This window comes from Eretmochelys imbricata, chromosome 9 (assembly GCF_965152235.1).
Source record: "Eretmochelys imbricata isolate rEreImb1 chromosome 9, rEreImb1.hap1, whole genome shotgun sequence".
In the NCBI taxonomy this organism is placed as follows: domain Eukaryota; kingdom Metazoa; phylum Chordata; order Testudines; family Cheloniidae; genus Eretmochelys; species Eretmochelys imbricata.
Window position 1 is genome coordinate 45,407,671 of NC_135580.1, and position 72,089 is coordinate 45,479,759.

The following is a 72,089-nucleotide window of genomic DNA, read 5'->3' on the forward strand; positions in this document are numbered from 1 at the left end:
TTGTACAGGAAATATTTGGATTTGTCATGTGTTATGGAACCCGTAGTTTCAACCGTGAATTTCATTTGCTCGCATGGACTTAACCATCATCAGTTCCAAGCATTTCTGGTGGAAATAGAATCAGAATATCACGATTTGCCCTACCACACTTCAGTTCAATGGCTTAGCTGTGGAAAGGTTTTGTTGCGATTTTTCGACCTTAGAACTGAAATTGAAATGTTCTTAAATAAAAAAACCCGACATCTACTTTTACTCACAAACAGTGAATGGCTTTGGAAATTCGTTTTTTTTTTTTTTGTAGATTTGACCAAGCACATGAATGACTTCAGTCTTAGACTACAAGGGGAAAACGGGCTTATCTGTGACATGTACACCCAGGTGAAAGCATTCAGGCAAAAACTAGTTCTTTTCAAGTCCCAACTGATGAAGGACTGCTTTGCTCATTTTATATGTTGTGAAAAGTTCAACCCAGACACTGAATCACGATTCCCAACTAGGTTTTCACAAGAAATCATTTCTGATCTGAAACTACAGTTCCAGAAGCATTTCTCTGACCTTGATGTGAATGCAGGAGAAATATGGATCTTCCAAAACCCACTTGATTGCGATCTTAAAAAACTGCCACCTGAACTTCAAATGGAAGTGATTGACCTGCAATCCAATGACTTGTTGAAGGACAAATATAAGAAAGGAAATCTGGTAGAGTTCTATAAATGCCTGCCAAATGATCAATATGCTTACGTAAAAAACTTTGTCCGTGGATTAATGTCAGTGTTTGGCACTACTTATGTGTGCGAAAAAACATTTTCGATGATGAAATATGTGAAATCCAACCACAGATCGACCTTGTCCGATGAACATGTAAAACAGAATATTTCTTTTTTTCTTTTTAAAATTTTTTTCTATTATTTCTTTTAAAAATGATTTTGCATATATTTTTTTTCACAGTTGCTTTGGCCCCCGGATCCCCTTCAAAAATCTAATATGGCCCTCGTCTCAAAGTTTGGAGACTCCGACCTAGACCTACAGTGTTGACTTTCTGAGTAATTTGGAGTGACACACAGGTAGAATTGCTCTCCTTTTTTTGGCATGTGTCAATGGAATGGTCAGCCAGAGTTTGATCAACATGTTTTAAAGATCTTACATTGTGAGAAGATGAAAAAAAACCCCAACCCTCAATATTTATTTTCTTTAGCTAAAAGTTGCTGGTTATTTTCAGTACTAATAAGGTAGGTTAAATGGGTATCATGTTAAAACACACCAATAACAACAAAGCCTTGCCATCTAAAAATAGCTATTAACAACTCTTTAATCTGAATTTTCCCCAAACACAAGTTATGGATCAATGAGTGAAAGCAACTGAATTCTAACATAACATTTAAGCAGCAGGATACGGACCCTGGACTTCAGGAAAGCAGACTTCGACTCCCTCAGGGAACAGATGGCCAGGATCCCCTGGGGGACTAACTTGAAGGGGAAAGGAGTCCAGGAGAGCTGGCTGTATTTCAAGGAATCCCTGTTGAGGTTACAGGGACAAACCATCCCAATGAGTCGAAAGAATAGTAAATATGGCAGGCGACCAGCTTGGCTTAACGGTGAAATCCTAGCGGATCTTAAACATAAAAAAGAAGCTTACAAGAAGTGGAAGGTTGGACATATGACCAGGGAAAAGTATAAAAATATTGCTCGGGCATGTAGGAATGAAATCAGGAGGGCCAAATCGCACCTGGAGCTGCAGCTAGCGAGAGATGTCAAGAGTAACAAGAAGGGTTTCTTCAGGTATGTTGGCAACAAGAAGAAAGCCAAGGAAAGTGTGGGCCCCTTACTGAATGAGGGAGGCAACCTAGTGACAGAGGATGTGGAAAAAGCTAATGTACTCAATGCTTTTTTTGCCTCTGTTTTCACTAACAAGGTCAGCTCCCAGACTGCTACGCTGGGCATCACAAAATGGGGAAGAGATGGCTAGCCCTCTGTGGAGATAGAGGTGGTTAGGGACTATTTAGAAAAGCTGGACGTGCACAAGTCCATGGGGCCGGACGAGTTGCATCCGAGAGTGCTGAAGGAATTGGCGGCTGTGATTGCAGAGCCATTGGCCATTATCTTTGAAAACTCGTGGCGAACCGGGGAAGTCCCGGATGACTGGAAAAAGGCTAATGTAGTGCCAATCTTTAAAAAAGGGAAGAAGGAGGATCCTGGGAACTACAGGCCAGTCAGCCTCACCTCAATCCCTGGAAAAATCATGGAGCAGGTCCTCAAAGAATCAATCTTGAAGTACTTGCATGAGAGGAAAGTGATCAGGAACAGCCAGCATGGATTCACCAAGGGAAGGTCATGCCTGACTAATCTAATCGCCTTTTATGATGAGATTACTGGTTCTGTGGATGAAGGGAAAGCAGTGGATGTATTGTTTCTTGACTTTAGCAAAGCTTTTGACACGCTCTCCCACAGTATTCTTGTCAGCAAGTTAAGGAAGTATGGGCTGGATGAATGCACTATAGGGTGGGTAGAAAGCTGGCTAGATTGTCGGGCTCAACGGGTAGTGATCAATGGTTCCATGTCTAGTTGGCAGCCGGTGTCAAGTGGAGTGCCCCAGGGGTCGGTCCTGGGGCCGGTTTTGTTCAATATCTTCATAAATGATCTGGAGGATGGTGTGGATTGCACTCTCAGCAAATTTGCGGACGATACTAAACTGGGAGTAGTGGTAGATACGCTGGAGGGGAGGGATAGGATACAGAAGGACCTAGACAAATTGGAGGATTGGGCCAAAAGAAATCTGATGAGGTTCAATAAGGATAAGTGCAGGGTCCTGCACTTAGGACGGAAGAATCCAATGCACCGCTACAGACTAGGGACCGAATGGCTAGGCAGCAGTTCTGCGGAAAAGGACCTAGGGGTGACAGTGGACGAGAAGCTGGATATGAGTCAGCAGTGTGCCCTTGTTGCCAAGAAGGCCAATGGCATTTTGGGATGTATAAGTAGGGGCATAGCGAGCAGATCGAGGGACGTGATCGTCCCCCTCTATTCGACATTGGTGAGGCCTCATCTGGAGTACTGTGTCCAGTTTTGGGCCCCACACTACAAGAAGGATGTGGATAAATTGGAGAGAGTCCAGCGAAGGGCAACAAAAATGATTAGGGGTCTAGAACACATGACTTATGAGGAGAGGCTGAGGGAGCTGGGATTGTTTAGCCTGCAGAAGAGAAGAATGAGGGGGGATTTGATAGCTGCTTTCAACTACCTGAAAGGGGGTTCCAAAGAGGATGGCTCTAGACTGTTCTCAATGGTAGCAGATGACAGAACGAGGAGTAATGGCCTCAAGTTGCAGTGGGGGAGGTTTAGATTGGATATTAGGAAAAACTTTTTCACTAAGAGGGTGGTGAAACACTGGAATGCGTTGCCTAGGGAGGTGGTGGAATCTCCTTCCTTGGAAGTTTTTAAGGTCAGGCTTGACAAAGCCCTGGCTGGGATGATTTAACTGGGAATTGGTCCTGCTTCGAGCAGGGGGTTGGACTAGATGACCTTCAGGGGTCCCTTCCAACCCTGATATTCTATGATTCTATGATTTCATAAATGGTACTGACTAGTTTTCAATAAACTTCTTTTTTCTGACCTTATGTATGTTATGAATGTAGTTTTCCACCCTTGGAAAAGACAGATTAAATGTTGTTTAAGAGACACTCAAGTAATTTAGGCCCAAGATTTAAGTTTTGTGGGATAGAATATGAATATAAATGTTTTTGTGATTGAATTTCAAAATCTATGGAAACATATTTTTTGGGTGGGAAAATGCCAAGTGAGCCAGAAAGTGAGAGGGAAGCTGACCAGAAACAGGAAGTAAAACTGAAAGAGGTGAGGGGTGGGGAAGGTGTATCATCCTGGGGACAGCCTATCCCCCTCTGATACTTCAGGCTTCCTTTTCCTCCTAGTGTCTGCTCAGCCACTTCTTTCTTTGCCCCATTTTCTCCTTGGGAATCTCCATTTCCCTCTTTTACCCCCGGCTTGTATCTTCTTGTCTAGGGCAGCAGTTCTCAAACTTTAGCAACCCAAAGACTCTCATTTTGATTTTAAAATTTTTGGGGTTTTCCATCTCTTCTACTTAAACCAGAGGTGGGCAAACTACGGCCCACGGGCCACATCCGGCCTGCGGAACCGTCCTGCCATGGGAAGGCTAGTCCCCGGCCCGCCCCCTGCTGTCCCCCCTCCCCCGCAGCCACGCCGCTGCACGGGCAGCACTCTGGGCGGCCAGGCTGCACGCTCCTGCAGGGCAGAACGGCAGTGTGTCTGGCTCTGGGCGGGCGGCGTGGTTGCCAGACATGCTGCTCTGAGTGGCATGGTAAGGGGGCCGGGGCTGGAGGGTTGGATAAGGGGCAGAGGGCCCCGGGGGGCAGTCAGGGGACAGGGAGCAGGGGGCGGTTGGATGAGGGGAAGGTACGGAGGGGCAGTCAGGGGATGGGGAACAGGGGCTGGCTGGATAGGGCAGAGGTTTGGGGGGTCAAGGGTTGGGGAACAGGGGGGTTAGATGGGGGTGGAGTCGTGGGGCGGGGGTCCTGGGAGGGGGCGGACAAGGGACATGGAGCAGGGGTGGTTGGATGGGTGGGGGATTCTGAGAAGGGTAGTCAGGGGGTGGGAAGTGGGAGGGGTCCAATAGGGGGTGGGGCCAGGCTGTTTGGGGACATGTGCACCGTCTTCCCTATCCTGCCCTTCATACAGTTTTGCAACCTGCTGTGGCCCTCGGCCCAAAAAGTTTGCCCACCCCTGGTATAGGGTAAAAAGTACACAAAAGATCAGATTTCACGGTCCGTGATGTGATTTTCATGGCTGAGAATTTGGTAGGGCCTTAAGTATGATATGCATTCGATACCTTTGTCATTGAAGAGGCCACCACAAGTGTAACCTAAACCAAATTACCTTGCTGAACCAGGGCATATGTATATGTCTAGCTAGCTTTAATTAGACAACTCACGTGTTTAAACATAGGCACCTACATGAATACCTTAGTGAATGGGGTCCAAATCCACACCCCTGAGATGCAGCTCGAAGTGCTCAGAGGAAGCCAGGAGGCTGAGATTGAGTTAACAACCTAGAACAGAGTTCACTGAAACGGGCAACTAAATAACTTTTTTTACTTAAAACGAACCGTATATGATAAAAGAAGCAACTCCCTCTCTCTCCCTGCTCACTAGTGCAAGGATGGAAAAAACTAAAGCCCTGCCCCACCATTCACACACTAGTTGGGAAAACTTGCAGCTGCGCAGCGTGTATCATGGTCTCACGATATTAAACAGAAATCCAGGAGAATGGCGTAGGGGCGTTTTGGGCTCCTAACACGCCCCTGCAGTATTTTTGGTGCCTGCTTCCTGGGAAAATGACCCCGCTCCCGGCAGTGCTTTCGTTTCAGTTGCGGGCAACAGGAACTCTACAGCGGCATCCACCAAGCGCTCGGACTCCCGCGATCCAGCCGGCTGCACGGCCCACGGGCACGGACTAGGTTCCCAACACGTGCACAGAACCCGGCAGCGCCCGCGGCCTCCGCATCCTGCCCCTGGAAACTACAACTCCCAGCCGCCCCGGAGCCTGCGCAGTAGGATCAGATGAGCTCACGGATCACAGGACGGGCTGACGTCAGAGAGGGGGTGATGAGCGCAGCCAGCGTCAGGCAGGAGCCTGGGGCGCGCTGCGCGGGGGTTGCGCGTCAGGTCTGAAGGAAGCGGCAGGTGCGTAGGAGCGGGCCCCGGGGCGGGTCAGGGCGGCAGGGGCTCTGCGCGTTATCCGGGGCTGGGAACCCCTGCGCGCCTGCGGTCCTGCCCGGAGCCGGTGCCATGGCAAGGCGGGCGCGAGCCTTGCTGGGCTCGGGGCGGCTGGGCTCGCCCGCCCGGGAGCGAGACGAACCGAGACGCTGCCGAGGGGCAGGAGGTGTTTTGGAGCCAGCCGGGGGTGACGGCGCGTCCTGCCCTGCGCCGCTCCGCCCCGCCCCGCGGCCCCCCGCTCGGGCGCCGGGAAAATTCCTGCTGACCCACCCCCGACCTCGCCCGCAGGGCGCCTGGCAGGCTTCATGCAGGTTTGCAGCTCCCGGGTGGCAGGTGCTCCGAGTGCCAGGGCCGGCCCTGGGCAGAGCGCAGGGAGAAGAAAGCAGCGGGCAAGAAGCCAGGGAGATGCTAAGTGTCTGCTTGAAATAAGAGAGACGCAGCGGGGGAGGGGAGGGGAGGGAAGGTCGTTTATTGGGCCAGCTTCTGTTGGGGAGGGAGAGAAGCTTTCTAGCCGCACAGAGCTCTTCTTCAGGTAGGGTACCTTTCCCACACCTGAAGAAGAGCTCTGTGTGGCTGGAAAGCTTGTCTCTCTCCCCAACAGGACAAGTTGGCCAAATCAAAGACACTACCCCCCCGCCTTGTCTCTGTAATATCTTGGGACCCACGCGGCTACAATAACACTGCGTACTTGCAATAAGTGCAGCCAACGCCTTCTTCCGCCAGAGGAGAGACTTTTCCTCTCTCCCTTTAAATCCGAAAGAAGCTCCCATTTCACTGAGTCTGGTAAGCAAACAGAACAAAAACTTAAGCCAAATAACTTCAGCTAAACTGAATAGAAGAGGCCTCTTGTCTCCAGCATGTTACCCATTAGGATAATATTCCTTGCCCATAATCTTAGTGTAGTGTTGTCACTGCCTTTTGGGGGAGAGAATCGTGTCCCTTCTGCTGAGGTCATCCAAATGAGGTCCTAGGGTCTGAGATGTCTGTAAAGAGTGGTATTGCCACCCATTCAAAAATCGTGAGTCTGAGTTAAAAACAAACAGCTTCAAGATTTTAAATGTGAGGATCTTTTTATTTGTCTTCTGGTTTCTGAGTCTTTAGGTTACACTTGCTTTATTTTTTTCAAGCTTGTCCTCAGCCATGAGGACTAGAAATTTCCCTTTTTAATGACAGGTTTCAGAGTAACAGCCTTGTTAGTCTGTATTCGCAAAAAGAAAAGGCGTACTTGTGGCACCTTAGTGACTAACCAATTTATTTGAGCATGAGCTTTCGTGCTCAAATAAATTGGTTAGTCTCTAAGGTGCCACAAGTACTCCTTTCCCTTTTTAATGAAACCTGAGATTCTCATGCACTTTCTTGATTCCAGCACTGGGGCTTTAAGAAAAACACCAAATATTGTGACACTTGTGATTTAAACTGAGGGCATCGGGTAGAGCTGATTGAATATATGATTTTTCAGTTTCGTGGCCCAACCAAAAATTTTTTTCTTTAGTTTCAAACTGAAACTGAATTATTTGTTTTGTTTTTGCTTTTTTTCCCTCCCTCACTGAAATAAAAAAAGTAAACAATTTCATTCCGGTTTAGGTGTTTATAGCGCTGTATATAATTGGTTCAGGTTAGAGAGTCTAGACAGACATGTTTTTGGACAAATACAAAAGTGGTGCAGACTTTGAATGCTTTTATATTATGAATAGACTTGGAAAAGCGGTGCAAGGCATAGTCCTAGTGTAGCCAGGATGGCAGAGGTATAAGTTGTTCAATAGTGGAAAGTTATAAGCCATTTCTGATAACAATAGAGAAACACAGCCGCGTAATACAAGCAAGAAAGCATAAGGGAGGGGGCGGATTGGACAGGGAAGTAACTGGGATATTCTTTCTCTGAGTCATTTGTATCTGAGCTCTGACTTGTGAGTCTCCAGTGGTTTTGAATTGGATGACTTTGGCCCTTTCCAATCTTAGCCTAGATCCTGAAAGTGGCTCTGTATGGCGCATGTGTACTTCAGCAGGCTCGAGTCTGCCAACATGTAGCCATTTGCAGGATTTGGAAGTTTAAAAGGCAAAGTGTTCCCACTTGTTTCAGTGGACATAGCTGATGTTTGAATTTGTCCACTATAACTTTTATTTGGGGAGGTGGGATAGAAAAGGGAAGGCATGGTGGGAAAAGAACAAGTTTAGGGAGGAGAACACTGCTGTTAAGCCTGAAACAACGCCCCCCCCCCCCCCCCCCCCCCCCCCGTAAGATCTGGTAGGGACTACTAGCATAATTCCAAAACTGATCTTTTTGTAACCAGGTCTTTCTGGACCTGATTTTCAGACCAGCCTCACCCTGGCTGCCCTTAATTATATTTTAGTCTTAATTCTCCATCTTCAATCATTCACAGGAATACTTAACACTACTGAGATGTGTATGTATCTAATGGATGGGAACAATTGGGTATCTGGGCCCTAGGGCAGATTTGATTTAAAACACTAGTCAGGAAGACTTGATTTAATCATGGATTTCTACATAAAAGTGTATTCTTATTGGTTGTTATAACATTAATACATATTTTTCACAACTCAGAGATGTAGGTTTCATTTTTAGAAGGTACACATTTTTAAAGTGATTTATGGGGATTGGCTCTGCTTTGAACAGGGGTTTGGACTAGATGACCTTCTGAGGTCCCTTCCAACTCTGATATTCTATGATTTTGAAAACTTTTCAGATTAGTTTTACAGCTATATCAGAAAATGAATGATTGTTTGGTTATTTCATTTACCAAAGATAATTGAAGCAGTTCAGCTCCCAATGTCTTCATAAATATCTATCTCCAATTCAACAGATTAATCATTAATATTTGAAGGATTTTCTTACCATGATGTATTAGGAGGAGAACATCACCAGACAGACATTTGAATTGCTTTATTTAACTATTTCTCACCTCTATATATTTATTTAAAATAATTTTTGCTGTTAACAAGCATGTTATCTCTGGAGAGACAAATCCACCGTTTGAGAACTGCAAAACTAAGCATCTCTGATGGTATCTTCTAGACTGAGCACTGAGTCCCATTGGGTAGATAGATTAACCTAAAAAATCAATACAGAAGCCCCTGGAACCCCATAAGGTTGGGTCCCTAATCCATGAACTATTAGAACTCATTTACAAAACTTTTCTTAAACATTACATGAATATATTGTCTCACACTATAGAATTAGAATTTATAATCTCTATTCCATGATGACATATCTTTGAGCTATAACGTATCTTAATTAAAATGATCTTTAGATAAAATGCTTTTGAGGAAAAAATCTATCAAAAAAATCTGGTTTAGATAAAAAAAATCATTTTTTTTTTTTAAATCATGGATTTTTTTTATCCACCCTGCTGGGCCCCGATCCTGCAGTTAGGTCTGAATGGGCAGATTCCCACTGAGATCCAGTTGCAGAATTGGGACCGGTGCCATCTGAATTCTATTAATTGTCCCTCCAGTTTTCTTTGCCCTCCCAAAAGCAGATGTGAGTAGGGAAGGCAGGTTTTAAAAATCTGCCCCTGGGAATAGTACAGATCTTACAAAAAGAGACTATTGGATATTCTGGATTATATTTACAGTTTCTGGAAATGAAAGCTGTCGTGTGCAAACAGGAGGAGGAAGAATGCTGCTAATCTTCACAGTGGGGGACAGCCATAGCTCTTTTCAGTCCTGCTGCTGTTAATTCATGTCCAGTGTCTGCAGAGCACTGTTGTATTATTGCTTTTAGATTTCAGTGATTGATTCATTTATCACAGGTGTCAACAAAACTTCCCAATTTGTACTATTTTAAATCCTGTTTTCATATATTAGTTACACTTTAACTTAAGGCAAATACCTCTCCATTATAACTGATCCTATCAAGCTAGCTTTTATAATTTTGAAAATATTTTAAAATTTACTGTTGACTGAATGCATACATCATATTTCTTCTCAAAACTAAATATTTCCTTACCAGAGGTCTAGAATATCTGTTTGGTTTCAATGCTACTCCCATCTGTGTGCTGACAGTAATACATTCTACCTGCCTGTGTGATCCTTATCCTTATATACACTGGTAGTAAGTGTCATGCACTTAATTAAATTAATTTTCATTTATTTTAATTTACTGCAGCACGTAACTTGTCATGCATGAGATTACATGCAAACTATCGTATAAATACAAAATGTTATCGCCATCATCAATTGCTATCCAACCACTGTTTTTCTGTTTTGTTTGTTTTTCCCATGGTAATAATATATCAACAGTTTTTTGTATGATACGCTTTTAGACTTTCTACAGGGCTTATCTTTTTAAAAAAGCAGTCCTTCACTAAACTTTATATGTAGCTTTTAATTGTTCAGACAAAAGGTTTGTTGTCTCTCCTTAAATAAATAAAAATAAATATACAGTTGATGGAAGAAACATGTCTGCTCTGTACCACAAGGGTAACTCTATATTATTCTAACAGTGTGGGTATGTTTCTAAGGTATCAACAACTGTCTCATTGCCTGACACTACACTTACAACCACTGAAGTCAGTGGGATTTCATGAGAGTTTACTGTTGGGACTCCAGTTGACTTTAATAACAACTGAGGGTACTCAATACCACACAGGATTATCCCTTATGTACAGATTGGTATTTCAGTTGTAAACGTTTCACATGCGGGAGAAAATTGTGTGGGTTTTTTTCTTTTTTAAAGCTTAAATACAATTAGAACTTCGGAAGCTCTAGAAAGGAAGGGTTGCCCAGTTGGTAGGGTGCTAGCATGGAACTTTCTGTGTGACTTTGTGCAAGACATTTAGGTCCAAATCATTGGAGGTATTTAGGCTCCTATCTTCCATTGAAATCAATGGAAGTTAGACTAAATATTTTTGAGGATCTGTGCCTTAAGTCTCTCTGTGCCTCAGTTTCCCATCTGTAAAATGGGAATAATAGCACTGCTGTACCTTATGGGTGTCATTAGGGTGTACATTAAAGATCGTCAGGTGCTCAGATGCTACAGTAATTGGAGTATTTTATAGAACTGTTTTAGTTAGGAGGAAGGAAGTTGTTGGTTCTTCCTCTTTTTAGAAAATGAAGTGAGTAGCAAGACCAGATGATAAGCAATAAAGTGTAAATATGGAGAGCCTCTAGTAGCACTTGATCTTGTGTTTTCTGTGAACTACGGTTACCTCTAGATCAGAGGTTCTCAAACTGTGGTCTGAGAGCCACCAGTGGTCCACGAGCTCCATTCAGGTGGTCCGCGGATAGTTCCTTCTAAAGTGCGCACCTGGGCGGCCGCACATGAGAAAATGAAGAGCCACTCATCTAATTACTGGAGCTGTGCAGGCATGGGTCCACTAATTAGGTCCCTGGACCCTGGAGAAAATGCACATGAGGTGAGGTGGTGGCCTTGGGGGGAATAGGAGGTAGGTGGGAGGGGGCAATGGGGTGAGAAGAGGGGGGTGGGGGACATTTGGGATGTGCAGGGCTGTGGTGGCCAGAGAAAGAGGTGTCTTTCCCCAGCTCCAGGGCTGTGGCTGCCAGGGAGGGATGGCCCTCCTTCCCAGCATCAGCTCTGTGACAGGGGAGAGACCCAGCCCCAGTTTGGAAGCTGCTGCGGCAAGGGGGGGAGAGGGCACATCCATCGCATTAGAAAGGTAAGACTACTGATACTAAAATCTGAGTTGTGTGCTTTTATTTGTAGAACAAAAAAAGTTAATAAGGGTTTTTTTATATAGCGCTTTTATCCAAAGCACTTTACAGTAGTTAGCTAATGGTACAGACAACATTTGGAAAGATCACTAAGTGGTCCACTGAGACCCTCAGCAATTTTCAAATGGTCCATGGAAAAAAAGGTTTGAGAACCCCTGCTCTAGATTTCATGTTAACCTGATCAGTTACAATTTGTCACTTTATATTTTTCCCCTCCCCCATTTAAAGAGATCTACTAATACAAAACAAATCCAAAAGCTAATAAAATAGAAGGGATCTAACATGCGAACTGTTGATTTTCCAATATTAGGAATTAGTGGAGAAAGAGTTTCTGTGCCCAGTGGTAGCAGTTGATATCTTGCTGGAAAAGGGATGCATTTGTGATCCTGATGGCATAGCTAAGGAGCATTGGGACATATTGATACTGTTATCACAATTGTGAGAATTTAGGCTGTGATCCTGCAAAATCTTAAGCACATGATTGATTATCTTCACATACACTTAGTTCAATTGAAAGCAATGCATAAAAACAAGCCATTGTAAATGTGTATGAAGGTTTGGAGCCTTGGTGTGTAACGCAAGTATATTTTCTGGCTTTAAGCTCGCATTAAAGCAGGATATGAGCTGGTTTAAAGCAGGTTATGATCTTACAAAGGGTTCTAATCAAAATGGATGCTCTAGCAAGATGGCTTAAATGCCAGTTGTAATTAAAAGCTTTATTTTTAAATAGACATCATAGTTTAATGCCTGTCTAGAAGCTGATCTCATTATCCCAAATTTCCAGAATTTTGACTGTGTTCAGTGGAAGCAGTTTTCTTTATTAATAGTCCTGGGAATACAATAATTAGGCTGGGATATCATCTGCTAGCAGTTTGCCTTTCTCCATAGTCTTTGATCATGTTGTAATAACGTAATTAGCCACTTGATGTTAAAGAACACAGAACTGCAGTTAATAAGATACAGTTCAGTATACTCTATATACTCTGTAGCAGAGCTACTAAGAAATACAAGGGTATGTTCAAGCACCTCTTGTAATGTAATGTGTCGCAAGACAATGACAGTACTTTTTTCCCTCATTTTAAAAATTGAGTTCTCACCTAGGAGGAATTTCGCCAATTGTCTGGCATATATAGCACTGTTTCTCAAACTTTTTGATACCAGGGTACCACTTGCTGCCTTCCTAAACTGTGTCAGGGAGATCTCAGGGACTCGCGCCGGTCCACACACTGGTCCTTCAGAACACTGTATATAGTAAAATCTTAAATGACTCCTATTCATCTTATATTGTAACCCAGCCTGATTGTGTGATGTTTCTTTATGAATGTTTAATGTCTGAAACTGCTCTAGTATGTTCTGTTGTCTTTTCTGCCTGGATAACAAAATATCTGAAATCCTGCAGGTAAGATGTGCCACCTTCCTATAGACAGAATTGTGACAGGCATGGAGCTGCTCTATAATAATTTATGAATACTCTGTATTGATTTGGTTATTGGACATTTACTTTATGATTATATTGGTTTAGTAGTTTAAGGGGGCTGTATGGAAAAAAACAAGCAGGAAGGGAAAGAATGGCTCAAGTTAAGCTACTTCTCAGCAGACACTTGAGAGTTGTTAAGAGACTATGCCCAGAATGGAAAAGGCCGGCACACACTAGAGATCAAAAAAGTTCTGGACAGTTTAAAAGAGAACACTCTGTCAAGAGGGGCGGGAGTTGTTTGGGGGAACTAGAGATACAGATAGGGGTGTCTGAAGTGAGGCCTGCTTAGGTTACCAACTGGAGATGGTAAGCCTTTAGGTAAGAGATGCAGTGTTGTTGTAGCTGTGTCAGTCTGAGGATATTGGAGAGACAAGGTGGGTGAGGTGATATCTTTCTTTGGACCAGTATGTGTTAGTGAGAGAGACAGAGCTCTTCTTCAGGTAAGAAACATTCATATAGACTTGATTGGTTTAAAATTTTTTCTATAAATGCTTTTCTCCCCTACTGTTAGAATAAACAGTTTAAGAACACTGTGTGGTCACTGTATACGCTTCTGGGCGCAGACTGCTGAAGAGATCAAGGTGCGTGAAATAGCAGTTGCTCAAACTCAGTTGGACCTGCTATTAGGATCAGAACAGTCAATACACAGGATACTGGGGTCTGGTCTGAGAGTGGCAGAGTTATACCTGGGGCTAAGTAAAGGCATGAGGTCTGACACCTGAGGATGTACATTTAGAAATTAGAAAAGGGGCAGAGGAGCAGATGTCATGCTTACAGGGCTAAGAATATTTTAGATTCTTGTTGTAAGAACTGGGTAGTAAAGCATTACATGAGTTCTCATTAGGACTTCCATTTTAAACCTTTTTTTTTTGTGTGTGTGTGTGTGTGGAAAGGTTTATAATTTGATATTAAAGGACGAGCTAAAACTAAACAGATAGTTTCTGCGTAAGCGAACTTTTCCCTTCTAAATTCGGAGAGTTTAGGGGGCAGTTGATACTGGAGCTATTTTTGCACTTTTTTTATCTGTAAATACAAATTATAATGACAGGACTTTGGTAGCTGTTCTAATTTCTCTATCTCTGAAAGGGGATAGTTACCATAATTTGCGAGGGCGTCGAGTCTCCTTTGTAAAGTTCTTTGAGATCCTCAGCTGGAAAGGGGCAGAACAGCAAACTTGTTAAAGTATGTCAAATCAGTGAGACCTTTAATGGATATTCTTGTGTACTTTCATAACAACCAAATGTTGAATAGTAGGTTCAAAGGGGTCTGAATCTCCTTTTAACTCCTGCATCTTTCATAGTATTAATTTACAAGTTAAAAGTTGTGCCTGAAGATTGACCTTGTTGCAAGTTGAAAAACAACACTTTTTTGTTTTAGCTGCTCTGGCTGAATCACAGCTAGGTGAGTAAACCCCAACCCTTTAAAAATAAATAACAGTCAAAACAGCTGTGTTATAAAAACAAACCCCCTCCTCCCTACATTTCCTTTTGAGGTTTGTTCAATTTCCTTTATCATGCAACCAAATCCAGAATGTAGCAGCCCAGCAGTTGAGTATAATGTGCAATAGAACTTGGTTTAGTGTAGTGTCCTTTATATGCAGTTATCAAGCATTTTATAGTGTCACTTAAAAGCTAAAGAGAAATAAGAACTTTTCATTTTAAATAGGTGCAAGTTTAGGAACAAGAATACCTCTCAGAGGGATATGGAGACAGTTTTCATACGGGACAACAGAGGTCATAAAGGAGAACTCTTCCCTTCCCCATTAACATTATGTCCTCCTTTTTGTCCTGGTAAGCTTTGCTGTAGGCTGGATAGCTGCGGCAGGCGTTCAGCAAGGACTGAAAGAAGGGCACGACTGGAAGTTCTGAGTGGATGGGGAAGTTAGGGTGGTGATGTAGCTTATGAATTCTGAGAAGTAGAATAGAGGAAATCCATGGAATGTCATGAAAACTAGGGGAACAGTTATGAAATTGACGCGTGTTGGGGAATGAAGTCCTCATTTTTAGTCACCTGCTGACGCACACCCCTCCTAGTGGCAGTTTTAGTTGGGAATGTGTTGCTTTTGTCAGTTCAGGTGAAACTCAGAACTGGTCTTTAATATTGAGAACATAAGAATGGCCATACTGGGTCAGACCAGTAGTCCACTTAGCCACTTAGTATGCTGTCTCCCGACACTGGCTGGTGGTAGATGCTTCAGAGGGAATGAACAGAACAGGGCAACTGTTGAGTGGTCCTTCCCCCTTTCATCCACTCCCAGCTTCTGGCGGTCAGAGGCTTGACTAATAACCATTGGTGGACATATCCTCCACGAACGTATCTAATTCTTAATCAAAACCAATTATTCTTCTGGCCTTCACAATATCCCCTGGCAACAAGTTCTACAGGTTGACAGTCGATTATGTGAAGAAGTACTTCCTTTTGTTTGTTTTAAACCTGATGCCTCTTAATTTCATTGGGTGACCCTTGTGTTATGTGAAAGGATAAATAACACTTCTTTATTCACTTTCTCCACAAAATTCATGATTTTGTAGACCTCTAACAGATCCACTCTCAGTCATCTCTTTTCTAAGATGAACAGTCCCAGTCTTTTTAATCTCATATGGAAACTGTTCCAAAACCTTAATATCTTTTGTTGCCTTTCTCTATGCTTTTTCCAATTCAAATGTATTTCTTTTTTGAGATGGGGCAACCAGAACTTCTCACAATATTCAAGGTGTGGGTGTACCATGGCTTTATGGGTGTATAGTGGCAATATATTTTGTCTTTCTCTTTCCCTTTCCTAATAGTTCATTGTTTTAACTTTTTTGACTGCTGCTGCCATGTGTCCAAGATCTTTTCTTGAGTAGTAACAGCTAACTTAGACCCCATCATTTTGTATGTATAATTGGAATTATGTTTGTCAATGAGCATTATTTTGCATTTATAATTGAATTTCATCTGCCTTTCTCTTGCCCAGTCCCCTGGTTTTGTGAGATCCCTTTGTAACTCTTCACAGTCAGCTGTGGACTTAACTGTCTTGAGTAATTTCTTATCGTCTGCAAACTTTACCACCGTTTACCTCTTTTCCCAGATCATTTATGAATATATTGAAAAGCACTGGTCCCAGTACAGTAGATCTTTGCGGAATCCCACTGTTTACTTCTGTCCACTGTGAAAACTGACCATTTATTCCTACCCTTTGTGTCCTATTCTGTTAACCGGTTACTGGTCCATGCAAGGATCCTCCCTCCTATCCCATGACTGCTTACTTTGCTTTAGAGCTTTTGATGAGGGACCTTGTCAAAGGCTTTCTGGAAATCCACATACGCTATATCCACTTGATCACCCTTATCCACATACTTGTTGAGCCTCTCTGTGAAATCTAGTAGATTATGAGGCATGATTTCCCAGCCATGTTGACTCTTCTCCAACATATTGTGTTCATCTATATGTTTGATAACATGACTTAGTAAAGAACAGAAATAGGTTACTAGTAGTTAAAGTCTCTCCTAACATCATAGGATATTTTTTATTGCATTCACTAATAGTGTAAAAGTTTGTGGAATATTAACTGATCTTTATTGGGTATCTTTCCAGCTGCCAAAAGATGATCTGGATAGTCTTCATGTAACTCTTGCAGATCACTCTGAAATAGTTCAGACAGTATCCAAACCATGTAGTCTTTCAACGGGAATGCATTTCAGGAAGGAGACACTCGTGTGCACTCATCAGCTAGATACACCAAGGTGTTTCAACTAGGCAGGATGCCTTGAGATTCCTCTCCCTGATTATGGTTTTGGTTTTTTCCCCCCTTCTTTTCTCACCCTAGAGTAAACAGAGATGGCATTTGTGAAGAGTGGATGGCTGCTTCGGCAAAGTGAGTGCTTGGCTTTTTACCTACTTACACACAGCCAAACTGTTTGCTGGGGAATCGGTTTCTCTTATAGACCATCAGTAGGGAAAAATGTATTTCCCTATGTCTCATTTAAACAGTTCTATAAGGATAGCATCACCATCTGACCTTTTGGATTACAATAATGGGAAACATCGGCATTGCTATAGCTGAGTGTTCGTGATTTAGTAGTCGTCTTCTATAAGTAATGCTTTGTAGAAAAAAATAAAAATGTAACCCAATGGATTATTATAAGTGGAGCCTGGAAAATTTACCGGACAACTACCAGCCTTTGCTTATTCACTTGGTCCCATGTAGTACTTGGTCACTAGCATGCTGGAATCCTGAAGCATTGGGTTGTTTGCTTAAAAAAACACCCTAGCAATCATAACGCTAATCGTTAAATAAGAAATAGCACATGAGGCCTAAATATTGTGCATTATTTGTTGTATATTGTTTGTCCCTTTGTTTTGAAGATGAGATTTCCTGATGCAAAATGAATTAGCAGTTAGTTGTTGGACCCTTAGAATACCTTGTTCAAAGGGTCAAATTGAAAAGCTGTTTTGGCTGCATTAGACATGAGCATTTTCCAATCAGTGCTCCCAGAAGTGACTTTCTGCATTCTTTTAGGCACTATTTTACGTCGTTGGAAGAAGAATTGGTTTGACCTATGGTCTGATGGCCATTTACTATTCTATGATGATCAGCAGCGGCATGACATAGAGGATAAAGTCCACATGCGAGTGCACTGCATCAACATCAGAGTGGGAAATGAATGCCGAGGTAGAACGTACTTTTTGATTTTTAAAATTTCTTTCCTGATTCCCTATCTGTAAACGAATAAAGGGAGTGGCTTCTCACGGCATTGTATCATGTGGTAATCATCTTGGCATTTCCTGCAATTCACATAGAAAACGCTACTCGAGTGATGGTGAACCTGTGGTATATGACACTGATTTTGCTGGCGTAAACTCTGAGTAAAGGGCTGCACTGTGGCAGAAGTGTGAGTTGGGTGTACCGATAGCAGACTGCTGATGCACCTGATGTCGTGCGCTTCTGATGGACATTGTGGAGCTGGCTCTGTCCAGAGGCTTGGGAGGAGAAGAGAACTAGAAGGAAGGCCCCATCCAAGTACTAGCAAGCTCATTTCTAGCACGCCTTTTTTATTAGAGACACTTGTTCACTTGATACTTGATCGACCAGAAGGACACCAGCAGTAGAGAGTATTTTTATTTGGTGAGAAAACACCTATTCAGTGGGCACAACCCAACAAGAAATACACACAGCTGGTGATGTTCAGTCTAGTGATCTCCACAGTTTCATGGGGAGGCTGCATCGCATTCTGTCCTGCCATTGTATTCACGGTGCAGCCAGCACACGGAACAAGGCTGGCCCTTGCTTATGCAGGGCCCTGTGCATGAGGCCTTATTCAGCTGTCTCCTTGCCTATAAATGGGATTGTGTTCTGGCTAGTGACCTGGAATGTGGACTCCTGGCTGATTTAGGTCCTTTGTGGCTGTATTATGCAATATAGGGCTAAGGCCTCTAGTTGAGCAGAATCAGGTTGAGTAGCAATCCACTCCCATGAATATGTTTCCCCACATCTCAGCGTGAGCTTCCCTGGTAGGCAGCAAGGCTAGCAGGGTGGATTTGATTTAAATCGATTTAAATCAGTGGTCAGGAAGACTCAATTTAATCATGGATTTCTACATAAAAGTGCATTCTTGTTGGCTGTTATAAACTTAATACATATTCTCCACAACTCAGATGTAGGTTTCATTTTTAGAATGTACACACTATATACTTTTAAAGTGATCTAAAAATCACTGCTGCCATTATAGGTTTTCCCTTCTAGTGAGAGAATGATATGGTAGATTTCAAATCAATGAAGGCTACACTCAAAGACCTCAAGACTTCTGGAATATGCTGCGCAAACAGTTTCACTTTTGTTTCTACTGTCTGTCCCTCCCTTCTCACATTAATCTCCAGACTTCTTCTCCTTGTCCAGATCTATTCCGCTCCCAACAATCTTCTGTCTTTGCACTTTTAGAGAGAGGTAAGGGTTTGACTCCATGTACACAAATTTTCAGAGGGAGCATAGGGTTGAGGTTTGTTTAAATAATATATAGAGGTGAGAAATAAAACATTTTTGCTGTTAATAAGCATGTTATCTCTGGAGAGACAAATCCACAGTTTGAGAACTGCAAAACTAAGCATCTCTGATGGTATCTTCTAGACTGAGCACTGAGTCCCATTGGGTAGATAGACAGATTAACCTAAATAATCTATACAGAAGCCTGTGGAACCTTATAAAATTGGGTCCCTAATCCATGAACTATTGGAACTCATTTACAAAACTTTTCTTAAACATTACGTGAATCTATTGTCTCATACTATAGAATTAGAATTTATAATTCCTATTCCGTGATGAGATATCTTTGAGCTATAATGATCTTAGACTATCTTTAGCTAGGTTTTTTCCTCAAAACATTTTATCAAAAAAATCTGATTTTATATATTTATTTTATTTTAATTTTTTTTAAATTGATTTTTATCCACCCTGAAAGCTAGCATGTCTGTTTTGTTGAGGAGAGGATATACTCACTGAAATAGTGTGCTCTTAGCACATAATTACTCTCTAACACTGGTGTTCTGCTTGGTCTAGTAACAGGTAAGTGATTCTTTGTCACTGCAGCCTTTTAAATTCGAGATGTGTGTTTGTTTTAAAACTGGTTGAGGCTTCAAGTTGGAAGTGGCTTCATGGTCTGAAAAACTGTTGCATCTTTCCTAAAGCACAAAATTGCTGGGGTCTTCTGAGCTGATGCCATATATGTAGGCAGCTTCTGATTTCAGGTAGGGGAGAACTTGAAGTTTAATCTGTGTGTGTTTGACTGAATTTAATTTTTTTTTTTTACCCTCTTGGTCAAGACGGATTTGTGTGTGCAGTTTTGTCTCTAACAGAACCTTTAGCCGAGCATTTTATATACAGTAACAACGAAATACGAGCTGGTAGGCTGAAGTCCTTCCCTAAGAGGCTTTTGACTGGCAGCCAATCTAAGCTGTAGTAACTTTCTCCTGTCCTGATGGAGCCCCTACCCTAGTGATATGTCTACGCTGTGATTTAGCCTGGGTTAGCTGACTCTGGCTTGGAGGGCTCAGGCTGTGGAGCTATAAAATTGCAGTGTAGATGTTCGAGCTTGGGCTCTGAGATCCCATGAGAGGGATCCCGGGCTCCAGCCTGGGCCAAAATGTCTACACTGCAATTTTTTAGCTCCACAGTCTGAGTCAGTTGACCCAGGCCAGCCGCAGCTGTGCCATGGGTCTTTTATTGCAGTGTATATGCGACCTAGGAGACCAACATCTGTATAACACAAGTTCATTGCTTTACTTAAACCTGACCAGAAGGACTGAGACGTTGTGAATTAATTAGTCTTCAAGAAGTAAAGAATTTTGTTTTCAAAAGATTTCCATTTAATATTTTGGCTTTCTTTTCCTGGAGTAGATTTCCAGCCCCCAGAGGGGAAGCCGAGAGACTCTTTGCTGCAGATTGTTTGTCGGGATGGGAAAACAATCAACCTCTGTGCAGAAAGTTCAGATGACTGCTTGTGAGTTTCCAAAGAATGTTGTTTAACACGCTGTACTTAGCTCCTTGTAGCCCAAGAAAGGGCCCCAAACATTCTGAAGTTCCTCAGGGTAGCTGCATGCTGGCAAATGCTGAGAGAAAGAATGTTCCTTTGACATGGGCTCATGTTCCTCTTCTTTTTACGTTACACCTTGGCACAGGTGCAATTTGGCTGAAGGGATGGTGGGGACACCTCTGTCTCCCTCCCTTCCTCCACTCCAAATTGTTACTTTAGTAGTGATGCCCCATCTTCCGTGTGGCTGCAGGTCTCCTGCATCTTAATGCCTGGCTCTTTGTTGCCCTTCTTTGTATTCAAACAACAAGGAGCCTCAAAACAGCACACATTACTTCTGCCATAAGCTTATGGACTGTTCAGAGGAATTAATGCCTCCTTCCTATAATCCCTTTGTGCATATGTCCTACCTAAACTGTAGGCTACCCTTGACCCACTAGGGTGATCAGATAGCAAGGGTGAAAAATTGGGATGGGGTGGGGGGTAATTGGCACCTATATAAGACAAAGCCCCAAGTATCGGGACTGTCCCTATAAAATCAGGACATCTGGTCACACTGTCTCCCACAGTAACTTTGGTATACATTTCCCACCATATCACTTGTCTACTGAAACTTGTCTCCTGCTGTACATTTTAATGCCTATCTGTATTTTGTTCAGAACCTTACTCCACATTTCTTGTATCTCTTTATCCATTAAATAATGTTTCTTGCAGGGCGTGGAAAATTGCTCTCCAGGATGCTAGAACAAATGCGGTAAGTGTACTGTGAACGTTTCCATAGTGATGGGGTAGGGAGTGTGTGTGAGTGGCAGTCAGCCGCCTAGCAATTTTCCTTCACACTATCTTCAAGAACCCATTTGAATTACGGTGCTTTGCCCAGGATTGCCTGGGCCAAAAAGGGGTATGAACATCATGGATCTGGTGCTCACAACTCTGGTAGGAGGGTTTTGTGTCTGTGCATGCTAGTTAAAAGAGAAGAGTGATCTTTTGGAGTGCTGCAGCTACTGTGCTGTAAGGCTCATTGAAGGAGGAGTCTCAGAAAGCTGGCAGGCATCGTCATGGGGAGAAGGCTGATCTGTAGACCAAGAATGGGGATTGGGGTTGTGGGCACTCATGAATTCTCTTGTAGCTGGTTAAGATGCAGTCTGACTGTCTCACTGCTCATTACCTCTTGGGATCAGGCCCATCTAGATGTGAGTAGTCCACAAGGAAGCCAGATGATGGTGCGGGGAGTGTATGTATAGAGAAGCCTCTAGCTGAAATGAGTGGCAGCCACATTTATGTAGATATTACACAGTTGCTAGACTCACTTGTAGAAGATGCAAAATCTGCCTTTGCAAGCTGCTTTATGTAGTTCTGTGGAAATCATACCGTATAGAACTAACTTCAGAAACTTGGGCTACAGCAAAAATGTTTCATGCATGTATTCAAACTGGATAACTGCATGCTGAAATGCATAGTTTGCATTTGCAGTTAACATTGTATTGTCTTTTTTGAGTCAAATGTTCTATTTTGTATCTAAATACTACCACTGTAAACTCCCTAGAAAACAGAACTAAAAACCCTTTTGTTGGCACCTTAAAGCTTAGCTCTAATGAAAATGGCTTATTCACTCCCTCATCCGTAAAGACCGATCTGTGCTCCGTTGTAAACCCTTGCAGCTTATGATATAACTTGTGGCATTGCTCTGCTGGAAGGCCTAGCCATCCTATTTCTGTCATTGACTCACTTTTTTTGCCTTTCTTTGAGGCTGTCTTATAGAACACTTTCTGGCAATAGCTTTCCCCAAACTGGTAAAGAACAACATTAAGGGGATATCTGGGAGGTGCGATTCCCAGCATTAGTAGGCAGACCTGGTCTGTCTCAGCTCAAGCTAGCACACTAAAAATAGCAATGTGGACTTTACTGCACAAGGGTGGTATGGGCTAGCCACCTGAGATCACACTTGGGGGAGGGGGAACGGGGGGGGACGGGACGGCTTGAAATTGGGTGGTGAGCCTTCTAAACTGCTGCTAATTTGGCAACATCCATGTTGCTGTTTTTAGCATCCTTGCTCAAGCTGAGCTGGCACAAGTTTTGCCTACCCCTGCTTTACGCACACATCTCAGCTGCAAGGTAGATGTATCCTTAGACACCATGTGTCTGAAATACTGCCGTTCCATTGGGAAATACTGACCCTGCATCCAAAGGCTTATTTCATACTCTTGACACGCACATTGCCACAATAGCTGCTACATCCAATCATGTGACACAATTTGTTTTTGGATACCTGAAGCAACATTTGTAGTGTGGTAAAAGTGCTATCTTCTTGTACCAAGTAACTGCTTTACAGTGCAGAATGCCACATTATGTTGCATCATGGTGTTAAACAGAGGGAAAAGGAATGAATCTCTGAAAACCAGAGGGGGTACAGAACTCCTGTTTTACCCTTGAATCAATCATTGCACATGGAATTCAAAAATATAGGGAGTTTTGTAAACATTCAGTTATCTCGACACTGAAGCTAACTGGTAGCCGACAGCTTTGCAAATTATGCTCTAACTAATGTCTTGGGCTATGTCTATGCTTATGGTGGTGTGTGGAGTACATATACTACACGCTTCCCTAGCATGGGTATAAACAGATGTGTAGACGCTGAGACACTGCTTCGGCAAGTAAAGACATGACAGAACCTTAGGTTATGGCTCTCTACGTGTCCAAGCAGTGCCTCCCATGTCTACACTGCTATTTTTAGCAATGTAGCGTCCCAGTGCTGGAGCCTTTCTGCACTGCAGTGAAAGACTTGAGCAGGGGGGAAAGACTCCAACACTCTCCCTGCTGCCAGAGCCTTTCACTGCTAATTGTAGCTACTCACTGCAGTGTGGACGCAGCCAGCTTGCACTGCAGTGTGATGCTACATATATACTACAGGGTGCCACAAGTGTAGATGAGGCTTTAGAGAGTGACCTTCAGATGCTATCTACTGTTAAACCTCTAGAATAAGATTTCAGATAAAGAAGTCGAAGTATTCAAAGTCCATCTGTAGGCATCTCAGTGATCGTACTTTCAAAAGTGCTGAGCATCCAGCAGCACCCACTGACTTCACTAGAAATAGCTGGATGCTTCCCACTTCCGACAATTGGGTCACTTAGGCTCTGATCCTGCAAACTGTCATACACCTGAGTAGTCCCATGAGTTCAATGGAAGTCCTTGTGTGTATAAATCTACTTGTGTGTTTGCAGGGAGAGAATATTTAAAAGCTTATGGGAACCGTACAGCTATAAAGCTAGCCTTTTTCTTTTGGAAAGCCTCTGGTAGAATAGGAGCAGGATTGTGCATCGTCACAACTATGGGCAAATACCCAAGGCCGTTCTGAAACATAAACAAACCATTGGAAATCTACAGTGGTTATTGTGTGAGTTACTTCCCTGCCCCTCCTCACTGCCTTTGGAAGGGACACAGATTCAGCAGAGGGTGCTTCTAAAAATGGCTTCAGTGTAATGTTTTAAATTATGTATGTTTCTACAAATAGCTGAAGGAAGGGGATGTTTTAATATAGATCTGCTATTTTCTGGTCCTTGTCTTATTTGTAGGCAAAGTGCGTGGGTTGCTGAGAAGCTTAAGTCACTGGTATGAAATGTTTGGGTGCAGCTGTGAGCTTTACCTTTGATCCTTATAGGCCAACATCTGTACTCAGTTGCACTGATGTAATTCCATAGAGCTCAGTGGAATTACTCTGGAGCGACTGAAAGTGTATGTAAACTTGTATGAGAAGAGTCCTCCTTCCCCACCTACAAATTAATCAATTTAACCTGAACAAGAAAACAATAACCTATCACTTGAAAACATTAAGGTAAGGGGAATAACATGAGTCCGAGAAAAGAAAATAGTTGATTCAAGGAGCTGATCTGCATTCCTGACTGCTACCTGACCTGGTGGGGAGGGATAGCTCAGTAGTTGGAGCACTGGCCTGCTAAACCCAGGGTTGTGAGTTCAATCCTTGAGGGGGCCATTTGGGATCTGGGGCAAATATTGGGGATTGGTCCTGCTTTGAGCAGGGGGTTGGATTAGATGACCACCTGAGGTCCCTTCCAACCCTGATATTCTATGATCTGACCGAAGCTTTGCTCCCCTATTTGGTCTCCTGCTGCGGCATTATGTGATGCACGCTCTCCTCTTTCTTCCTGCTGTGGATCACCCCATGAAGTTATATCCTCTAGAAAACCTTGCAAACTTGGTGTCTGTACTGTGTGCTACTGTAATAAAGCTCCTCATTTAAAGCATAGGTATGGTGTGATATTGACACTTGTATCAGTAATAAATACACTCAGGAATTCTAGGAACACTTCAGTTTACTGTTGGGTCACTTGTATGTTTAGTCCATATTTTAGTCCGTTCTCTTGTATGTAAAGAAGTGAATAACTGCTGTCTACTTTGTTAATGTTTAGGGCTATGTTGGTTCTGAAGTGATGTATGATGAGACTGCAATTTCCTCAGCTCCTCCCCCATACACCGCGTACGCTACCCCATCACCTGAGGTAGGGGTGTAATAAGGAAGCATAAAATAAGTGTGAAAAGACTGTATTGAACACTCAGACTCTGTTCCTTGGAAGTGCTATTGGTTTGACTTTTTTCTTAAACGTATCTTATTTTTAAATGGAAGAAGCTCAAGATTTTAAAAATGAGTGGTGGTTTTGGGTGCCCAGCTTGAGGCACCTTTAAAGGGTCTTGACTTCTGAATAGTGGTTGCTCAGCACTTCTAAAATCAGGCCCCTTTAAGGTGTCTCAGATTGGGCAGAGAAAAATGGAGGCACCCCAAAATCACTAGTCACTTCTACAAATCTTGGCCATATGTCCTTAATCTTGGGTATTCACCTTTAATGCAAAGAGATGCAATAATTTTTTGGAAGGCTTTGACAATATATCTGCACTTCCAGATAAAAATTTCTTTCTAGATAAAAATTCTATTTTATAATTCTTCCTGGTTTTACTGCTTGAAGCTGACATTTGTAAAACAGATCAGGACTTTGTGTCCAGGATTTCATAGTAACTCAGGTAACTATAGTTCCCATACGTGTATATATAGATAGATCCTTTTTTCGCTGGGGTTAGGATGGGGCAGCAATTGGATATTGCTGATATTAGGATGGGGCAGCAATTGGATATTGCTGATCAAAATATTGCTGATCTCAGTACGTGCTGACTTATGCTATATGATATTTTCCAAATACTGGTCCTTTTCTGTGCTACTGATTGGGCTTTGGAATAGAACAAACAATCTCTTGTTTATAAATAGTTCTGATTGTGAACAGTCACTGTGAGCAATATGCTTCATTCCTGTAGATTAGTGAAAAGACTGCCTCCGAAGAGGTGTGGCCATAGGGTGTATATCATGAGGGATCAGGGATATTAACATGTCATTACTGGTCCCATCTTGTCAACTGCTGAATGGCTGTGCTTTTCTATCATATCACAAGGCAGAATTATATAGAAGCCATGGCCAGCCACACTTGTGTGTATTAAGTGACAGCATTATTATAGTTCTACAATGGCTAAACTTGGTGGTGCAGGAACTGAAGATGTTAACTTGCAAAATACTGTGGTTAAACTATATATGGGAAGGTCTCCTGCACCCATTTCACAGCACAGTGCTGCCTTCTACATAGTGGATTTTGGTTATCGCTAAACCGCACCAGGAATGGGGTGGAGAGCTAAGCACTTTAAACAAATCCAAAAGATGCAAAACATCTTCTAACAGGTGCATTTAATTTCCCCAGGTTTATGGCTACGAGCAGTACAATGGTGCATATCCGCCTCCTGGTCCTCAAGTCATCTATGCCTCTAATGGACAAGCCTATGCTGTTCCTTATCAGTATCCGTACCAAGGTAATGAATACCAGTTCCTTCCTCCAGATTGGTTCATGTGCTTTCTAATCAAGAGTAAAGTTATTATGAAGTGATATTTCCTATGGAATATTGCCATCACTCTTGATGCTGAATGTAGCGGTAGGTGGTTTTTAGAAGGAACCCCCCTGTTTGCCGTAACCACTGGACTAACCTTTCCCTTTTGAGAGGAAGGAGGTAATTATCACTAGACAAAGTCAGGAAGTGAAGAATTCTGTGTTCAGTTGAAGCTGTTCTGGGGATTAGCAAGAGACTGTACCGACTAAAGATGGAATTTGTCCAAGAGATTTGGCTTAACACGTCTACGCTCCCAAAAAGTTCTGTGGGAACATAATCTTCCCCTTCAGCTTTAATGTGTGGTTTGTTTTTTTACCACCAAGCCTTTAAAGACCACAAGCAGTCAGGACCTTAGCTCTAAGTCACTCAACCACCGCCTCTTGCATATAGTGCCCTCTGGCACCATGCTTGGCCCTTGGTTTAGTCAGACTCTGAGAAAAAAGGTCCCACTTAATGAATTGCTGTGAGCACTTCCTGCTGCATCTAGGTTTTCCCTAGAGAGCTCTTCTCCCAAGTGCCAACCTTACAGGAAGACTGAGGAGTTGTAGGAGCTGCAGGGCAGACTTCTAAGTAGCTGGAGACTTAATCCAATGCAGAGATGTGTTGGCTTTGGATATAGTAATACACCTTTGCTCTTCTATATGGCACTTGATCTGAAGATCTCAAAATACAAACATACATGAATTAAACCCACAACACTCTTTTGAGGTTGGGGATTTTATCTCCATGTTGATTATTGAGAAACTGAGGCACAGAGATTAAGTAACTCATCCAAGGCCATACAAGGAATGTGTGCCAGATCCGCAAATAGAACCTACATCTCTGGTTGCCTAGCCCTATAGGCTAGCCATAGGATTATGCTTCTCCCTTTCTGTGATGTTGGGGAAGGCTGCTGTCTGTACTCTGTCCTAGCAGGTTCAAGAATTGGCATCAGCACCCAACTCCAAGGGGGAGTTGGTTTTCACCATACCAACTGCAAGGAAAGAGATTGTTAGTGTTCAAGTATACAGGGTGGGAGAGTGAGTGAATGCGTAGGCTTTTCAAGCCTGCATCTAAAATCAAAAACATACGTTCGAACTCTTTCTAATCAAACTATTACTACTTTCTAGGACCTTATGGCCAGCCCCCTGCAAATCATGTCATCATTCGAGAACGTTACCGTGACAATGATGGAGACCTTGCACTGGGCATGCTCGCTGGAGCAGCGACTGGAATGGCCCTGGGATCATTGTTCTGGGTCTTCTAGATTCCCTGGGATCTTCGTATTTGTAGCTACAAAAAAACCTTTATTCTTCCTGTGCAATAATATATTTTGCAAAGTACTGTTTACTGTAAAGGTTTTTAATAAGACAAATGCAGGAATACCTTTTTTAGTAGTGATAATTATAATTAACCCACTTTTACCTATCCCAAGGTGAAGGTTTAAAGGCACCATTTAATTGAAATATGGTTAAAGATGCACTTGAGAATTTCAAGAGAGCTTTTTTTATGAAGCTTGGCTATCTGATGGATTTATATTTTGTCCATTGATCCATGATCAGCATTAGTACCAATGAAATATAAGCAAAGGGTTAAGGGTTGTCATTTGTCACCAGTCTTAAGAACAGACTGTTAATATTAAGACTCCAGAACAAATGTTTATTTCTAAGCCTTGAATGGTCTAGTTAAGTCCAGGTGCTAATGCCAGCATGTTAGTGTAGTAGCAGCCAAGTGTATTGAAGTCATATATTCAGGGAATTGATGCTATTGACTTCACAAAACACTCCAGAAGACAGATACGCAGGATTCTATTAATTGTCCCCCTAGGGCGATCTCCACTTTTCAGTGGCTGGCACTGAATTTTCATAAATGAATGTGTAAATTTGGAGGGTTATTGCAATACATTGGCAGTGGAGTTAGCATGCCCACTTCTCAAACCCATTTTACGAGACAAAATCCTCAGCAAGGAGATTGGTAAAGTGAGGAAATACTCCTTAATTCCTTCTCTGCTAAAAGAAAATTGAATGATTTCAGTACTTGTAAAGCGGGAGAAATGTATGTTACCAATACAAGCCTTTTCTTTAACCTAGTCCACAAGACTCTAAGCAGTTGGGACTCAGACTTTAAAAACAGGGTAACAAAACAGGATGGGGAGATTCTGGGATCGAGCAGAGGTGTTCTTTCCCCATGCCCAGTCACAAATACATTGGTGGGGAAGGGGCTGTGGTGTGCAAGGTCCTGGACCTGTGTTCAGCTCTTGTGTCACTGCTCTTTGTACCACGTACAGAAAAGACGGCTGATCACATTCATCCTTGCAGTGCTGGATCTGGGAGTACCCCTAGGTGTGTGTTAAAAGGGTAAGCTGGAGTTGGTTTGAGGAGGGGACCATGGATGAATAGGAAAAGGAGGAGCAGACCGAAAACAGATCGAGGGAAATGGGAAAGAAACTCTAGTGAACCTTGTAAGTGGGCTATGCCATGTGTTTTATGTTACGGGCCAGTGCGTCACAGATGAGCTGCAGATCTGCTTTCCCTGTCCGTTACCTTACCAACCCATCAGTTCCCCATAGCAAGGTCTTGCCTGGTGGTGGGTATATGGATGCTGTGATGTCAGGGGAGGTTGTGTGTATATAAAACCCAATCCCTGACAGTGACCATTAGCGCATCATTTAAAAAATACCCCAAGGAGCTGTTCCCTCCTTTGACTGGTTCACTACTGCTGAATGGTTTCTCATTCCTGACCAGTTGCAGAGTCCTGCTTTATAATTCAAACTGAACTGTACTGGGCATGATGGAGGAACCAATGAGCAGACATGTATATACTTTCTTACTGGGGAAAAGGTGTAGGGTGCCTAAGCTTTGATCTTTGTAGAAAGTTGTCTTCTTTTTATACTTCTGCTATTTTTGAGCTTCCTATAATGATGCTGTCTTAATATTTTGAGGCTTTTGCCTCTTTAAGCTTTCAGTTGGAAGCTGATTAAGATCCTCAAGGTATGAAAGCCAGAGTATGTCAGGGAAGATGAAAGTAGATGGGATCTAGCAGCCATATTAGTTTTTGATGAGAAGGAATAAACTTGGCTTAACCAAACTTTCCAAAGTGTTGAAGAGTCCTGTATTGGTTGTACAGCACAACCCAGACAGGCAATACAGCTTTAGGTTAACAGCCACTGAGAGAGCAAAATTTTTGTGACTGTGTTGGGGCCAATTGTCATAAATGGACACATTTTAAAATCCACTGAAAAGAAATGTTCTAATGAGACTGATATTACCTTGGATGTATTGCTAATTATGGGCCTGAACCAAAGCCTACTGGAATCAATGTCCTTCAATAAACTTCAAGAGGCTTTGGAACAAACTTCATTTTACTAATTCTGCCCTTATGTGCATGTAATGGCTCCTAGTGAACTCAACGGGCACTGCACGTGTTCATCCAAGAAAAGTGTGTTATACGAACATATGTTGTGCAGAAACAACACCTGGCATTTCAAAAGAGGAATAATCCTATTAAAAAGAATACATTTCCCAGAAGGGAAACTGGCCCATGTACCAATCCAAAATATTTGAAGTGCATCACTGAATCCTGTCTAAGAGCCCAATCCTGCAGTGTGCTCATTATCTTGATGTTCATGCAGATGAGGGTGCTAAGCTCTTCCCAGGATCAGGCCCTAAATGAATATTTGTTAATATTGCAAGACTTGATGTTACCATGGAACTGGCTGTATCACAGTAGTACAGACGCTGTTTGGAGCTCTCCAATCTGACTAGTGGTATAGAACACCCATAGATCACCTATTCCTGTGCTATTTTGTGTGTAACATGTAGAAAATAAAAACAGCTACATATAACTCCAAATTTTGTGTGTTTTGTTTGTTAGATTGTAATGGTGGTGAAAGCAAAGCACACAAAAGAACAGTCTAGTAACTTAGCAGTTACTTCCAAATTTTTACAGGGTGTGTTGACTGCAGCATAGGAGTTGTGTGTCTTGTGCTGAAAGCACAAAATTGTATCTAAGTCCCTGATTGTAGGAATAAAATCCATAAGCAAAAGGAACTCATTGCTGTTAGAATTTTCATGTGCACAGTTTAGTTAAACTTTAAACAGTTTTTTTAAGACACTGATTTCTTTCATTTTGAACTTGCAAATCAAAAAGCAAGATGATCAAACAAAAATAACCCAGACATTGTAGAGTAATGCTTTTAAAAGGAAAATCCTTAAAGAAAAGCTGAAGGGTCCAGTTGGCTTCAATTACAGTAGACTGCTTTCAAACAAAATCTTGGCAGCTGATTGTCTATACTAATTAATAGCATTTGTTTATAGCTGTTAAGCGCACACACTGAACTATATTGGAGCATATAATCAAGATATTGGTTCCTTTGGTGCTGGGAGTCAGAACTTAACAGCCTTCCTGCTAATGATGGAAGATCCAGGCAAAGTAGCATTGAGCAGTTAAGCAGAGATGTCATGCCTCAGATAGAGAAGGCTTTGGTGGATAGTCACATCAACTTACAGTTAATAATGAGATAGACCATATATAGCAGCCCAAAAATCCACTTCCCTAAAACACTGGCTTGCATCTAATTCCTCAGGATTAAAGTAACAGCTTTATTGTATTGTCTGGGTGGCTACACAGTAATGGCCTTTTTCCTCCTCCATCACCAACTCAGATGTGCCAAGCATCTGCAGATTCCATGGACCGTAACGGGAACTGCAGGACCTCTGCACCTGTGAAAGTCTGCTCATTAATGAGCAACTTTGCTTATTGTTTCAGAAAAGTGTGATAGGGCAGCAGCAGGGATGATGTCCTAATTCAGGTTTAAATTTTCAAAGCTGGCTGAAAACTTGGTCCTAAACAGACACTGCCGTCTGAATCATGGCATTTGCTGAGGCTCTGATTCAAACTATCCCTGTTCAGCAAATCACTTAAGCACATGCCTTGGTGAATCAGGGCCTGATACTAGCTCTATGTAGATCTATTGGAGCTATACAGATGCTACTGTTCCATTGATTTCCACCCCGAGTAAGGTACTACACTAGGGTGGCAGAATTGGGTCCATAGTGACTAAGGTATGTTCAGCTTAAACTAGAACATTTGCAGAGACTATGAGTCTATGTTGTCAAATGTGACTTGTGATTTCTTTGTTTTGGTTTTTGGGGTAGTGCCCAACTTGAGAAACATAAGAGGCCTGATTTTGAGGGAAAGTGGATATTTGCCACTTTTAAAATATCTCAAGTGGGGCTCCCAAAATCACAATTGGAAATGTAGACCATAGGCATTTTATTTTACATATATAATATATTTTTTAAAAAAGGTCTGAAAGCCAGTGTGTCAATGAGCTGGTAGAGGTGTATGTGTCTGAGAGCTGGGGATTAGAATTACTATGGGAAGAGCAGTAGCATTGTTTGGTTTGGTTTGTTTTTTGGGAAGATGACGTTTCCTTTGTTTGTCATGGAGCGTATTCTAACCAGTGCCTAGCAGGATCTGGCTTCCAAAACTATGGCACAGAACGGTCAACTTTTTGTTGGGTCTTCGCTTCTAGCACCACCTAGCAAAGTTCAACAAGGAAGCAAAAGGGAAATTTAACCAATATGTTTCTCAAGCATGTGTCTGGTTCTCCCCCCCCCCCCCCCCCAAAACAAAAAACAAAATGTAGAGCAGGTGATATGGATGATACAGAAGCGACACACAAGACAATATATAGATAATAGAGGCTAGCATCAACATAAATTACTTTCATTCTAAGGTGCTTTAGTGTTAGATGTTCTTACCCCATGCTCTGTATCTACTGCTCTTTCCCTTGTGTCCTGTTCTCTCACTATGCAGTTCTAAATTTATGGTGAAAATTCTTACCAATAAAATGCTTATTAAACTGTAAGCTCATGTCTTTGTTTTGCTTTTTTCTCTTAAATAAGTCTTTTGTTCTGGTAGCTTGTAAGTGGGTGTACACTTAGAGACACGTGTCCAGCTTGTATAAAACCATGTTTCACTTTACAGGGAGGTCCATGGTGTGAATACTGGAATTCTCTACACATACAAACTTTCCAGAGCAATTATCACTGACGCTTTGCTCTGTTCTCCAGCAAAAATCAAGAACTGTAGCCTGTGAGGTTAGCATTTCACTCACCTTTGTTTTGATTTGTATACTTCAGGCCGAAAGCATCAGCCTGATTCTAGATGTAACTGAGACTAGAGCAGCTCCTATGAAATAAGCGAAGTAACTTTGTGTTTACATAAGGATGCCTGAGGCTGGAGACAGGTGCAAATAATCACATTTCCTTATTCCCTGAATATTTTTTAACTTAGTTGAATGCCTCAGCTCAATACTTTTATTTGATCTATGTAGTGCTTGTCGAGATTTCCATTTTCATGCAATGTTGTCGGATCTCAACTGTATACATTTTAAGATTTAGAAATAAATGGTCTATGAAGTCTGTGCTGTTGTGTGTTGCTCCTAGCCTAAATGCAACTGGGCCCAGGAAGGTGCTTTATTATTTATAAATATTTACTTTACTTAGAATCTTCCTAATTAGCACAGTCAATAATTTTTATACAACACCGGTGATCTCTCCCTCTCAACAAAACATTGAATAGCAGAGTGACGGGAATATACTATCTTGAATTTACCAGTACACTGGGAATTAAAATTAATTTTTTTCATAAAGAATTTTTTTTATTGCAAAACACTAACCTTGATTTCTCTCTGTGGGTGTTTTACTTTATAATTCACAACACTCAGCAGTTTGGGTCTCCACTGGTCATTCGCGTAAATTAGCCACATTGTGCTGTATTAAAAATCGGGAAAATGAGAGAAATCCATCCTGAACAGTTAATGTATGTGTTTTTGATGCACCTAATGGAGTCCAAAGTAGTTGCTTCACGATCCAGTCCTCAGGAAAACATCTGTGTTTGATCCCACATGCTTTGGAGCTAGGTTCATTTAGCCAGTAAGAGGCTTCCCTGTAGATACTGCACTCGCTGGAATGTGCGCTGGGTAGGGGTGGACAGGGCAGGATCTTAGGAGATGCACCCCTGCATGCCAGAGAGGCCAGCTCTGCACCACTGTGGAAGGGCAGGACCCTCTCTACACCCTGCGCAGCGGAACAGATCTAGTCTCCACAACACTTGCCTTTGCTGAGCCTTTGGCAAGGAAACAGACTTTGCCTCATCTACAGAATCTTTATATTGCATCCTATGCCTATGTACAAACTACTAATCACAGCCACAGTGCATGTGTTTGGCCATATGTCTACTTACGTCTTTTGTTCCTTTCTTCTTCGTTGAATTCATTACCCTGGACAGAAGTCAGAACTTGTGGGCAGTTCTGTCCTTCCTTCATCCTCCTCAAACTGTAACTGAAAGGTCCCCCTGCTGGTACACTGGCTGACCCAGATGCTGCTGCCTCCCCACTGTCTGCCTCCAGAGAGAACAGAAGAGGAAGCTCTTCCTTTTCTTTCCTTTTCTTTTCTCCAGCTTGGTCTTTGTCTGGAAGGGGGAGAAGATCTTAATGAAAATGGTCTGGGGACCCCATGCCCACTGATGGATTTCCCAGCCCTTATCAGTGGTTGCAGTGTCTGAGGGGCCCTCAGACATCGAAATCCAATTGTGCCAGCTCCCATTTACAGTGCCTTCCATTGCTATGTAGCTTCCATCTGCTGTTTCAGAGTAGGGACGTGCCTCAGCAGTGTGAACGAATCCTGCATCCCCTCACACTGCTCTGCACATGCAGCAATCTGACTGCTGGTGGAAGAGGGATGCGCTGCCTTAGTTGCATAGGAGTGCAGAGGTGGGGCAGAAACAGGTTGGTGGATATGCCATTATATAGATCCTATGGTCAGCAATACCCTATATACCAAGGGTGGGCAAACTACAGCCCACGGGCTGGATCCGGGCTGTGGGATTGCCATCCCCATGGCGCCGTGGGCCCTGCGCCACTCCCGGAAGCGCCTGGCATCACTTCCCTGGGGTGGGGGGCAGAGGGCTCCATGCAGTAGGGGGCTCAGGGCAGGGGCTTGGGTTCCCTGTTCCCAGTCAATGGGAGCTTCGGGGGAGGTTCCCACAGGTGAGGGCTGCGCGGGGAGCCTTCCACCCCCACTCCACTAGGGGCTGCAGGGATGTGGTGCTGGCTGCTTCCGGGAGCAGCGTGGGGCCACGACAGGTAGAAATCCTGCCTTAGCCCCGCCGCATGCTGCTGCCACCCCGGAGCCACTCCAGGTAAGCAGCACTGGGCTGGAGCCTGCACCCCAAACCTCTCCAGTACCCAACCCCCTCCCCTGCTGCACCCTGCACCCTTCCACACCCCCAATCCTTTGCCTTGAGCCCTCTCATACACCCCGCACCCCTCCTGTGCCCCAACCCCTTGCCCTGAGCCCCCCTTCCCTGGCCCTGCATGCAATTTCCCCACCCAGATGTGGTCCTCGGGCTAAAAAGTTTGCCCACCCCTGCCATAGACAGAACAACATAGGAGACAAACTTTTCCCCAGTTACCAAGAAGATTTTAGCCTTTACACCTGTGTGGCTCTCCTAGTGTTCATTCAGAAATAGGAATGGCAGAAATCACATTTGGACAGTCTTACAAATCACTTAATTACATGCTTAACTCTTAAATATTTTCATTACGTACTTATTGCTTAGTCTTTGCAGGATCAGAGCCTTAGCACTGCCCCAAAAAGCTCACAGTCTATATGAATAATAATACCATGAAAGCAGCTGGCTCAAAATCAGAGGCAGGCTCTGTCTTCAAGCTGATGCTCCATATTCTTGTTTATATCCTTTCCTCTTGTGCAGAGAGACCAATGTTTTATTCAATATACCATCTGTCCCAGTGTATCTGAGCACTGTGCTTGAAACAGTAACAACTAAACTGGAGCTAAACCCAATGGCCCACAGGGAAGTAGCCTCTCTGCTAATGGGAACTCCTTTGTTTGCTGTCTCGCTCTGTTGCAACACCTTGTTTGCTTGGGTTCTGCCTAAATAGTATTTGCAAAGGCCTGTTGCTGAAAAACAGGTGGAGTTGAGGGAAACAGATATGACCATAACCATTCACCTAGCAGGCTAGTTCAGCTACAGGTAACAGGCTCTGTAAATGTCCAGCTGTCAGCTGGTGTTATATGGATTTCTGTGTTGCCAGCTGAAGATTTCATTACAAGTTTTGTGGTGGTTGGTGTCTCTCCATAAAGCCCTGACTCTTGGAGGCGTGTGACTACCTGAGAATCTCTCCTTTCCTTTTTTTTTTTTCTTTTTTCCCAAAAGGAACTTTCCAGCTCTCATCGTTATGAAAATGCTTAAAGGCACCAAGACCAGAGGGCAAATAAAAACAATTATTTTTAAGCAATAATGCGTTTCTGAGGGCTGGCTTGTGATTTTTTTGAATGCTTGGGATTGGCAGTATGGGGCTTAGCATGAACATGAGAGATGGAATGTTTGAGACTGGGCTACAGTGTGTTCTGTACAGAGTGTTCTTAGATTTGGCCTTAGTATCCGAGGCCTATCTGCAAAATCTCAAACTTTGTGCTACTGTCCAGATATAAACTTGATAACGCTCAAGAGCAGATGGTCAAAATGATCAAGAGTGGGTGCCCATAGCTAGACTCCTAAAACCAAATATACCCCCTGCTATAAGTGATTGGATTTTTCAGAGCTGCTGAGTGCTTGTAGCTCCCCCAGACTTCAGTTGTGTCTGTGGGTGTTCAGCACTCTGGGAAATGAGGCTACCATTAATTTCGTGTTTGGACGAGGACTTAGGAGCCTAACTTTGGGCACTGAGGACTTTTGTGATGTCAGTGGTGGACTGTGGGGTCCCACTGTAGCACACATCCATATGACTCCACTGCAGCTCTTAATTCTGTTCTCACAGTGGCTTTTCAGCATATTTTAAATTGCCTTGCATATGTAATAGTTGTAACCTGTCGTTTTCCTGGTCTAAAATGATGCGTTCTTTTGAATCTCATTCAGGAAATGCCTGAATTCTCTTTGCTACTGGGTAGACCCCTGCAAATGCAAAAACAAAGGTTATTCATATACAGTAATGCCTTCAGGCTCCAACTGAGGTCAAGGCTGCATTGTGCTAGGCTCTGTCCCATGCCCAGGGTAAGATTTTTCAAAGGCAAATAAATGGCCGTAGGGCTGAGCTTCCATAAAAGGCAGTGAGTTGGGTGGCTAACATCTGTGCCTTTGAAGATCTCCAGGACTCCCGCCCCCCAGGAACTCTCAGTCCACATAGACAGGACAGGTGATACACTATTATCCCCATTTTACAGATAGGCAACTGAGGTACAGAAAAATTAAGTGATATACCTGAGGGGGGGTCACATGAAGTCCATTAAAACAATTATATTGATGTGCACTCTCTCTCTCTCTCTCTCCTCTCTCTCATAAGAACATAAGAATGGCCCTACTGAGTCAGACCAAAGGTCCATCTAGCCCAGTATCCTGTCTTCCGACAGTGGCCAGTGCCAGGTGCCCCAGAGGGAATGAACAGAACAGGTAATCATCAAGTGATCCATCTCATCACTCATTCACAACTTCTGGCAAACAGAGGTTAACGACACCATTCCTGCCCATCCTGGCTAATAGCCATTGATGGACCTGTCCTCCATGAATTTATCTAGTTCTTTTTTGAACCCTGTTATAGTCTTGGCCTTCACAACATCCTCCGGCAAGGAGTTCCACAGGTCAATTGTGCATTGTGTGAGAAAATACTTCCTTTTATTTGTTTTAAACCTGCTGCCTATTAATTTCATTTGGTGACCGCTAGTTCTTGTGTTATGAGAAGTAGTAAAAAACACTTCCTTATCTACTTTCTCTACACCAGTAATGATTTTATAGACCTCAATCATATCTTCCCTTAGCCGTCTCTTTTCCAAGCTGAAAAGTCCCAGTCTTATTAATCGCTCCTCATACAGAAGCTGTTCCATACCCCTAATCATTTTTGTTGCCCTTTTCTGAACCTTTTCCAATTCCCATATATCTTTTTTGAGACGGGGTGACCACATCTGCAGACAGTATTCAAAATGCGGGTATACCATGGATTTATATAGAGGCAACATGATATTTTCTGTCCTATTATCTATCCCTTTCTTAATTATTCCCAGCATTCTGTTTGCTTTTTTGACTGCTGCTACACATTGAGTGGATGTTTTCAGAGAACTATCCACAATGACTCCAAGATGTCTTTCTTGAGTGGTAACAGCTAATTTAGCCCCCATCATTTTATATGTATAGTTGGGATTATGCTTTTCAATGTGCATTACCTTGCATTTATCAACATTACATTTCATCTGCCATTTTGTTGCCCAGTCACTTAATTTTGAGAGATCCTTTTGTAGCTCTTCGCAGTCTGCCTGGGTCTTAACTATCTTTAGTAATTTTGTACCATCTGCAAATTTTGCCATCTCATGCCTCTCTGTCCCATGCAGGACATAGGGCCTTCAGCGCTGCCTTCAATCTTTGCTGCAGTCTTAGCTTCTTCCCATGTCATTTGGATAGCTTTCTATTGTGCATTTCCACTGTATTCTTGGAAGTAGAAGAATACACTGTATCCTTCCACTCATCACCTCTTGCCCTGAGGGTTCCAGTCTAATGCCTGTCTTATGTTGTTTGGGTCTTTCCTCCATGTGTGTCTTAGCCATCTCCATTTTGATGGGCTGCATTGTTTAAATCTGATTAATACTAATATTTTATATTACTAGGGTGACCAGATGTCCCGATTTTTGGGTCTTTTTCTTATATAGGCTCCTATTACCCTCCCACCCCCATCCTGATTTTTCACACTTGCTGTCTGGTCACCCTATATATTACTAATAGTTGTTATTATAAATATTAATAATAATTAATGTCGTCTCTCTGGCATGGCAGAGTGCTAGGCATTCTCCACAAAATAGCTATCATATGAGTTTTAACCAGATGCCTCTTTAAGCCCACAGCTTTCTGTAGCAGCCATTTAGAAACAATTGATTTCACAAAGTAAGGCTGGTGTGGAAATGAGCAATCCCTTTCCTTAAGAAGAGTCTTGTGTCTTCCAAACTGAGCCACTAGATGGTGGAAAAACACAAGCAATGCATATAGAAACCAGAAAGTGTATTTTCTTCAGTGTGTGTTTTCTGGACTGTAATGTCTGATTAAAGCGCTTGTGTTGGTTAAGTTATTTAGCCCAAATAAAGAGGAAAAGCCCTCACAAAGCAAAACTGATATGAGCAGAACAAGCACTCAAATTTCTTTTCTTTTTTCTTTCTGTAGCTGCTCTTCAAGATTAAGGCAATATAAGACAATTTAATTTTCGAGTGGCTTTCATATAACATCTGTTCCAAAATGCTTTATAGTTAGATAGTGCAGTTAGAAATCTAAAATAACAATGAAAGCAGCAGGAGAAAGTAACAGAGAGAGTGGGCAAGCAGAACAGATGTTTTCAAGTCAAATGGAAGGTCAACGAGGTGGAGAGATACAGGCAGGAGCTGCAGAACTGAAGATTGCTGTACCAAGAGTAGCTGGATTGTGTGAAGAAATGCAGGAAGCTGATGACAAGTACAGGGAAGATGACATCATCTTCTGGCCAAGGTGCTGGACTGGGTCTCTATTTTTGGCTCTGCTGCAGGATTCCTGTGTGACCATGGACAAGTCACTCCATGCCTCAGTTCCCTGTCTCTGAAATGGGACTAATATGACTTTTCTGTGTCTTAGTCTGTTTAGAATGGAAACTCTTTGGAGCGGCATTTTCTGAATGTTTCGTTCTTAGCTGTACAATCTTTTTGGTATGTAATAGCCTAGGATGTTTAAAAAGAAGAAAAAATATGGAAAAAAGTTTAACATACCCATGAAAAGAAACTTCCTTTTTTTAGGTTTTCAGGTGTCTGCTGGCTTGCAAAAACTGCTAATACTGCATTAAAATCCATCACCTGGGACTCTTTGACTAGGCAGCAGTGGACCACTCTGTCCCATGTCAGGATACGTGGAAAAGGGAGCCCATCTCATTCTCAGTTTACAAGGTCCTTTGGAAAGTGTCTCTGTCCTACAAAGTTTAGGAGATGTATAGAGATCCACCAGAATAAAGCTTACTCTTGGAAACCTTGCAGAATATAATGCTGCCCCCTCTATCCCCTCTGCACCATCCAAGATGGAGTCTTGCCTAACCCCCGGGCATATTAGTGTTATATTTTTGGTCCCTCGTGAATTTAGTTGCAAAGCTCTTTGGGGCAGAGATTATCTTTGTTCTGTGTTTACATGTGCCTGGCACAATGGGATCCTGTCTCTAATGGGGGCTTTGAAGCGCTACGGCAATACAAATGGGCCTGTGTAGTGCAGCCTTCGTTACCTGCAGACTTTTCAAGCTTAGCAAGAAACTGCTTTCTACATCTGTTGCTCATCACAGCCAGTTTTCACTGCAACACTCAAAAGACATGTCTCTGTAGTACAGGACTAGCTGAGTGCTACGTTTCAAATCCCTAGCTGCTTCAGCTGTAGAGCTGTTCACAATAAAGGTCCCAAGAATATTTTATAATAGGGGTAGGGGTAGGGGTAGTTATACCCATTCTCTTTGTACTCCACAACTGGCCGGACGTTTTTTGACCTTTAAAACATCTATCCTTTGGACCAATACCAAGCCTAGAACATCTGAGCCCAAAAATGAGCTCTGAGTGGCTGGAAACAGGGTTAGAAAAAAAAGTTTGGGGCAGCCTGAGCAGTGCTAGTTGCTGTCTCTGCTCAAGCAGTGCAGGCAATAGGCTTAGCAGTTTCCCAAATAGTCCATTAACTAGAAAGGATGGGCTGAAGCTTCTGGCCTGGGACTTTAGAGTTTTAGCTTCAATTCCCAATTCTGCCACAGACTTCATGTGTAAGCTTGGGCAAGTCACTTCATTTCCCTGTGCCTCAGGTCCCCCATTTGTTTAACAGGGTTGCTGATAAAACTCCCTTTCTCTGTCTTGTCGATTTAGACTGTAAGCTCGTCAGGGCAGGCGCTGTCTGACTGAGCGTTTGTGCAGCACGTAGCACAGTGGGGCCCTGATCTTGGTTGAAGCTTCCGGGGGTGTCTACAATGACAAATAACAGTCCATTGGGTGTAACTGAGAAGTAGCCTGGGGGTTGGAATGTTGGATTTGTGGCTCTGTGGGTTGGTAGGTTTGTGCACGCCAAAGGAGTGTGTTATTTGGGAACAATAATTTTAAAAGGGAATGTTGACGTTCTACTTCCATGTTTTAAATACATTTTAACTGTGCTGATTTTTAGATGGAAGATGTTCAATTTAGGAGCTGCTTTGCCCAAATTCATAGCAAGTATTTCTCCTGGCAGATCTGACCATCAGGACCTGTATCTTTTTTTCTCAAACCTGTGCATACAGCAGCAGATCTCTTGAGAGTGTCGTTCCTATCAGACCATGCGTGATAAGGCAGGGACTCTCAATGCATGGATTTAATGTCTGGTGCCTACGTCCTCACAGATCTAGTTTTAAATATCTTCCATGTTGCATCTATTGGATAAGAGAGGGGGGAGACTATTGGGGGATATTTGCCCTTCTATCTACTCAGAAAAAAAATTAAAGGTAAATCAGTTTCATGTCTTTTGAGTGACATTCATCCTGGTGCAGGGGGTTCAATAATGCCCTGAGCTGGCCCTCTGCACAAGGGTGAAATTCACTCACCACAAATTGGGTCAGGAGAATTAGTCTGAGAGCTAAAAAAAGTAAGAATCCTGCACCTAACCCAAGACTTTTTGCTCATTTCTGGAAACATATCTGAGCTCAAGGTTCTAAATTGTTTGGTTAACTGTCCCTCCCCATCTTTCTTTTTCATTTCAATGTACCTCTCTAGTGGCTAGAAGCAGAACAACTGAAATTCCGTAAGAGAGACTCTTGTTGTTGTTTGTCCAGCCAACCTTTGAAATGCCAGGATATTTGGATGAACATGTGATCTTTTGAGAACAAATCCTGAACTCTGTACCTTGCCCCCCAAAAGTTGTCCCTTTAAATCTTTAAAATGGGATACTGTGCCTAGAGCAGGTAAGAACAATATTGTTCCCACAACATGTCTGTGTCGTGAGCTCCTCTGCAAAGGTGCTGAAATGTCCCCGCCACTTGTTTGCTTTTCTTCAACCTTTCTTTTAAAGATCGTCCTCAAAGGCCACAGCATATGAAAACTTCCTGACAGGTTAAGAAAGCAAAAGCAGATGCTGAAAGGACAAAACAATCCCCAAATAAATCAATAGCTATATTTCTGACTGTTTTAAAACCAATTGCTTTAGGTGCCACTATTGTGAATCACTTCTTGTTCTGATCAATACCCCTTGGCAGCCGTACAGCTATTCAGATAAGCTATCAGTGGAACTAATTGTTGTTGAAACCAGACCTGTTTGATCCGTAAGGCAGGGGTGTTTTTGTTTTTCTTCTGTTAGTGGCATAGAATGGCTTCAGTTAAATTTGACTTGTGCCAGACTTTGCTCACTCATTTCAAGGGTGTGCCCCCAACTTAATGGAACAAAACTTTGCTGGGTCTTCACACTGTACACGAGAGAGCTGGAAATACTTCCGTTCAGAATTGCTCACAACGTTGGCCCCAATGCAGCAAAGCACTTATGCATGTGCTTAAAATTAAGCATATAAAGTAGTTCCATTGACTTCAGTGGGGCTGCTCATGTGCTTAACTTTAAGCAAGAACCAAGTTGGTTGGAATTGGCTGAACACAGCACAAAAAAGAGCACAGGGCAGATTGTCAGCTGCTATACATCAGCATAGCTCTAATGAAGTCATATGCCAACTTACCTCATGGGTTTATTGTATATTATCACTCTCTTAAATTTCCATTTTAACTAAAGGACATTCCTACACAGTACACAATGAAGTCTGCTTTGCTTTTCAGACAGAAGTATTCCCATATGCTTCAGACATGACCACAATCCAGTACTGTGCAGAGGCATCAATATACTCTTCTGTGCGTGGAAGCATCTACAGATGTTGTAGCCAGCTGTACTGTATTTTAGTGCTGCATGTGCAAAGTGAGGCTCAGAGAGCAGAGTTCAGATCTTTTTATGAAACAGACAGGAGTTATACGATGGAAGAGGAGATCTAGGTGTTGCAATTTAAACAAAGCCACAGAGTTAAGGTGACAGAGGGAGGCTATTGCAGAGAATGATAGCCTATCCCTGCACCCGCCCGTGAGGGTGAGATTAAACATACTGAGCCAAACTCACCAGTGGCATAAGCCATGCAATTTAGTCAAGACCTAGTTGCAAATATGTGCAGGTATTTGGTTTGCCATGCCTGCCAACGATTTTAAAACCAGGACAGGCTGAATGTTTTCCATAGAAGAGAATCAGGGGATGAGGCCCTCCAAGTAGAACTCATGAAGCATTGCAAACACCTTTCCAAATGGAAATTGCCAGTTTCCTGCTGAAAAATTCTCAGAAGAAAATTGGGTTTCTAATTTTTTTACCAAAACGTCAAAGTTTTCTGTAGAAAACAACTGGTGAAAACAGGTGGTGGTGTTTTTTCCTCCATCAAAATATTCTGCAGGAAAATCCCCATTTTCTGACCATCTCTAATTAAAACACTATTGATTAAGTTCAGTCTGTTTTGAAGATGACTGTCCACTGACTGCTCTTCTTCCTTGTCCCCTGACAGTCTTTGTGTCTGGCAGTTTAAGGGGTTCATTTTAAAAACAGGCTGAAGAATCTTACTGTGCTAAATGAGGGGGATGTGAGGAAAGAGTTTTCTGTCTGTTGCAGCACCTGTTGTGTCATGTCTTATATGTTGATTAACTCTTCAGGGCAGAGCCATCTCTTTGTACAGTGGTTAGCAGAGTAGGCCTCTGATCCATGATTGGGGTCCTTAAGCGATACAATAATACAGACAAATAATGGTGAATGATTTTGTGAAATGTTTTCTGTGAATAAAATTAATTAATTTTGAAAGTTTGACCAGCTCCACTGAAACAAGGTTCCATGCAATGATCATAATGGTTCCTGCTGGCCTTAGAATCTGAAAGCTCTTTGTTCTATTACTATTCATTAGGCTTCATTCAGCCTTGGTGTACCTGGCTCAAGCAAATTTGGGGCCAGCTACAAGAGCATTCAGTTGCTCCCATAGCTGCAAGACCTAAGATTCAATGTGTGACCATCTCACACCTGCCCCAAACTCCTACCGTAAGCCAGCTGGGTGAGTTCATTGCAAAGACAAGGGGATGCAGAATGGGAATGTGTCCATGGCTGGTGCATGTTTGTAGAGGAGGTTAAGGTAATAGCAGCCGGGGGTTTCCTGTTAAAGTGGATGGGGTGGGGAGGAACCTACTATGACCCACAACCAGGACTGTGATAAAGGTGAAGATCCCAGTTCTCTATAGGGTTGTTACCACAAAGCATTGTCAGCATGAGTTAGTGCATTTTATGCACCATGTGACAATGAAGCATGAACAGTAAAAACAAGATTAGCATGGATGAGATTCCATGGCAGCACTGTCTGAACTGGTTATTACAAGAGGGGTGAACATGTCCCAGTCTGATTTTTTTTTTTGATAGTCCCAAAAAGCTAAGTAATCATATTTGAAATGCTGACTCACTAGCTTTGTCCTTACATCCCTTCACTGGCTGTGAATTTTCAGAAAATCCATTGAATAAGGGTAGTATTTTTCCTACCACATACTATCTCCAGAGTTATGGCTTTGTGTGAAGATTTGCTTTTCTTTCCCTATCTCTCTTCAAACCCAGATAGCTTGGGTTACTATTGCAGTATTTTTTTGTACCTGGAAATAGAATTGCAGTTCCAGTACAAAGAGGTTTTTAACACTGTAGGTTGCTCTCCTCTTTAAGGGCCGGCTTTCTGCCTTTCATGGTACTTCCAAACAAATTGCCTGCTTTCATGATTTGCTCTTGCTTTTAACATCAGGTAGATCTTACAATAATGTCATGTGGATAATACTAAGTCATTTCACTTGCTTCAGAAATGGGTGCATTGGTATGCCACCAGTCTGTGTAAAACTGCAATTACATCAACAATTAAAACTGAGAAAGGAAGCAAAGGAAACGCTTTACATTAAATAGTACCAATTACAGAGTAAGTACCATGCTGCTAAGAAAAGTAAATGTTCTAGTTTATGTTATATAACTAGCAAAGAGCAAACTCTTGTACTGTTTGTGGATGTTTGACTTTATTGTTTCAGAAACAGATAGTCTGCAGCTGTGCTACCTGCGAACTCATAAAATAAGTAGAGTCATGCTTGGTAGACATTTGGATGGGAAACCTCCATGGAATAATCAGCATTCCTAAGACATGTTGGTGTTTATTTAGTAGATAGCTCCTTACTGCTGTGTTTCAGTCAAACCCATGCCTTGTCAGTGTCATAGCAGTGCACCGTGTTGTTGGAGGTGAGATCCTGCAGAAAAGACGCAACATTTAGGCATGGATCATTCATGGTTGTTGAAAATTCCACAACTCTCTTTCAGGAGTAGGATTTCTCTACTGGAATCTTGGGATTACATTCTGTCTACTTAAATTCTATTGTCATTTTTAACTGCCTCAGTATTTTCTTTTCTTTTCTCCTACCATCTGTCCCTACAACTGTATTGTTTAATTATTCTGGTGCTTTATAAGCCAGTGATGAGTTCACTGCTCATGTGCTATTGGACAAATCATATAACCTTTCTCTGGCTCCATGTCCTCTCATCTGTAAAATATTTCCCTCCCTTAAACAGTACTATGAGGAAAAGCTCATTAAAGTTGCTCAGATCCTCTGGTAATGAGCACCACAGAAAAGAATTGCTAGCTGCAGCATTGACGTCTTTTCCAGAGGTAGCTGCATTTTGTTGATGGCTGATCTGAAATGTGTATGTAGTTTATAATTCTGTGGAGTGCTCTGCTGCTTGCAAAAGGTGCTATGTCAGTAAATAATCATGACATCTGTCAATGCTACAGTGTCACAATCTGAACACAAAGCAGCGTTTTGTTACACAGGGGCTGTAGCGGAGTCTTGCCATGTGCAATAAATGGAAATAAATGGATGCTTGAGAGACTTGATCCGTTCTGGCTGGATTTGAGGCAGAAGTATTAGTTCAGCACAGAATATAATGGGCTCCACGTTGTACAATTTCTCTCTTTCTGATTGTGTGCCCAGTTGGTCTGCTGTCAAAGCTCACGGTACAGGGTTTAAGACAACCTCTAGCAGGAGGCAGGGTGAGACCTTCAAGGAGCAGATCATCCCACATCTATCTGCTGTGGGGTCCCTCATGTCTGTCTGGGAGGCATCTGCTGCTAGTCCCTGTTGGACACAGGATAAGCTGGACCACAGGTCTGATCTGGTATGGAAATTCCTATGGCTCTATAACTTTGAGAGAGAGAGATCTACAGTTCTCCCCCATAGTTTCCTTCATCCCCTGACTACTGCCCTCATTCTCCAACTCCTATCCCTTCCTGGCTCTGATTTCCTTACCAGAGTGCTCCTCAAGAGCGTGCGTGGATGGTAGGTTCAGACTGTGACCCATAGGGCGTGGAGTTTCTCTGCCGTCTGGCCAGGCTGCCGTAAGTGGAGAGGATGCTCCAGCTGCATTTCCCAGCTCCAGTCCACACTACTGCATTGGGAAGGGAGCATGTCAGCTGTCCTTCTCCCAGCTGCTCCTCAGCGCCTTCCACAAATCCTTGGGTGTCTCTGGCCAGTCAAAGAGAGTGGTAGGGAAAGGGATGGAACAGCATTTTTATTTGCATTTTCAGCCACCGCAGGACATCAGTGGCCAGAAACCGTTATATTTACATGTGTCCTTGACATCCTGTACAGCATGTCCAAAACTGATGCTGTACTATATTATTTGGAGTATATGGGTCTAAATCACACTGGTCTACTTGGTCCTGGTCAGTTTTCATGGGTGTCAATTCCCATTTTAAAGATAGCAGAGGCAAGATGACAGCAATGGATTTGGGTGGTCCAACCTTTCCAGTGCAGCGGGATGGATGCTAGTTTTGGGCACCTTTTTAGGGCACATACAGAAGTACAGATGTGTGCTCGATGTACAGTGCATGCAAAGTCATGCCACATGGAAGACGCCATTTTGTAGAGCTGGTCTGCTGCAGCTGTGTTCAGGGGCTGGCTGGAATAGTTCTGCGGGCCGAATCCGGCCCATAGGCTGCCAGTTGGATCACCACACCAGCTCTGCTACCATGTAGAGCTTCCTTAGTCTACCACTGTCCATGACTTTTGGGTATGATAGTTTGAATTATTTCTTATGATGTGTATTTGAGGCAGTAGGATGGTTCAAGGAAAAGGAAAACAAAACTTTACATGCGATATTGGTTGTATGCTGAGGTTTGGAATATCCCTGAGCAGATGCCAGCAAATATATGTAACTGATGTCAACAAGCTTTTTGTCAACTGGTGTGCAACCAATTAAAGTTACAAATGATAAAGGAGATAAGCAAGAACTGTGGCACATCATCTGCAGCTGCTTATGTTCTTCTTTGCAAGAAGTAGCAAAGTTTCAGAACACTGCAGGGTGTTGTCTTTTGATTCCTAGTGCAAATCTGGCCCAGGGTGATGTGACGGAAAGCCCCCCGTATTCACACCCTACGCACTATTGTAATAATCTTTGTACAAAATGTGCCTTGTAAGGTATTGTTTGAAAACTCATAACAATAATACTATGGTGAAATGTATGTAGCAACATGGTGTAAAATTATGTATTGGTGTTCACCGCAATTGATATGTATGTTGTGAACAGGATCCTCAGACAATGAAAGGGTCAAGACAGGAGAAAAGAAAGCTCTGAATTTCAGCAAACAGAGGTGAGAGGAAACAGCATGGGACCTCTTTCACTACTAGACATCATGTCACTTTCTTTACTGTTTGAATAAACTGCTTTGAGGGGTAAGCGTCAGGAAAATGTATCTTAAAGGGGGACTGGACTCTAAAAGTGAGGGGCAAAAACACCATAGCATCTCTCTCCCTATCCATCTCTCTCTTTTCACTAAGAAGACAAAAGAAACAGGTGTTGGACTTTAGGAGCAGATCCTGGCCTGAGAGTTTGGTCAGCAATGTTACTGGAAACCTGATAAGAGATGTCACCTTGAACCAAGTCTAGCTTTTTGAGTTTAGAACGTGTTTTATCTTTTTCTTGTAACCATTTCTGACTTTAATGCCTCATTACTTGTACTCACTTAAAATGTCTCTCTTTGTAAGTAAATAAACTTGTTTTATTCTTTAATTAAAACAAATCCAGTGTTGTGAATTGTTTGGGTAACTCCATTTGAGGCAGCAGACTGTTGTATGTTGATCCCCTTAGAGGGGCAATGGACCTAATATATCTGGACAGTCCAGGAGAGGGCTGGACAGTGCTGAATACATGTTTTTTGGAGGAAGACTTGCAATGGATTAGGGTCACCCTACAAGTAGTAACCAAGGCTGCTGGAAGCCAGAGTGTGGCTGGTGTTTGCTGACAGGCTGCTGGGGTCAGAACTGCTGGACCGGGGCTGTGGCTATATGCAGATACTCAGGGTGTGACCTGCCTGCTGTTTGTGAGGAGCCCAGGTTGGGAGCTACAGCAGCACAGCATTGTGAGGCACCCCCGTCTTCGGAGGCAAGTGGTGACAGCCCCTCACAGGTCTGGATTGCACCCCGGAATGTCATAGGTGGTAGCCACTAAATATCCTAAGCATTTGAAGGCTGTCAGACTGTCTGCCTCAGATGAATTAGTGGCCTCAGCCTAAATCCTAGCAGACAAGTGTCCACATCAGAAAAATCACCACCATAATATGCACTAGCTGGTCCCATTGTCAGGAGAGGCCAAAGACTGAGCTGTCCTTTCACTCCTAGAGGGGGGTCCTCCAAGACAGGGTCATGTTCCATTGGTGGGGCCACGTAAGGGAGCCTGGTTCGGTCCAGTGAATAAACAGAGGACGTGTCTCCCTGGCTCTCCCTCTGGAACCCTAACGTGTGTTCAGCACTTTGCCGATGGCTGCTAAGACTGTCGGGATACCCAGGCTAGCTGCACTGCTGTTCCCTCTCTGGGTCTCTCTGCATGCACCCCCAGAAGTGATGATCCTCGAGTTTTCAGTTCTCTCAGGATGGAATCACATGACTCTCTCTCTTACACCAGGACCTCAGTTGCAGATCGCTGTGTACTAACCAAGATTACCCCAGCAGGCCCAATTACCTGCAGGTCTGCTCTTGGGGAGCTGTGTCCAATGGTCTACACAGAATGGCTGTAGGGCCTTTCCAAAACAAGGTACTGTTTATTTTTAGTGGCAGGAACACTGCATAGCACAAGAGAACAATGTTTTTTAACCAGTAAAGCAGTCTATCTCCCTAGAGCTATCCCCCCATGACAATAGACAGGGAGGCCAAGCTTCTTCATACTTCCTCTGTCGAGCTACTCTCTGCCTCAGCCTTTTCCCCCAAACAGCCCCTGACAGCTGAACCCCCCCCCCCTTATAGATAGAGGCTTTTTAACCATTTCATGTCCTTTTAATCTTAGGGCTGGTCTAGATGACAAAGTTAGGTCGGCTTAACTATGTCGCTCAGAGCTGTGAAAGATTTCCTACCCTGTGCAATGTAATTAAGCCAAGCTAAGCCCTGGTATAGACTGTAATGTGTCGATGGAAGAATCCTTTTGTTGACCTACCTACCATTGCTATAGTAAGTGGCTACACATTTCTAGTGCTGATGTAATCTTAGGCCTGGTCTACACTAGAGAATTAGGTCAGTTTTACTATGTTGGTCAGGGGGTGTGAAAAATCCACACGCCGCTGAGTGGCATTGTTAAGCTGACCTAAGTCTTTGATTGACCTACTTACTGCCTTTTGGGGAAGTGGATTATGTACACGTAGGTAGTGTCTACACTGAAGTGCTACAGCAGAGCCGCTATACTGGTTTAAGTGTAGACAATTCTTTACGTTCCTAGCCCAGGCAAAATAAGCCCTTTAACTTCACTGGAGCCAAGGCACACAGGCTTTTCCCAGTTAATATCCCACTCTTTCTTCTCGAAGGACCCTGAAGTATTTTACCGAGAGGTGTCTTATCTCTAGTCATTGTTTTATTTCCTGCTTATTTTTCTTAACAGCCTCTTTTCACTTCACACAGGCAGGGTGTGTTTATGCTACACGGGCACAGCTATGCTGCTGCAGCTGTGTTGCTGTAGCACCATCTTGTCAATGCTTCCTCCATTGATGGAAGGGGTTTTATATACCGTAGTTAATCCATCTCTGAGAGGCAGTAGCTAGGTTAGCAGAAGAGTCCTTCCATCGACCTAGCTGCCTTTACGCCGGGGGGTTAAGCCGAGCTTACCAAGGCATGCAAGGCATAACATTTGTCACAGCCCCAAGCAATGTAGCCAGGTCGATATAATTTTTAAGTGTAAACCAGGCCTCACACTGAAGATATTCCTTACGGGACAACTGGACAACCATATGTAGGGTTCATAAATTAATATAGAGCAGCCCCACATCCTCACAGAAGCCACTAGCTGCAATAAATGAGGTAGCATTTATTTTGACGAGCACAAAAATAATTTGAAAATAAATGTCTCAGTGTTTGTTCATCTTCTCACACCACTATCATAGTCTGAGCACCATTTGGAGATAGCTATTTCCTTTGCCTAGCTGCAGTGCGCTGGTGAACACAAAGAAAGAGAAAGACGACTCCGGAAACAGAGCCTTACACATTTGCTTCAAATCTATTTTCATTACAAGCCTGGTTAACAGGCAATTAATTATGGATTAGCCTTTCCACGCTGGGAAATCTGGCTGGCATTTGTCCATTTAAAAAAAACCAAACCAAACCAGTGCAGATGTTCTGGTGGGATTTGCTCAGGAGAGTTTCTGGAGTAGAATAGCAGCGGTGGTGCAGGTTCAGGCTGAGGCTAATTTAAGTGCAGCCCCCCCACTATATCTGGCCCTGAGTTTGCAAATTAATATTTGGCTTAGGTTTACTGTCAGTTAAGCCTTCCCCTTCTCAATGAATATTATTTGCTTGCTTGAATATTTCATTTTTACAGCACTGTGGATGATCATCCAAGTGGCCTTCCCTTCCCCTCTCCCAGGATGCCTTCATACAGTCATCTGTGATTAGCCTAAAAGGTTTGGTTTTTGTTTGAACCACGCGGGGATACTTCTCTTTATATATGAAATACTCCTTGCAAGGGGCACTGCTGAATGAGCCAGGAACAATGGGAGAAGGGATTTCTTAATTAACATAAGGCTATGGAAAAACTCTGTAAAGGGCAAGAAAAACTTTCCTGAACAATTCTCTGAGCTCATCTTGCAGGAAACAAGCTCTTGCTGCATTTCTTCCTTTGGTTTCCACACGCACACACCTCATTAAAAATAAGCAAATACTGGGCTTGACTGTGGTGGGTAAAGGCAAGTCTCTTCTGATCCAGAATGTGTTCATGGTGGGAGAAGCGACATAATTGCAGATACTGATATAGGATTTTAATGAAGACAACCCCATGCAACATCTGACTGTGTGTGAATATCTGCACTGAGTGTTTACATGCACTGGCAACTCTTGCTTAAAATCCCACCCACAGTTGTCATTGTGCTGAAAACTTAATATTGGATTTATTTTTTAAACAAAAGAAACTAAAAATAAAATAATTCTTGTGGGTAGAGAAGCTGGTATGAAGCTATCAGATTCTCCATCTCAGTAAAATAACAGTCTGTGCTTTTGGACCCGGATTCAGGAAAGCATAGCTATTCAGGATAACACGTAAGCACAGCTCATATTCACAAAGGTACTTAGGTACCTGACTCCCATTGAATTGAAAGGGAGTTAGTGAATCTGGATCCATGTACTTTACTTTATGCAGGTGCTTATCTGATGTTCTAAATAGGGATGAATATAAGCATGTGCTTAAGTGCTTTCCCAAACTGAGGCCTTAGATCCTGAGTTATAATTTAACCAATCTGTGACTGACAAAGAGCCTGATCAAAAGCCCATTGAAATCAATGAAAAATTTCCCATCGACTTTGATGGGCTGGGAACCAGGCCCTAAAACCAAACCACATATATGAGGAATTATAGACGGAGCACACAAATATGGAACAAACAGTTAATATAAAAGAGCTTCCCTCTCTCAGTGTCACTATCGGAGTGTAATGTCACTGTCCAAGAGTGACCAGCTCTCTGATGAGCTGTGGGTCTCAAAAAGGAAGTCTGACACTTTACTTCTGAGTGACTATCATCAGAATTCAGCACATCTATGAACCAACTGACTCATCATATTGGGAACATGCTAGTCAGCACACGCTGTTTGAACTAGTGAAGACAAAGATATTTCTTTATCCAGTTAAAATAGGTGTGTATTTCCAGCAGAAGATGAACAAATGATGCAGGATGTCAAGCGCCCATTTAGGACTTATTTCACAGGTCAAGCTGCCCATTCAGGACTACTCTATTTTGTAATTTTGACACTCATAATTATGAACAAGAGCAGTGTGTAGGAGTCAGTGATCCATGGGAAGGATACAGGGATTTCAAAGCAATATTGGCATGCAAAATCGAGCAAAATCAAGCAAAATCAACCTTGATGTAATTGCAAGTTGTTACACCAAGGATGAATAGTATTTTTCAGAATGTGCGCTATAGTGTTAGAATCATACATGCAGGAACTGGATGTTGTCCAGAGCTCTGTTTGCCACTGGGATACTCATTTCTATAACATTCTTTAATATATTGTATTAAAATTAAAGTATAGCCCATATTAGATGTTCCCCTATAGCAGTTTTCATACGTAATATAACAACAGCCATACTGGGTCAGACCAAAGGTCCGTCTAGCCCAGTATCCGGTCTTCCGACAGTGGCCAATGCCAAGTACTTCAGAGTCTGCTACAGCTGCTCACTAATAGACCCTAAGTCTTGGAGCTCAACTGGTAGAGGCTCATGTTCTTAGTGCTGAAGCTGTTGGGGTTAAACTCTTTGGGGGTCAGTTACAAAAACAGCATTTTATTAATATCAGATCTGCTAAGAACGTAGTAGAAAATGCGAAACAGCTTCATACGAGAAACCATTTGAATGGGCTGAGCAGGTTTGAGGAAAACTGGGTGTCTCTGAGCACAGAAGTGATGGGACGCCTTGGAGCAGAGTGGGTATTTTGGTTCTACCAACACCTTTCTGAACAGTGGTAGATGCTGCAGCGTTGGTTTCCTTGAAAATGTTGCCCATAATAGGGTGGCTTGCCTTTGGACTGGAGAGCCTGGGGTTAAGCCAGCCCTGACTACAGGATGAGCCCCACTTGTGAGAACCAGGCAATTCCTTCATAAAAGGGGTCAGGTTTAAGGGCTGATAGGGTCCAGATGGGGAAGGAGTTGGAGGGAAGAGAGTGTAAGGGTCAAGAAGAGTTTTATAGGACCTTGAGTCAGAAGGAGAATCAGAGCAGGAAAGGAAGCTCAGAGGAGGGACGCAAGCTCTTCAGGCAGGGAGGCCTGCGTGGGAACTTGATCGAAATGGGAGAGATTGGGAGACCCAGAGGGGAAGTAAAGATGTGAGATAGGAAGTGGCCCAAGGCAAACTGCACTACAGGTAAAGGAGTTGACCTAGCTGTGCAGCCCTGAGCTGGAACCCAGAGCTGAGTGTGGGACTGGTTTCCCCTACCAGCCCCAGTGAAGGGGGCTGCAGGCTGAACCTTGAAGACAGGCTGAGGAATAGCCCCTGAGAGGGCAGAAGGATCTGTTTGGCATTGACATTTTGGGGACTTCTTAGGTTGGACGGTTGTGACCACTGAAAGGGGTGGACTTAAGATGGTGACCTGGCTGGAGGGCTCTGTGAACAGATAGAGGAAACTGCCACAGCACTGGAGCAACCATCAGCAGGAGGCGCTAGCCATGCAAGAGAGCTGCAGTGCTGCCCAAAAGGTGGGTGCCCGGGGTAAGAGGACTCATTTATGTTGCTCTTGAAAACGCAACTTCCTGTTGTGTCACTCAAAACGTGGACTGGTTGGTGCTAACGTCGCTGCTGGGATCTGATGATAGCGGCCTGTGTTGGAATTATGAGGTTATTTGGCACACCTCCCTAGTCAGGCATCCCATTAACAGCAGATAATTCAGTGATGACCCCCTCCCTATATGAGGCTCATTTTAGCATTGACTAAAGGAGGAACTAGGCAATCTAATTTCTATGATTAGAACGAGAGGCAAAAAGATGAACATTTATACCCTTCACTTCATTTTCTGTATTAGGCTGAAATCAGTGCCTGAGGTTGCATGCAGACAAGCACGCAGACAAACCCAAGCCTTCTGGTATATTTTGTCTGAGCTCAGAACTCTGAGCTGGCCTGTAAAATAAATGAACTAGAAAAGCATTCTGGGTACTGGCATGGAAAAAAGCATACCAAGCATTCTACTTTGCTTGCAGCAATTTTTTCAATACCATATTGTAGATAATCTATGTCGATTACATTTCTGTGTGGCAGAGAAACGGGGGTAGTTCTGGAGCTCATTCAGTTTAGGCTTGGGGATCTGTGGAACTGTGCTTCCTGGTAGCTTTTCAACTGCTTACAAAACATTGCTCAGTGTAACTATCAACGGACACACAAGTTCCACAGGGAAATGGGAAGGGAGTTTAGCAGCTCTGAGAAAACTGCTTTTCTTGTGATCGCAATTTTAACATTTTACAGACAGGAGGAAACTATTTGTTATTCAATGCATAGGTGCTGGAACTAGGGGTGCTGGGGGTGTTGCCGCACCCGCTGTCTTGAAGTGATTTCCATTATAAACAGCGTTTGTAGTTTGGTTCAATGTCTCTGAGCACCGCCACTGTAAAAATTGTTCCAGCACGCTTGATTCAATGTGACATCAGAGTTGTTTGGATGTTTCTGAAGAGGTGTTCGCTTCAGGTCAAGTCTTCTTTGAAAATTCCATTGCTCTAGTAGAATTCCAGGCATCTGGCAAAATTCTTGGTCCACACTGGCCAAAAGAGGATTCTCCTGGTCTGAGGGGATCCCCAAGTGGCTGGTTGATATATCAGGCCCTCCTGGTGACCACTTGTAAATCACCACCTCCTGGTCACTGGCAATCCCCAGATGCCAGAACTGCCAGGGGCAAGCTATAGGCTGCTCTAAGTTGTGCTAGGGACTGCACTAGCCCTCCCGGATGGTCCCTGTAAGCCACCTTTGGCCCTGCACCCGAGGCTCAGCTGGACCATTGTATGTTTATTCTAGCCCTAGGTCACATACCTCCAAGCTACACAGTGTGCTTAAAAAATATTAAATGGTTAGTTTTAACAAATCCAACACCAATAAATCACCTTATGAAATCAGATTTAAGAGAAAAATCAGCTCCTGTTTCCCAGCCTTCCTTTGCAACTCATTGGCTTATGGCAGGGACAAAGTGACTTCTTTTAGGAGTCTCTGTATTTCACAAAGGGTTCATCATGTGTTCCTTCTTGCTGCCAGTGGGGGCGTGGAGTGGGTCATCTCAGGGTTCTTTTACTGATTTTTTTGCAGATGATTAGGTACATTAATACAAGGGTAATTTTTTACCTGCTCACTTGGTTTCTGTGAGTTCCTTATCTATGAAATTTCTGGAGGCTGAGATATTGAAAAACTAAATGTTGTACTTAATAGAAGCCTTCCAGCTGCAATGCATGCAATAATCAATTAATATTTAAAGATATATACTGAACAGAGTCTTAGGCCCCGATTCAGCAAAGCATATAAACCTGCAAATAATCCCATTGAAGTCAACAAAGCACTTAAGCAAGGGCTTAAGTTAAGGAAGTGCTTTGCTGAACTGAGATCTCAATAAATATCCAATGCAATCAACCCTTCTATACAGAGATCTTATATTTTATTTTACCTAGTTAGATTGTAGAAGTATTTTATATAGGATCCTTCACATTGAGGACTACAAAATTTTCACACTGTTGAATTATAAGATAAAGAGCTAAGGAAAGTTTTAAAGCCAGAGAAGATGCATCTTAGAGGGAAGGGAAAAGAGTTCCATATAAATGGAGCAATAGAAATGAAAGAATGACCCTTACTGCTCTCACCAGAGCTAAACTTGCACCCATCTCAAACTTTTGTCTCATTTTTTTTTTCTTTATCCTTTCTATAGTCTGGCTGGGACCAGGAGCAAAGGGACCAAGTTACCACTAGAAAAACTGTCCTAGTATTTCCAGCCTGGCTGGAAGCAGGAAGTTGTTTGTTCCCATGAGATCCCTCCTTTGGTTTTGCAGATGTAAGAAGTCTGGATATGTATCCAAGTGTTGGAGCCCCTAATGGAACCAAACCCAGACTCCAAACCTTCTGAGGTTAAAAATGTCCCAGGCGACCACCCTGTAGGAAGTTAACAGAGGAGGCCAAGATTTGATCAAGAATTGAGCAAGCCAGTGGGGAGGAATAATAGGTCCTCTAATGACTTACTGGTTGAATTGCACTGACCACCCACTTATTGTTTTGATTTGAGATAATCTTTTTTTCTTACATAAACCAGTTTTGATTGGCACAAAACTGTACTCCTAAACACATATCTACAGCCAAGTCTTTTGTCTATGTCCTACCCTCAAGTCTCTTTCCATAGGAAGTAGGTGAACTAGACCATGTAACAGCTACCTACATAAAGCAGTGCTTTTTTGACACCATGAGATGTAAGCAGGGAAGTCTGGATGGCCAGGACAACCATGGAGAATTGGAGGATGCAGCTTTACTGTAATTTTATTCATTAAATGAAAATCATGGGGCCACTGACGGTCTTACTGAAAGTGATCATAATGAGCGTGAATAAGAAGAGTAGCCATTCTATGCCTCTAGCACACAGATCATGGGGAACCCAGAACTACTCAAGACTAAGGCCTGGTCCACACTACGAGTTTATGTCAGATTTAGCAGCGTTAAATCGAATTAACTCTGCACCCGTCCACACAACGAAGCCATTTTTTTCGACATAAAGGGCTCTTAAAACTGATTTCTGTACTCCTCCCCAACAAGGGGATTAGCGCTGAAATCGACATCACCGTTTCAAATTAGGGTTAGTGTGGATGCAATTTGAAGGTATTGGTCTCCGGGAGTTATCCCACAGTGCACCATTGTGACCGCTCTGGACAGCACTCTCAACTCGGACGCACTGGCCAGGTGTACAGGAAAAGCCCTGGGAACTTTTGAATCTCATTTCCTGTTTGGCCAGGCGAGTTCATCAGCACAGGTAACCATGCAGTCCCAGAATCTAAAAAGAGCTCCAGCATGGACAGAACAGGAGGTAGTGGATCTGATCAGTGTATGTGGAGAGGAATCCATGCTATCAGAACTACGTTCCAAAAGATGAAATGCCAAAACATTTCAAAAAATCTTTGAGGCCATGAGGGACAGAAGCCACAGCAGGGACACAACACAGTGCTGCATGAAACTTAAGGAGCTCAGACAAGCGTACCAGAAAACCAGAGAATCAAACAGACACTCCGGGACAGAGCCCAAGACATACCGCTTCTACGCTGAGCTGCATGCAATTCTAGGGGGGGCCGCCACCACTACCCCACCCCTGTCTGTGGACTCCGATGATGGGGTACTTTCCGCCATGCCTGAGGATTTTCTAGATGGGGAAGATGAGGAGGAGGAGGATGAGCTTGTGGACAGCACACAGCACACCGTTCTCCCCAACAGCCAGGATCTTTTTATCACCCTGACTGAAATACCCTCCCAACCCAACGAAGCCGGAGAAGGGACCTCTGGTCAGTGTACCTTTTAAAATATAATACATGTTATAAAAGCAAGCATTTTTTTAATGATTAAGTAGCCCTGAGGACTTGGGATGCATTCGTGGCCAGTACAGCTACTGGAAAAGTCTGTTAACGTGTCTGGGGATGGAGCAGAAATCCTCCAGGGACATCTCCATGAAGCTCTCCTGGAGGTACTCTAAAAGCCTTTGCAGAAGGTTTCTGGGGAGAGCAGCCTTATTCCGTCCTCCGTGGTAGGACACTTTACCACACCATGCTAGTAGCAAGTAATCTGGTATCATTGCATGACAAAGCCTGGCAGCGTATGGTCCCGTGTTTGCTGGCATTCAAGCAACATCCGTTCTTTATCTCTCTGTGTTATCCTCAGGAGAGTGATATTGTTCATGGTAACCTGATTGAAATAGGGGAATTTAATTAAGGGGACATTCAGAGGTGGCCGTTCCTACTGGGCTGTTTGCCTGTGGCTGAAAAGAAATCGTCCCCGCAGTTAGCCATGCGGTGGGAGGGGGGGCCATTGGTGCTGAGCTGTTCGTGTTTGGCTAGCAGGGATCTTCCCTGATACCAGCCACGCGGTGGGGTGAGGGGTAAAGCGATCATCCCAGAGAATTGGATGCAGGGGGGGTTAGTTTGATTTCTGCTGCTGCATGTTAACAGGAAAACCTCAGCACTAAGTGGCCAACTCAACATGCTTTGCTTGGTATAGGAGAGGAGGGCGCTGCTGTTATGAAGGTTGCAGCAGCCAAAAGACTATGGGTTACCATGGCTGCCTGCAAGCCGAATTCTGTTGCCCGGCACTGCATGTGTGATCTCTAATACCAAAGCCGCAGGCATTCAATATAAGATGCAAAATGCCACCTTGTACCAAAATCACATGTGCTGTGTAATGTGACTAGTGTTGTTCACCATGAAAGAGTATAGCCATTGTTCTGTAAAATGTATCATTTTAAATATTTCACTCCCTTTTTTTCCTCCAGCAGCTGCAAATGTTTCAAGCCTCCCTCCTCCATCTCAAAGGCTATCTCAGATAAGGCGGCGAAAAAAACGTACGCATGATGACATGTTCTCTGAGCTCATGCAGGACAGTGGCCGATGAACGTGAGGAGAGGTGGCGGCAGGAAGATCAGAGGAGATACGCGGCAACGCTGGGGCTACTGCGGGATCAAACGGACATGCTCCGGCGTCTGGTAGAGGTTCATGAACGGCAGCAGGATCACAGACTGCCGCTGCAGCCCCTGCTTACCCGCCCTCCCTCCTCCCCAAGTTCCATAGCTGCCTCACCCAGACGCCCAAGAACGCCGTGGGGGGGAGGCTCCGGGCACCAAACCACTCCACCCCAGTGGACAGCCCAAGCAACAGAAGGCAGTCATTCAACAAGTTTTAAAGTGGCCTTTTCCTTCCCTCCTCCCACACCCTATCCTGGCTACCTTGTGAGTTATCTCCCTATTTTTATAATCAATTAATAAAAAATACATGGTTTTAAATGATAGTGACTTTATTTTCTTTGCAAGCAAGCTGTGATCGAAGGGGGGAGGGTGGGTGGCTTACAGAAATTTAGAGGCAACCAAGGGGGCTGGTTTTCATCAAGGAGAAACAAACAGAAGTGTCACACAGTACCCTGGACAGTCATGAAACTGGTTTTCAAAGCTTCTCTGATGCACACTGCGCCCTCCTGTGCTCTTCTAACCTCCCTGGTGTCTGGCTACGCGTATTCAGAGGCCAAGCGATTTGCATCAACCTCCCACCCCACCATAAACGTCTCCCCCTTACTCTCACAGAGATTGTGGAGGACACAGCAAGCAGCAATAACAATGGGAATATTTTGACAGGTTTCAGAGTAACAGCCGTGTTAGTCTGTATTCGCAAAAAGAAAAGGAGTACTTGTGGCACCTTAGAGACTAACCAATTTATTTGAGCATGAGCTTTCGTGAGCTACAGCTCACTTCATCGGATGCATACCGTGGAAACTGCAGCAGACTTTATATATACACAGAGAATATGAAACAATACCTCCTCCCACCCCACTGTCCTGCTGGTAATATTGGTTTCGCTGAGGTCTGAGCAAGTCAATAAACTGCGCCAGTGACCCTTTAAACGTACGAATGCACATTCTACCACCATTCTGCACTTGCTCAGCCTATAGTTGAACAGCTCCTTCCTACTGTCCAGGGTGCCTGTGTACAGATTCATGAGCCAGGGCATTAAGGGGTAGGCTGGGTCCCCAAGGATAACTATAGGCATTTCAACATCCCCAACAGTTATTTTCTGGTCTGGGAAATAAATCCCTTCCTGCAGCCATTTAAACAGACCAGAGTTCCTGAAGACACGAGCATCATAAACCTTTCCCAGCCATTCCATACTGATGTTGGTGAAACGTCCCTTGTGATCCACCAGTGCTTGCAGCACCATTGAAAAGTACCCCTTGCGGTTTTATGTACTGGCTGCCCTGGTGGTCCGGTCCCAAGATAGGGGTATGCGTTCCGTCTATCGCCCCACTACAGTTAGAGAATCCCATTGCAGCAAAGCCATCCACTATGACCTGCATATTTCCCAGAGTCACTACCCTCGATAGCAGCAGCTCAGTGATTGTGTTGGCTACTTGGATCACAGCAACCCCCACAGTAGATTTGCCCACTCCAGATTGATTCCCGACTGACTGGTAGCTGTCTGGCATTGCAAGCTTCCACAGGGCTATTGCCACTCGCTTGTGAACTGTGAGAGCTGCTCTCATCTTGGTATTCTTGCGCTTCAGGGCAGGAGAAAGCAAGTCACAAAGTTCCATGAAAGTGCTCTTACGCATATGAAAGTTTCGGAGCCACTGGGAATCATCCCAAACCTGCAGCTCTGTGAGGTCCCACCACTCTGTGCTTGTTTCCTGTGGCCAGAATTGGCATTACACGGCATGAGCTTGCCCAAGTAACACCATGATCTCCACATTGCTGGGGACTGAGGTTTTAGAGAAATCTGTGTTCATGTCCTTATCACCGCACTGCCATCACCTCCTCGCCTGGTTTTTCAGGTGCTGGTTCTGCATAAACTGCACAATAATGCGTGAGGTGTTTCCAATGGTCATAACTGCTGCGGTGAGCTGAACAGGCTCCATGCTTGCTGTGCTATGGATCCAGGGAAAAGAGCGCGAAATGATTGTCTGCCGTTGCTTTCATGGAGGGAGGGAGGGTTGACTGACAACATTTACCCATAACCACCCGTGACAAATTTTTGGCCCCATCAGGCATTTGGAGCTCAGCCCAGAATTCCAATGGGCAGCAGGGACTGCGGGAACTGTGGGATAGCTACCCACAGTGCACTGCTTGGAATGTCAATGCTTGCCACGGTATTGTGGACACACACCGCCGAATTAATGTGCTTAGTGTGGACGCATACACTCAACTTTATACAATCTGTTCCCAGAAATCAACTTCTGTAAAATCGGAGTACTTTTGTAGTGTAGACATGGCCTAAGTTTCAAACACAACCTGAAAATCTCTGCAGCAACTGAAGCCCTTGCTATTGCAGTATTTGTGACTATTCCCATTATACTAAAATTCCCAACTTGTGATGGTTGCAGGAAGTGTTCCATTTCCATACACAAAGACAATTTTTTTTGTCTTTAATGGATTTTCTATCATCTCAATTGACTGAAAGGGTCTCATGGGAAACTGCCCTGACTACAACTGAACACTCCCATCTACATGCAGACATCTTACTATTCATTATTTGTATTATCATAGCACCTAGAAACCTTACTCATTGACCAGAACCCCATTGTGCTAGGCGCCGTATAAACACAGAATAAGATGATGATCCCTGCCCCAAGTGTGAGACTGTTGTCCAATTATATATTCAATCACATGATAGGAAAATTAAATGTAATCCTTTATACAGGTGCCAGGTGTTGTCAGCAACAAAAAGGGCCAGGTTCAATTTTCTAGGGGTTCCTTCTCATGACTCAGCTAACACTGACTTAGGCCCTGCTCCAGAAAACAGCTATACAGCACCCTGAGCACCCTTGATGGGCAATACTTCCCCACTCGCAAGCACTGAATCCAGGAGATAAAACAAACAGAATGAATTTGGGAAAACCAGTTAATTAATCCGTAAAACCCGCACCCCCACAGGGTGTTTTATCTGTAATCCGAACCTCAGTCCTCCTTCGGCAGTTGCTGTCCTGGGTTGCAGAAGGCCAAGATGCCGGCAGACCAATATTGTCTGGGCTGTTATGGGGGTTCTACCACCTGACCTACCTGGTGTGACTTCTGCTTTAATTGCTGGACAGGATGGCCCATGCTTTAGGTGGGCTGTGGCTTCAGCCTACGCTGCCTCAGCTCTGCTTCTGCCACCACCACACTGTGCTTCCCATCACCTCAAAACTGGCGCTGTTGCTCTGCACCATCCGTCACCTCAACGCTGTCCTCAGCTCTTAGGAGAGGCTCAGTGATACCTAGGACTCTTAGTTTTCACCACCCCAGAGGCGCTCCCAGCAGAATATGGGAACCATTCCCCTCTGTCTCTGTCTTTAGCCTCTCTCACCCAATGGTGCCTGATATCAGCCATGGTCTGTGTGCCCTCAGGCATATCTGAAGTAAGTTTCTAGTCCTTGTATTTCCCAACTGCCTGCCCCAAACTCAAAAATTAACTGTGCTTTACCCAATATGCCCCAAATCAGCATATAACTAAAATGCAAATGAGGCCTGGCCCATTCAGTCAGTTCCTTTTGTTGTCCAGCAGATGCTGGCAAAGAGTTTATAAGCATGGAGTTTATAAGCATTTCTCAAGCAGCTCTGGGCCAATGTTCTACCAACGCATCAACAGGTGGCAACAGAGAGCTCTTTACTCTCTGAACCACAGGGCTTACATAAATGAGAACTGTTATGATGTTTTCCTTAAATTCTTTGCATAGGATGTCTGTCTGCTGTGCTATACCAAAACAAGTTTGACCTGATCTCCTAAAGAGATCTGTGGGAGTCTTTAAAACTGTGGGGTGTTGATGCACCTGCCTCCTGTTGATAAGGTTTGGGGTTTTCAGAAAAAAATAGAATGAAAAATTAGAAAACTAATCAAGGAACACGAGTCAAGGATACCTTGGAAAGTAACTTTTCTTAGTATGAGGTCAAATGAACTCCCTGCATCTTGCAAACTGCTCTCAACACTGACAATTAAAATTGTATTTGTGTGCAACCACTTCCTGAGAAGAATTCTTCAGTAAAAAATAAAATAAAAACCAGTCCTTGCTCTCAAAATCTGAGGAGGCCATATGGGAGAATCACGTAACTGGGGCGGGTGCGGAAGGTCATCTAGAAACACTTGCTAGTGGTTGGGACAGGAAGTGGGAGAGTCGGCGAATGAGAGGTGACTCTTGAGGCCAAAATGCTTTGGGATTGTAACTTAACAAGGTTTCAATGTGCTCTGAATTACACTCCATTACTAGACAGGCTGGTGTTAAGTCACAATGACTGTTTGGGGCCATTAATTCCATACTCTACCCTTCAAAGGGTTTGTTCTGTTTTTTAGAAGACTGAAAAAAATACTGCCTCATACCCAGAATCCTCCTTACCTCTTGACTGACTTGTAACCATCTTCCCCCATCACCTCTTCCTCTTCCCGACAAACAGCCCCATAAAGCCACCAACAGCTGTAACTTTGCTATGAAGACCCACCTCAATGCCCTGCCCGCCAATCTCTCTTCTCCCTAGCCTTGCTCTTTATCTCTGCCATCATCATCACCATCATCCAGTCCATTCCTAATTAAACTTTCCCAGTATCATTCCAAACTGCTGCTATCACCCGCTAGCTTTTGAAAAACCCTTACTTGCCCCCTTCACTCGCTTTCTAATGTTCTCATGTTCACCCTTTCCTGTTTCCCCTTTCTGCCTGTCTCTTACAGCACAAGATCCTTGACGTCTTTTGGCTTGGTTTTGGGCCCTTTCACAATGCTGATTTTGCTCCTTTGAGTACTTAATGACAGATCTGTTAGTTTATTCCATGTCGCTGATCCCCCTAACACTACATTTTTTTAATCCTTAATTTTGCACCCAAGGTCAGGGATAGTGCTGTCATCCTTGACCCCAACCCTTCCACTTTCCTCTCCTAGCTCCCTTGTCTGCTTGGCCTTGACCCTCTAGAAACTTCATAAACTTCTTGTCCATCCAAAGTGTGACAGGTTGCCCCACTTTAAGGCGCCACCTGATGTTCTGCCAGCCTGGGTCCCCTTTACCCTATCTTGCTGAGTTCTAGCACACACAGAGGCCTGGCCACACCCAGCTGCGGAAAGACACAGACACTGAGATCAACTCTGGGAAGACTCAGCTTAAGGGACTTGCCCCAGCACTCAGGTGGCACCTTAAAGGGGAGCAACCCGTCACATAAAGATTCAAAATTATTCTGGTTTTTACAACTCAGTGGACTTGCTCCAGGCTACCTCTCCGATCAGCGACCCATGCCTACCATTAATACACTTACTGACTTAGACCTTCCTGTGCTGGTATCTTAGGGGTGTTGTTGCTAGATATACTACTACTTTTGGACAATAATATTATGGCCTTGCTGCTGATGCTTTGTCCATCTGTGCCTGGCCGTGAGTTTGCAATCTTTTCTATTGGACGCAGACCTTACCACCATCACCCATGCCTTTGTCATATCAAGGTTGGGCTCCTGCAATACACCGTAAATAAAGCTACAGCGTCCATCTATTCAGAAGCTGGTTCAAGAAAGTAGCTGCCCCTTAATAAGGTAGGGTACACAGTGCAGTGTAATTACTCTGAGATTTGTCATGGAAGCTCCTTGGTTTCCGGGGGGAGTTTAAATCATTGGTTTGGGCTGTGAAGCCTTAAATGGTCTGCAGCCTGCCTACTTGAGGGGACGCCTCTTTCCCTGTGTGACAGTGGCACAAATTCTGATCGGTCAAGGGGCTCAAGCTGGAGCTTCTTGATAAGAAAGAGAAGGGGCTGCCAGCACGGTGTCCTCTGGCAGAGCGCTGCAGCTCTAGAGGTTGCTTTCCTCTTTGGTCCAAAATAGCTTAGATCGTTGCCTTTCAGGACACTCTGCAAGGATCACCTATTTGCTAGGGCTTGGGGGACAACTGAGGTTTTCATGTGGGGATCCTGAGGGCGGTGTTGTTTAGTTACTGGCTGGGAAGTTTAATTTTAACTTTGTGGTATGCTGTGGGGGGGTTATTTTGGATTGTTTATTTACTAATTGCAGGGTGGGACAGACATTTTTTTTTTTGTCCTCCAGTTGACATTAGGAAGGATCAGGGCCTGCAGCAGAGCCAGTTGCTGGACAACCTAGTGAGGACATCTGGCCTATAGCAGTCTGCCTGATTGATTGGCGACACCGCCTGATTGGTTGGAAAAGTCAGCAGACAGACTCTTACGCCCAGCAGCAGTTCAGTGGTCACTCCAAAGCATTCGTCCACAGCTGGAATAGCTCCTGTGCTTGCTTACACCCAGCCTTGCTTCAGGTAACCTGGTTCTGACCCTCAGCTCCAATTCTTGACCATTGGCTCTGGTGCCTGGCCTCTGACTCTGGGTCTGACCCTGGGCTCAGATTCCTGACTACCATCTCCTGCTCTAACTAATAGACCTCACTCTTTCTCTCACCACTGGCCATGACAGCTGACCTCCCAGGCACTGGCAGACATAAATAATGCCCCTTTTTTGAGTCTGTCACCGCATTAGTTTATGAAGACAGGTTTACAAAGGCGAAAGGTCACTACATCTACCTCTAAATATTTTTCAGCAACAGTGGATAAGGCATCGATTGAGCAGCCACAAAACCTTTCTTATACAATCAATATCAAATGCGGTACCACCTAGAATAGAGACAGAGTGTGTATTACAAGGAGTATGGACCGCAGATCTCAGAGACGTACACACTTTTGCTTTTCGTGAACACGTGCCAGCTGCTTTTCAGAAAAAGCATTCTGGGCCCACAGCCAAAATGTGTCAAATCAAGAAACAAAACTGAAAAGGGGACCCCAATCTTGAGAGTGCCTGTGGCAATGCCAGCCATAGAGAATGCAGAAACCCAGCAGAGAGGAATTTATACAAGGGTTGATTTAAAAAATGTATGTTTGTAGAAACCCCCCGGATTGAGTAATGTGTAAAGTCTCGAGAGGTAGGAAAGGAGGAACCAACCATACAGCTGGGTGCTTTCTTCCTCCTTTTAATTTTCACTGCATGACGAAGTATAGAGCTGGGAATTCTTCACCTGGAACAATGCTTTTGGCTGAGTTATTTATGGACTGAGAGAAACAAAAGCATAGGCTCTGTTCTGGGTCATGTGAGAGGGCCTGGCACGGCTGCTATTTATTGCCTTATGTGGCACCACCTGCTGTTAAGAATGCAGTACTGCAAGGGAGGCAGTCCTGCAGCTTCCAATTGAAATTGCCGGGAGAAGTGGAGATGGCTTGCTGGCTCTACCCCTTACTGGTTAAAACCAATGGACTCTAAAACTCATCCCTAGGTTCACTAACTTGCCTTAACTTGGCAGTTTAGCCTAGCATCTGGTGGGCATAGCAGTCTGGTGTAGCCTCCATGTTTGCTCTAGTCCTAGAAAGGATCTCCGGCTTAGAAAAACCCAACCAGAGAATAATTGTCAATATCAAGCACTTGTTTCCTCTGTTTCCTTCTGGCATGAGAGAATGGCACTGGGAAGTGATACATAAGGCTATGATTTAATCATGGATATTTTTAGTAAAAGTCATGCACAGGTCACGGGCAAGAAACAAAAAATCACAGCCCGTGACCTGTCCATGTCCTGTACCATAAATACCCCTGATTGAATCTTAAGGTGGAGGCACCAGCAGCTGGGAGGGGGAGCCCCAGGGCCCCCTGGCACTATCTGTTGGTGGGGGAAAACCTGGGGGGGCCAGCAGCTGCTCCAGCCACCACCGCGGGGGGTGGGAGCCCAAGGGCCAAGCGCTGCTCAGGAGTTCCCTGCGGCTGCCTGAGCAGTGGCCAGTGCTGCTGGCCCTGGGGCTGCTCCAGCCGCGGCTGGTGCAACTGGCTGTGGGGCTGCCTGAGCAGCTGGCTCCTGGGGCCAGCTGCTTGGGCGGCCCTGGGGTCAGCCACACTGGCCACTGCAGAAGTCATGGAGGTCGCAAGAAGTCACGGAATCCGTGACTTCTGTGACCTTCATGACAAACACGGAGCCCTAGTGATACGCAATATAGTGTTAACAATTCCCTTGAACAGCACCATTTACTGAATGAACGAAAAAAGATTGTACAAAGGAAGTGGTGCTTTAAGAAGTAGAGCAAGGCTATTGCTTCTCAAGAATGGCTCCTTGTGTGTCAGGAAGGTGTGGTTTTGGTTTGTTATTTAATCCAGATATTGGGGTTGAGCAGTGTACTGTCAAAGACTGGTGGGTATGGATATTTCCCCATTGGTACCTGAAGGTGTAGCTTGAACTGATTGTAGAAGTAGTGTCTTGTTTTGTTTTTTAAAGTATAGGTTGGGTGTTGAACACTTGTACCTCTCTGGTAAAGACTGTTGGGGTGTTTCATATGTAACTCACTGTTCAGCATATGTTACCTGTCCCACTTCATATTTGATCCATGGAGGTTTAGTGTTACAGCTTCCAGCAACAGGACTTGACTCTCTAGCTAAAGATGCAGTGGCTTGTGCTTTCAGCTCTGGAGATCCTTGGTAGAGCAGGTCAGGAATTTTACAGTGAAATGTGTTTTGTCTAAACATGTCAATTCATAAAAAACAGATCTGTTGGCTGGAAAGGGTCGGTTTTTATGAATCTCCCAATTTGAAAAAAGTTTCTAAATGTCCCATTTTGATTTTTTCTAAATGAGTTTTCATTTCTTTATTCAAAAATGGAAATTTTAGTTAACTTATACTTAAAGCTTAATTTTCTTTAAAAAGTTTGAAAGCAAAATCAAATGTTTGACCTGATTTTTTAATTTATTTATGAAATTTTTCAAGTTTCCCCCTCCTTCCTTCTCCCTCCACCTCACCCAGCTTCAGGATGGAGAAAAACTTCTAAGGCTGTGCCTACACTAGAGGGCTTAGAGAGGCACAGCTGTACCACTGCAGCTGCGGCGCTGTAAGGTCTCCCGTGTAGCCGCTCTATGCCGGCGGGATCGAGCGCTCCTGCTGCCATAGTTAAACTTGGTGGTAGCTGTGTCAGTGTGAGAGCATCTCCCGCCGACACAGCACTGTCCACACCGACGCTCATGTCCGTGAAATTTACGTCGCTCAGGGGGAGTGGGGGGATGTTTTCACATCCCTGACTGACAAAAGAGCTAGTGCAGACAAAGCCTCAGTCTCAAACTCACAGGACAGGAAAATGTTTCCTGCCAAGCCCTCACCTCTCATTCAATCCCTAAGCGAGAGGGTGGTTGTTGCAAAAATAGCTAAACAGTGACTTACACATGCCTGCTGCAGCACGGAGAGTCCTCTCCCTGCGTTATCTCTCAGCTTCCATGGATCTCCCGGTGCTGGGAACTCAGGGCACGTCTATGTAGCCTGCAGCAGCCAACCTCCCAGCCCAGGTCAACAGACTTGGGCTAGCACGGCTCGGGCTAGCGATCTAAAAAGAGCTGACATTGAGGCTCAGACTGGAACTTGCAACCTAAGCTTCAGAGGCTGAGCTCTAGCCCAAGCTGCAACTTCAAAATGCATTGATACATGGGTTTTTTTTTTTTTTTAATGGCTAAGGAGAGCCCTGCTAGCCTGTTGACCTGGACTGGGAGGCTTGCTGCTGCAGGCATACCTAAGAGGCTCTTGGCTGTCCTAGATACCCTTGAAGGGGAGCAGGGCTGAAAGCCGGCACAGTATGGGTAGAGCTGAACGCTGCTGCTTGAACAGACACAAAGGTCCAAACGCAGCCTGAGCATGTGGCTGAGGAGAGAACCAGCCAAGCAGTCCATACCAGGCTGGGTTGAAATAGCTTTGGTCCTAGAAGTCTTAGATGCACTCATGGGAATAGATAGTAGATAGTTAGAGCAGCTGGGGGCAAAGGGAGATGTGCAGGGGAAGGTGGCTTGGGGGGAAATGTCTTAATTTGGTGTCAGCCAAAAGCTAGAAGGGTGAATGCAGGGTAAAAAAAAGCCTAACCTGTCAACAGGAATTGACTGACTGTGGCTAAAGAGCATCTGCACAAGATGCTGGACTCATGAGCAGCTGCACATATTTGTTCCAGCCAGTCCAGCTGAGAGGTGCAGCCTTTGGAGCAGGAAGGGCTGAGCAGCACTTTGAGTGCAAGGACAGATGCCTGATGACCTGGTGGAGGCTGCAGTTTGCATTGCACACAGGCCTTGGCCACACCACTACCACCTTTACCTGGAATTAAGGGGATGAGGCTGGAGGAGCAGCTGGGGCTGCTTTTTCACAGGCTGTGTTGAAATTCTCCTACTTGGTGACTGACCAAACATCTCTGAGCTGTGGCCAGGAATAGAGGTGACTCCCACTGCCATGCTGTTCAGCTGAGAGGCACCTGGCATATAGGACATCAGATTTGCTGCTCAGAGGTAGCCAGAAGCTAGAGGTCTTCCTGTGTGAAGCATGGAAGTGAGTAATGATATGAAGGGGTTTTACTCACTGCAGGCTCCCCTTGCAGCTTCCCTTCCCTCAACCTAGCTACTGCCTCTGGGGGAGGTGGATTTACTCCCCTCCTGTTGCACTAGTAAGCATCTACACTGTAGCATTTTAAGTGTAGACATAGCCAAAGAGTGTAGGGCTGTTCACCTCCACTGGCTGCCTGCTACTGAGCTGTTCTATTCCCCTTTGAAGCTCCTTCACCAGCCCATGCATGTGTTGCCTGGGCTCAAAGAAGCTCTTTAACCACTTCCCTTCTGGTGCAGGGTTTGTACACTCCCCTCCACCCCCCCCACCCCCCGTCCACCAGGACTGCAGGAAATACATAGAAAGCCAATGGGCAAAGTGGACATCACAAGATTCCACTGGAACCAGAGCACTTGTGGTTTGAATGAGACCAGCAGAGATAATGGGACCATTCCTCAAAATCCGGACAATCCTGGTACAGTCTGACAGCTGATGACCTGCCAAGCAGAAATGGGCATGGGCTGATAAGGAGAGAGTCCTTTTTAAAAACCAGTAAATGTAAGAAGGGGGGGAAAGTAAATGATTAAGTCCAACAGGTTTGAAAGTTTCCTCCTGCATGAAAGTTGCTCTTTAATATGAAATGCTCCTAAATAAGCTGTACTGCTAGAGGGAAGGGATAACTAAACAGAGGAGAGAAATGCTTGGCTGACAATGACAGAGAGAGGGAGAATAGAAAGGTAACATGCAATCCATCAAGAGGGCAAGTTTCATTATTCACTGCTCCGTCATTTTGCTCTGAAGTTTAAATGTCGTGCAGGATGCCATTTGGGATTTATCATTTTTAAAAAGTTTTTTCCTTATTGAGAAAGGGAGCAAAATATTTTCACTATTACTCAGTAACAAAGCGGGCCTCTCGGCAGCTAGAACATCCAATCTTATCATGAAGAAAGCTGGGACCTTGCTCTCCAGTTTAGATGATCAAATACGTGACTTATGTTTGTTTTTCATAACTGGCCATTCAGTAGCATTGGTGGCCGGTCCTTGAAACTTACTATATATGTATCTTGATCATCCGCTCATCCCTTTAAAAAAATTCATGGTGACTTAAATCAGGTCCAAGCATAGAAGCAAAATGTTTCATTTGCTGCAACACCCGTGCTTCATACCTCTTCCTCCCAGGGCTGCCTAATACCATCGGGTGAAAGTCTGGGATGCTTCCTATTTTGTTGGAAACAGCTCAGAATGATAAAATTATAGTGACTCCAGGTAAGACTAATGTTTAGCACTGTACAAATATTACCTTCCAAAATGGGAGATTGGTATTAAATATTATGCCCATTTTCCAGAAGGGGATGCTGAAGCAGAGAGATGAAGTGACATACTCAAGACCACAGTGGGAATCACTATTTGGAATTCAAGGCTTCCAGGCCACCTCTTCCTTGAGACCACACTGCTTCTCTGTTACTTCAAGCAACGTGCTAGTGACTTACTCCAGATGGGGCCAGGCTGGTGTCACATTGTGCAATCCACAACAGGGTGGGCTGCGTGTCACCACCTGCCCTGTAACCCTAGGTGCCTTCAGTGTTCTGCTGATGTGGCTCACAGCCTGGAGCTAGCAGACAAGAATGCACGCAGTATCTGTGTAGTAAGCAGCTCTGGCTCAACACTCTGGTTCCAGCAGCCGGCTTGTTACACCCCAGCCACACTCTGGTATCCACCAGCCTTGCTTACTACTGGCGATGTGACCCCAACACTCTCCCTGTCCCGAATTGCCCCCAAACCATGATCTCTGCAATGTCCAGCCCTTTCCTGGGTCATTCAGAGGAATAATAAGGTTCCTTTGCTCCTTTAAAGAGTCAGCACCCAGCAGCTTGCCACATTAACTGGAGATAACAATTACTTCAATTCAAACAGCACTGAGTTGGTTTAGATTAAAATATAACAAGTTTATTAACAACAGGAACTAGGCTAAGTGATGCCAAGTAAAAGAAACAAAGATAGAGATGGCTGCAAGCAAATAAAAGTCAAGAACACATCCAAAATTTTATCTTGTTGAAGATGGTTTCCCTCACCAATTGCTCTTTGCCTGGCCTGGTTGACTTTCTCTCTCTCTTTCTCAGGACCTTCTGCAAAAGTACGGAATCCTGGTTCCCCTTGTCTTCCTAGGTGAAAGATAACGTGTGGCTCTTAACCCCTCTCTTCTATAGTCCAGTGGACCTTTAAAATGGATTCTTCTGAAGTTCATTCAAGCCCTGAGAAGAAGACATGGAGTGGGGTGGGCAAAGGAATCTCATGCTGGTTTCTTCACTCGCTGTTGTTTGCTAAAATGCAAATTGATCTGTTTCTGCTTCAAGCGAATGGCCATGTGACATGTGATTGCTAATCAACTCTGATACCTGGCTGGGGGAGGGTGGGGATATTGGCTTGTCCTTTGTCTGGGAGGACCCTGTTTATCCACACACACACACACACCCCCAGCTTGTCTGGTAAACACAGTTTAGTCTGACGTTTCCTTCATATTTGTATAGTCCCTTGGTTGTTTATCATATGCACACCATGCAAGAATATTCATGATCAGTGTGTTAGTTTTCCAATGATACCTTACATTACACATAGCAGATGCAGAATATAACATTAATGAGTTAGGGTTCACTGAACTGGTCGGGCCTGCTGAAACCCACTACCTGACACCAGTGAGTCTCTTGCATGGGGATGCTGTTAGGGTCATAGTTGCCCAATACAGTTTTTAATGTAACATTGCAGTTGTGTATTGCATTAGATTCTGGAAAATACTTGGGCTGTAGATTCAGGGAAATTTATCTCTCCTTGTCCCCACCCTACAGAGCCACTTATCCTAAAGCTCTTCTATTTCAGAAGGCGTTTAGCCAGAGCTTTTAAAAACCCTGAGATGATTTGAAGAAAATGTTAAATATCCATACTAGGCGGACATAGTTACTCTCTCTGAGCTGAACCCATCTCAGAGACTATTATTATTGTGTTCCACAAGTGCTTATATACCTCAAATGAGATCAGGGTCCCATTGTGCTTCACGCTGTACATACATTGTACAGTCTTTGCCCTAAAGAGTTACAGTATAAACAGACCAAGGGTGGGCACCATTATCTCCATTTTACAGATGATGTTGTGAGGCACTGTGCTGGGAAGGAGTCAAGGGGAGGGGAAGGGGCTAAGGAGCTGCTTGGGCCCAGGCAGCTTTGCCTTGCCACACCTGCCAGGCGCATGCAGGCTGGAGGAGGAGCCGAAAAGGGGAGCAGAGTAGCTCACTTGCAGGCTGCCAGTGGAGTCTTGGGCCCCTGACTGTTCATGGTCTACTCAAAATACTGAGGGAAAAGGACTCAAGACTTTTGCAAGGTGTGAGACAGTTTATTTAATTTACTTAGTTTACATGCCTTTGCTTCTCCCTCTTGTGCGGGGAGGCTGGTAGGCAGTAGGCAGTGATCCAGGGAGCACTCTAGGGTGCACGGCTCAGCCACCTATGGTCTGGGCTCTGGTTTGGAACCCAGTGCAGACGGGTCCGGGTTCCCCTACCTGTGCTTCATGGGGCTGGAGGGAAAGAGTTTATCCCTGATACCAGAGACTCAGGACTAGGAAGGTCCC

General features: G+C 43.9%; 1 protein-coding gene across 2 annotated transcripts; it reads left to right on the top strand.

The window, feature by feature from the left end:
• Positions 1 to 5,623: 5,623 nt before the first annotated feature.
• On the top strand, positions 5,624 to 32,211 carry PLEKHB2 (pleckstrin homology domain containing B2). 2 transcript variants are annotated; one of them, XM_077827282.1, is made up of 8 exons: positions 5,624 to 5,714; positions 16,724 to 16,771; positions 17,417 to 17,569; positions 20,288 to 20,390; positions 21,135 to 21,174; positions 24,848 to 24,937; positions 26,177 to 26,285; positions 27,470 to 32,211. In XM_077827282.1, the coding sequence occupies exons 2-8, from the start codon at positions 16,735 to 16,737 to the stop codon at positions 27,604 to 27,606; spliced, it is 669 nt and encodes a 222-aa protein (XP_077683408.1). In that variant the 5' UTR covers positions 5,624 to 5,714; positions 16,724 to 16,734; the 3' UTR covers positions 27,607 to 32,211. The 2 variants fall into 2 exon arrangements, with proteins under 2 accessions (XP_077683408.1, XP_077683409.1); XM_077827283.1 differs by lacking the exon at positions 5,624 to 5,714 and adding an exon at positions 6,349 to 6,530.
• Positions 32,212 to 72,089: the final 39,878 nt, after the last annotated feature.

Excerpts from the sequence above, each read along its gene's own strand:
- PLEKHB2 (XM_077827282.1), top strand. The coding sequence starts at position 16,735 with ATGGCATTTGTGAAGAGTGGATGGCTGCTTCGGCAAA. Across the intron at positions 24,938-26,176 it reads ACGCTACCCCATCACCTGAG|GTTTATGGCTACGAGCAGTA; the intron begins GTAGGGGTGTAA and ends TAATTTCCCCAG. Across the intron at positions 26,286-27,469 it reads TTATCAGTATCCGTACCAAG|GACCTTATGGCCAGCCCCCT; the intron begins GTAATGAATACC and ends ACTACTTTCTAG.